Below are 72,089 nucleotides of genomic sequence, written 5' to 3' on the forward strand. Positions count from 1 at the left end.
TATGCTGACAGTCACAAAGTCGCATTGAAAATTGATGATCTTGGAATACGATTTGGTGGAATAATGAGGGGGAAAAATAGACATTGATTAAATATAAAATTGAAAAGAAATAAGGGCCTGACGCTCAAATATTTATCTATCTGGCAGCCATCTTGATCCCACTAAAATATCATGAAGTACTTGATTGATTCTAAACCCAATAATAGTAATAGTAATTATAACAATAAACACAGAATATACCTAGATATAATTTACGCACCTTGAAGTGTAGAAATTAATGATTGCAATCCTCAGCATTCCAATAGAACTTTGGTTTCTCCAAATGAAGATTCGGACATCGGTTTTCTTCTCAAGCAATAATGGGGTACAATAATCAGTTGCAGTCCCAAGCCAAGTCACTAAGCATGAATATAAAAGATTTTGTGTTAAATATTTCAATGTAAATTTCATGGAATAGAATTCATTAGTTAGTTACATACAAACTCTTACGCATGTAAGTCAGAATCTACTTGTAATAACTTGTAAATTTAAACAAACTTAATTATACTACAGTTATAGGGACATCAAACATATATTCCATAAGATATATAGGGTGTCTCAAAAGTCCCCTGACATAAAGTAACTCGGTTATTATCAGAGTTACAACAAAATGTAATTGGGAAACCGTCTCCAAATATGATGTTTCCAATGTAAGTTGAAGGAATTTTCGAAATCGGATGAGCCGTTTGGCTGTACACTCTTTATGCGTCCAATGTTAAATGAAAATGCAACGTTGCCATTTACCTGGACCCACAACATAAGTGAATGAAGTTACTGTCTTTTACTCTAACATGTCGATGGCCCATTTCAAACAGTAACTTCATTCACATATGTTGTGGGTCCAGGTAAATGGTAACATTGCATTTTCATTCCACATTGGGCGCATAAAGAGTACAGCCCAAACGGCTCCTCCGATTTAAAAAGCGTTCACTTTAGATTGAAAACAACATATTTAGAAATGTTTTTTCCTCTTACATTTTGTTGTAACTCTGATAACAGTTACCCTATGTCAGGGGACTTTCGAAACACCCTGTATACATCATACGAAGTTCCTTTCTTAATTCTACACGGGTGTAGTTTAATTGAATGTGAGATGGGTGATACATTAGGCCGTTTGGGAATACTCACACAGACGGCCGCCATTTTGGATTAAATTTGTTTGTTATAAACTGGTGGGTAATGTGATATATATATGGCCACGGGCTAGAATTTTCTCAGTATGTCAAATATGCAATCAGATTCCATGGAGCTTAATTTGCTGAAAAGTTATTGCCAATTGAACGTTGTATTTACCTCTTTCTTCTAGATGTAGAACCATACCGTTAGCACGTGAGGAATGTATCGAAATATTCAAACTGTGGGGCGGGAGGAGTGTCTGTGCAGTGGTTACCGATTGCAAACAGAATCATCCACAATGTGACTGTGTTACATGTTGCAGTGTCACAGTAATTAACTAAATTTGAGGAGACGGGCACATTCGTGGACATACGTCGTAGCGGACGATCGTAGACAGCTACAGATGAAGCAACATCTATGGCAGTGCTTTTGGAGGAGGAGCCCACGTCATTTATTAATGCAATGTCGGTTGAGTCATAGGGTCTGCGCGTGTATAAGTGCATCCGTAGGCCTACAAGATGCAAATGAAGCAACATCTCCACGAGAACGATCTTGATCGCCAAGTGCAGTTTTGTGACCGAATTATCGAGTAATTATGGTTTAACTCTAACATTTTTATGCAAATACTCTTTTCAGATGAAGCTGACCTCTACGTAAATGGGAAGGTTAATAGGCAGAACATGCACAATTGGTCACTTGACAACCCCGCGTGCAAGACCCCTCCAACATGACCAGCGCAAAGAAAATTAATTATGGTGTTGGCAGACAAATGAGGAATACATCTAATCAGTCACTTTTTCATTCCATAAAATTAACTGCGGAATAATACCTCACGCTCGTACAGGGATAGATATTGCGAGCTGCGATGCCCGAGGATGGTACATTCTCGCAGTTTTTTCAACACCATGGCGCTTTCTTCATTATGGATTCGTGGTGCGTCACTACTTGAACAATTCCCTAGAACATGGATTGATCGACGAGAGGCAGTTGAATGGCTGCCCGATCACCGGACCTAACGCTGTTCAATTTCTAGCTTTGTGGACATGGTAAGGTTATGGTTTGTGCAGTAAATATTCATAATTTTTATCATCTAGAACAAAGTATCGCCATCGTCTGTGCACAAATTTGACCCTATATCCTACTTTGTGTCCACATTAATTGGAAGAAGCTTCTGCAAATGTTTATTGCTCAGTAGGAACACGTGGAACATATACTATAACCAGGGGTGAAATTGGACCTGAAAAGGTTGTTGGACGGTAGGTAGCGGCATCACTCCACGCCGTTCCTCCTGCCTATATTTGCCCATTGTACCATTTTAGGGTCTGGGGGACGCCGTACATATTTTTCGAGGTGAGGAACTGCATCCCCCGTGTTCCCCCTCGCTTTTACCCCTGACTATAACAAGGAAATGTGTTCGAAGTGGGAACAATCAGAGGCGGTGCATTTTATTACGATTTTGACTCGACATACCGGCTATCTAAATGTTCAAATGCAGTGAGGTGTGAAGCTTACAAGATTGCATTTCTATTTGCATAATGTCTGAAAACCACTGGAAAGCTTCTTTTAGTTACGGAGCAAAAATGGAGAGACTGATCCATCCATCATGAACAACTTTCTGAAAAAATAAATAAATAAAAATAGCCCCTTACCTTGTATCAGAGAATTATACACGAAAGTGCTCAAAGACCGACTTTTAATATTAACAATTTCCAGCGGGAAAATTCCTGGACCACACACTCGAATGAGGGGTATTTCAAACTCCCGTAAGATCCGTCCCCACAGCAATCCCCTAAATCCGCCCATGCTCAAAACACGACGCTTATAAGAATTCAGACAAGACGACACATACATACATAAGAAAGAAACAATTCAATATGGCACATCAAAATATAAACTAATGAACTTCTTTGAAAACACCTCATTTTACAAACAAAAGGTAGAAAAAGGTAAAAAATGTCAGTATTGTCAACTTAGAAGTTACTTCTACATAAGAAATAAAATCTTCGTCAATACGTATAAAAATGGATTTATTAAAGGTATTTAGCATTTATTCTTCCGTGAAGGTATATCTTGATCACTAAAAAAACCAGAAACGGTATGTCTCTATCACTGAAAAAAAAAAACAGAAGGGTATGACATACCACTGCATATAGTCTCACTTGTTTCACTGCCAATAACATTTCACCAGAATAAGTTACATGATATCTGATTGCATATTTGACATCCTCAGAACATTTTAGTGCATGGCCATGTACCACACTACCCACTTATCATCCGTATTACAATTTCGAGTCTAAGATGGCGACCGTCCGCGTGATGTAATCCGAAAGTATCCCTCTGGGCCTAATGTATATCTCTTATCTCGCATTCAATGAAACTACATCCCTGTAGTTTTCAGAAAGGATGACAAGGGACTTCTGATGCACCCTGTATATAATAGTTGTATCAATAATGAAGTTGGAAATATGTGATCTAGTTCTTTGTTTCCAATTTAACCTAATGTCTTGCTGAAAAGGGAATATTTGCTGAAATCTGAGTTTTACGTGCGACGGGTATACCGGCTAGGCTAAAGGAGACGTTGATGATGATACAATGAGTGAAATGGTGGAATGAAGAAAGTGGGAGGAAACGATAGAACCCCGAGAAAACCCACTCACACGGTGTTGGTCCACCACAAAGTTTACTTGGCGCGAGCTGGGATCAAACCAAAGACCCCAAACACCAGAGGTGAACGCTCTACCACTGAGCCATCGAGGCCCGACAGGAATATTTGTTGAAGTCTACTGTCTTCTTCAGTACCAAGGTTACACAAAAATGAGCCTACGGTTTGATGGAATTCGAACAAACATTATATGTATACTCTCTCAGCGAGAATCAAAGCTGGCACCAAGTTTACATATGCGCGCGCATTGTATGTTACTTATATAGCTCACAGAGCTATGGGCGAGCAAGCAAGGCACGTGCCCCGGGCGCGTGGTTGGAGGGGCTACTAAAAGAGAGGTTATATATTAGTACTTTTCCATTTTGGTGTTTAATACTTTTCATCAGAGTGCGAAATCATGAAATCAAAGTGGGGGAGACTGAAGGACTGAAGAGAGCGAGAGAGAGGGAAAAAAAGAAGCTTCGCAGTTTTACACTTCAAAGAATTGTAGTGAAATGAGAAGGTCAGAATTCTAGATGACATTCGGATGCTTGGCACGAAGAAAAACATTGCAAGCAATTTTGAAAAGAAAAAAAAACTTAAATAATGTGATATATTTTGTAGGCTTTGGATATGTATGTTTTAGTTGGCATCAACAATTATTGGTGTGTTTTGTCACAATTGACAGTTTAGCGAGAGACTAGGCTAACTGACAATTTTAACTTTCTGAAAGAAAAGGAAACAAATGAAAACAGCACGTTACAAAGGATACGTGATATTCATAGTTTGGCTTAGTATACAACAGGGGTGCATCCAGGATGGACTACTGGGGGGCGGTGGGTTGTAATGCCACTACTTACAAGTTATAGCTTCTTTTAAGAGATTCAACTCTGGGTGGGTTTTATTTTATATTAAAATACACAAAGTTTCCTCTTCTTGGGGCGATAGACCCTCCCTGGATCCTTCCCTGTCTCAGGACAAGCCACACCGACAAGTGGTTGAGGCAAAGGTCAATTGACATTGGTATGTTGTTCCGTCAAAATCTCAATCTTGACCTGGATGTAGGTGAGCCTGGTCTCTCACTGAACTCCTCAATTGAATGTTTAATATGTAAATTAGGCACTCCTACATCACAAACAGTAAATATAATCTACCTTATTCTACGTTTTTAAATGCATTTCTACAACTGATTGTAACTTTAAAGGTTCTCGTGAAGATTAGCTAGCGGAGGTTACCTAACATAGCCATGAGTTATCAAATTAACAGTTGTGCATCGTGGGTGATGATAATGATCCTGAGGTTAGATGTTAAATTGGACTCGAGAGCGGAACAAGGGCTGATCTTATTCGTGTCTCAGACGGGGCATGGAATGGAACGAATATGAAAATAAGGTTGCTGTAATAGTTTTCCACAGGGTTTGTAAGATTTTCGAAACACTTGGCAATTTTTTTTATCAAGACTTGACATTTTTTTAAAAAAATCAAGACTGGCCAATTTTAAGTTTCATCCCCCTCCCAATTTTGTAATGCTCGCTACGCCGCTGTAAGCAATACATATTTTCGACAATATTCGTTGTTCATCTGTTTCCGCTGGGTTCCAACGTGGTGAGCTGCATATGGGACTTTTAATAGTGTTATTATAATGAGAAAGAATTGCAAATTATGTTCATGTTCCTAAAAGAGGGAAATTGAAAGAGAAATTAAATTAAAAAATAAATAAGGGAGACAAAAGTAATTACTTGAAAATAAAAATAAAGTCTTTGAGTTTAATGTCCCACGATTATGCTGTTAGGCTAAGGGAGACGGTGATTAAAGCAAGTTAATAATTATGGAATATTTGGTGGAATGAGAAAGTGGGAGGAAACCAAGTCCCCGAGAAAACCTACAAGCACGTATATGAAAATGAAGTAAAACATACACTGGCCTATGCTTTCTTTGTCTAGCAGAGTCATAGTTTGGAATCGAAAATGTGTTTTGAATCCTTGTATTTAGAGATTGAGAGTGTAAGTAACGAAATCACTTAATACATCCATTAAGATTTCGGAAAGCGAAATCTAAATTTAGGTAAGCTAACTCCATGTACTAACTGCTTGCATCCGCTTCGTACATTGTTCGAAGGGTCACGAAACAAATCACCTCATTTAGTCTACACATACCTAGTACTAGTGTTAATTACCTGCTTCGTTTGGGTTCGATCATTCTAAACTATTTTACTGGTAGCATATATTCGTTCGTTTAGCCAGGATTTCGTAATGGAAGGGGGGTGCGTGACTTGAAATACTGTGGTTACAACACCAGGGGATCGATCAATCTAAACTATTTTACTGACAACATATTCATATTGATTTGTTAAGACAATAAAATGAAGATATGTTACCAAGTATTTTAATTAAAGAATTGTGAAGAAATCTTGCGTAAAAGAATAGAAAAAAGTATTAACAAAGACATAATCTTCCGAGGTCATTCGAACTCGGTTTTTCTCGTCTTCTTTCTATTTCTGTTATCTTCGTTTAATGCCGTCAAGGATAGCAACGAGATCTCTTTCGGGAGTGAAGACATCCTATAAAATGGATTAGTGTTGTCGCGAAATTCAAAATGGTTCATATTATTGGTAATTCTGGGCATTGCTTAAGTTCTAACTGACAGGCTATCTGAAAGAACCGGTTTATCAATCGTCATTTTAGTCCATAGGGTTACTGGTGCAAATCCCGGGGGGATGAGGACATGTCCCCTCCAATCTCAGAACTGGGGGGGACTTTTCCCTCAATAATCCGATTTGAAATGCGTTTTTTGGGGAGAAATATGATGATTTGTGTCCGACTGCCAGAAAGGAAAGTAAGATGAAATGATGTCCCCACCCCAGAATAAGCCTTAAATCTGCCCGCCTCACAATTTTGAAGACAACTCTGCTCCCCTGATCCTCCGCAGCATTGTTTTTCAACTTTATAAATATTTTGAACATCCTTAAAAAAAATATGAGAATTGTCTTACCCGTCCCTCCCAATGTTGAAGACAAATTTGCGCCGCTGCATAGGGTTAACATGGAACTAGATGGAATTCGGAATGTTCCGTTACAATAATATCCAATTTCAACTTGATCCCCCCCCCCCGTTTCCTCCACACAAAGCTCCTCGTAAGAAAGAGTAACCAAACGCTTATTGTAGCTTTATATTTTTGAGGCTGATTCATCTGTTTCATCTTTCCTTAATATTTTTTACTTCTGGATCCGAAGGGGGGGTCTGGACCCACCCCTTGACTACGTGCCTGCTTCCCGTAAAAAGCTTCATTCGAAACCTGAATCAAACAACTCCATTTGTAAAGCAGTGCTGAGTTGATTTTAATATCCTTTTCTGCAACGAGGCTGTATGAGACGTGGACTTACTGATTAACATGGACTCCGAACCACTCCCGCCGGGAATCGAACGCGAGTCTTCCACACCAAAGGCGCGTACGCTAACCGCTTAGCCATGAAAGAGCTCATCTCTAAAGCAGTGTAAGCAACAACAAAAAAAACACACACACACACACATACTAGAAGTTTGCGCAATTGGGGATCAAAACATTCTCAATGAAGTATGAGAAATAGTAAACGCCAATCAAAGTGGGCTTCTGCTTATTCTTTACTTCGTTAATACTTAATTCCTTCTAGAAATAGTGAAACAATACTATGAAGTCACAGTACTTAAACATAATCGAAAGAATAAGACAAGGAAACAGAGTAATTTCCAACTGATTAAACTAGTCATATATACTATACCTAACTGTTACATTGTATTTCTTACCATATTACGAAAGCGATATAACTTTTTACTAGCCATAGAAGCTGGACGCAATCCAATACTGCAATTTAGACGCTGTAACGAAAGCTGCAAGTCAAACGCCTGACACTCCTAACTCTTCAAGCTGTCTAGTAGCTGTTTCAAGCGGCCTGCAACTTATGACCTTGAAACTAACTGCTAGTAACCAAATTAATGCCAAGGTACGATACAAACACCCCAACTTGCCACAATGACGTAAACACAAGGAAAAAAAGAAAAACATCTAATTTTTGGTTCCAAAATTATGAAACAATAATAATAATGTTTTAATTCTCAGTAACTAAAACATTAGTTAACTAGAGAACATAACAAGCAAAACAAAACAAAACAAAAAGAACCTTAAAGGTGAGCTCTCCCTGACTGCTGTTTTTAAATTTCAGTGAGGCTGTAAAATATGTTTTGTTTTATTGTTAAAAAACAAAAGGAAAAAGAAAAATAAAGAAAGAAATGAAATAAATTTTGTTGCAAATATCCTAGTAAATATAGGTTTTCTAGACACAAGTGGCTCCGCGTTAGCGTAGTTGCTAACGCTCTCACCTTCGGTACGAGCGGACCCAGGTTCGATTCCGGTAGGGGCACTCGGTCGAAAAAGTGTCAAAAGCTTTTAAGTCCAGCCATCCTGAATGAGGCTTTCTTGGGTTTTCCTCATTTCACACCAGGCAAATGCCGGGTGGTACCCAACATATAGGTCCCAGGCCGTTTGCTTCCTTCCCTTTCCCCGGATAGTGTGCTCACCGAGGGACGTCATAACTCACATGTAACGGGCTAACAAGGTCATTGATGCCGAAAGCCCAGAAATTTAAATCCTAAATCTTCACTACAGAAGAAAATGTTCGCGCTGAAAACGGTTTCTTAGCAATTATGTTAAGCAGTCCTGTAGTAAATCTTCATCAAGTAATAAACCGTCACATATAAAAAGGAATGAATAAACACATAACATTCATTTGGCGTACCTTGAAATGTAAAAAGTTACAAAACATTAATATTCAAAGATTTCTCAAAATTCAGATTAACCCATTCCTTTCTCGTCAACCATTAACGAGTTACAATAGTAAGAATTGTAGTCATAAATCACATTACTTGTTTAGTACTATATTAAAGCAAGTTACACTAAAGGAATATATAATTAATGGAATATTTAACTAAAGTGATAGTTTACTATTGCACTTACCCAGGCTTTTGTTTCCTTCCGCTCTTCTTTTCCGTTTGTAAACAACCTCGTTTATAAACCAACTCGCAAGCAAACGACCGTTGTTTATGACGTCATCTATGGTGCAAGAAAGAGGTGTCTATAGGCGGTCAGGACCTCACACACAGATGGACGTATATAACATATAGCTGAAGTATTTAACATACGTATACGTATGTAAAATGCAGAAGATCGTTAGATGTCAGACATCCTGCAGCGACATGATGTAATATCTAAGCGGGTAAAAGGCAATACCCGTGTAGCATATGGATAAAGTACGCTCCGTACAGATTTCCTTAGTAAACATAACGAATCCTTGTATTTGTACAATATACCGCTGTCCGGATAATGGATTTTTCTCAGTGTAGTTCTATAACTTCAGTTATAACAAAGGTTTAAGGTCAGAGAGGAAACTTATTTTTGGAATCCTGAGTCCATATCGGAGCGCCATTTCTTGCTATCCTTTACCCCTTTTGCTACATGAAAATAATGTTAGTAGATTTCTGCAAATTCGGGCTACACTAGAGAAACATGTTCTTGCAGTGCTAAATTCATATCAAGAAACTGTTTCTCGATGTCTATCGCTCTTTTTGCTCTATGGGTTTCGTTGTTGAAAAAAGGCAAGTTTCTTCCATGATTTTCATATTCAACAGAGGGTTAACGGAGGAGATGGGAGCTGTAATAAAATCTTGGGAGGCTAAAGCGATTTTAGGAAACGACTGTTTTGGTATTTCTGAAGATTTATATTGAAATCAGAAGTAGAATTCAGGTTTTAGTATAGAGAAGATAGTATATTTACTTTTATACGCTGAACCTATTCCGAAAGTAAAAGGAATTTTCCTGTCTGTTACAATTTTGGCTCCGTAGTAATTTACGTTCTGATGCGAAATAATTATTTTATCACTACTTGTTTTAAAATGAAGATGAAAAATGAATTCAAATGAAAAATGAAGTTTTGTGTCCCATTGTTATCCCGGGTAGGCTAAAGGAGACAGTGATGATGAGAAATGAATGAAATGATGGAATGAAAAAAGTGAGTTGAAACGGAAGAACCCCGAGAACACCCTCGCGTACGGTATGTCCACCACAAAGCTCGCTTCGCGCGAACTGGGATCGAAGCAAGGACCCCATGCACCAGAGGTGAACGCTCGACCACTAAGCCACCGTGACCCTTACTACTTGTTTTAATAGAGTCTTAAATCATGAGATGGTACTTATTCTTGGAACGCTGAATACAATTCGGAAAACCCCTTCTCGAAAGCTTTTACCGTTCTCCTCCGGGAGGCGAGGTGGTTCAGTGGTAGAGCGTTCACCTCTGGTGCATGGGGCCCCTGGTTCAATCCCAGCTCGCGCCTTGTGGACTTTGTGGTGGACAAACACCGTCCTCGAGGGTTTTCTCGGGGTTCTCCCGTTTCCTCCCACTCATTCTAGACGATACGGAAGAAAATTCCTACGTTTCTTGTTGTTTACGAGCTGTGGAAAATAAGGAGTTAAGCCTACATTTTGCAACTTACAAATTTAAAGTAAGTATAGTGCGAAAAGAAGTTCCTTCTTGTAGAACATACTATAATGAGAATACCCTATCGCTGAATGTTCCACTGTTGCGAATAAAGTTTATTTCGATGGCACATATGGGGTAATGCGCATGATTTCCACACCCATTTAAATATTGTGAAACAAGTTCTAAGTCCATTCTTCAACATTTTTCATTGCAGATGCCGCGCAGGTACATTAGGAAAACAACAAAAGAATTTCTATTCGCAAGAAACTTCGTAAAATGCTGTCGATGCAATATGGAACGATGACATAAAAAATTAGGAAGATGTTACAGCAATCAGAATCAACATTGAGAAAATACTTGGTACTAAACCGGCCATCAACAGCAATACTCGTATTAGGCAGACGTTCAGTCCTTTCGGAAGAACTAGAGTTAGAACTAAGGAGTGTGTATCTAATATGAGTAAAGTTTTTTATGGCTTGTCACCGAATGAAATTAGCCGCGTGGCATTTCACTATGCTGAAGAGATGAAAATAAAGAATAATTTTAACAAAGATGTAGGGTTAGCAGAAAAGGACTGACTATATGGATTCCTACAGTTCACCTTGATGTTAGAGTGAGGCAGCCTGAGGGAACAAGTTTGAACAGGATTACCGGAAGTTAGTGAAAGAGTTTGTTAAAAATAGCCTATTATAAACATATTGCTTAGTTTACTCTACTACCATTTCAGACTAATGGTAATAAAGTGTGAATTACAACTGCATTCGTGTTTATATTAACCTTCGGATCTCCAGATTTGCTGCGCACCATTACCCAGCCTTCTGAGCCCAATTACCCCATAGCGTGCAACCTTGCGAGCACATACACCATATATATCTTGTTTTATTGCAGTATAATTTCCCTATTTCTAATTATAGACCTAAACTAATATTACTGTATGACAGTACAGTGGGAAAAGAACCTATTCAGGTAATTACTATTTCTTTGTCTTCATTGTCAACACCACACGAACGTATTTGGTTTAGGTGCGCACAAAAACACCACTTTATCCTTTAATTTTTTTATCTAAAACTAGAAATCACTTTACTTTTTTATCATGTAACCCAAAATTAAGGAAGTTATGAAGTTTTAAATTTCAACCGGCCTCCATTTTGAAAGAATATGACAGATCGGATTCGACATTTGTAATATGAATGAACTGACAAAATTTGGTGTTAATCCATTTACTTTTAGGGAAGTTACAGTATCCACTATATACAAAAAAATGGATTCTATTATTATAGAAATAGATGCTATCTTGAGATCTCGGCAATAGATATATTAAAAATCTGATACAAACTTATTACAAATCAGAATTTATAAGGGGATCGCTGGCAAGAGGATGTGATAAAATTCATGTCGTGATAGTAATTAGGTTGAGAACCACTGCTCTGTAACAGTTAACTGTTTATGCAATGGGATTTAATCAGACACTTGATTAATCTATTTTTCTCTTTCAGATTTCAATATCTTGTTTAAAGAAAGAAAAATTTCTGCTGGTTAAGAAAGATGACTCATGTAAAGAAATATCTAAAAGAGACTTCAATCCACGGTTTAGCCAATGTTTTACGAAAGGCTGATCATCTTATTCTTAGGTGAGATATTCTTTTATTTCTTTCTATTACACTTCTTAACCAAATACTTTCCAAGAACTATGAAAGAAATTAGTCAGAATGTAGACTTCGAAGTTTTCGTTAGGCTAATTGAAACAAATCATTAACAAAACTGTTTGAAATCAGAAGTCATGAGAGCACATATTAAGTTCATATCAAGATAAAAGGTCCACACTATAAATTTTAGTTACCTATCAAGTAAATGTATAATTAATTTACTTGGTTACACTACTGCCTTGAAAATTAAAATAAAGAATGTGCTTAGTGTATTAACCCTTATCCGGGCAACCGGGGCCTCCCAGGCCCAGTAGCTTCATATTTTTCTTCGAATTTCTTAATAACCATAAATATTTCGATGCCATAAAATTCTGAATTCTTCTATCTTTAGTCGAAATTAAAGTTATGAACATATCGGGTTGGTAAGGTTAAAAGAGTTGGTAAGGCCCCAGTTGCAAGCTACGTTACAAAAATAGCTTGCCCGGATAAGGGTTAACTGTGTCTTCTAGCAGAGGTGTTAATAAGTATATCTCTATTTTAGCATTTATAGAAATTAAAACTGTTAAATATATAAAATAAATTAATACAAGGCTAGCATAAATGATTCATTCATTTTGAAAAGGTTATATTTTCAAACTATTGCACGCACACACATGAAAGTTAAATGGAAAGAATCATACACTCACCAAGTTTATACACCCTGTACAAATGTTCAATATGTGTTCCTCTGATGATACGCCACACGTCCAGACGATACTCAAGCTCGTTCCATACATTTTGTACCATAATCCTGTCAATTGTCTGCACTGAAGCACTGATCTACTTCTACTAAGGACTGCGATAGTAGGAGTACATAAACAATGTTCTTAACGTACACCCACAAGAAGAAGTCTCAGGGCATTAAATCAGGAGAACTGGGAGACCAGGGAAACAAAGCTACGCCATTCTCACCAATACGCTCAATTCAGCGATGCGGAAATTAATAGTTTAGGTAGTCACGAACTGGGACGTGCCAATGAGCAGGTGCCAAACTCTACAGAATACAAACTTGGTGAGTTTGTAGTTCTTTTGGTAAATCTTTCACGTGTGTACGTGTAACACTTTTGAAAATATAGCCTTTTCAAAACGAATGAATCGTTTATGTTAAATCTGTACTTGATAAAAAAATACTTTTGTTCTTGCAATTCTCTGCCGATGTTTCTTTAGTCTTCACAATCGTTTGCAGGTGTTTGTGGTTATGCATAATTGTTGTGTTTTTCATATGCACCTGTCTTATAATTCAGTTAAGATGGAATAAATATCAGGATAATCCCACAGTTGTAACAATTGAGAGAAATTACAATGATTGGATAATAGCGATGCCTGCGATATTCATGTGTCCTGAGAACGCTGTTCATGACAGAACTATGAAGCGAGCCATAAAAAGGTTAGTACATTATTGGAGAGTACTTACACAGTGGAGAATAATGATAATAATAATTCTAGGAATCTAAAGAGAAATACGTCAGAAAGTGGTAGTAATATCAATAATAAAGATAATAATAAACTGCATTACATAGTAATATAAAATGTTACTTAATGCACAGTTTAAACGTGCCCATTAGCAATCATTCATGCGGTGGTTATAATTTTGTATGCTTCATTTGAAAGTAAAGCACTTCATAATATTTGTTTATTTTTAGGGTTACCTTAGGTGTATAGTGCAATAACTATACATTATCTTCAATACTACTAACGTGTATAATGCAATAACTATACATTATCTTCAATACTACTAACGTGTATAGTGCAATAAATATACATTATCTTCAATACTACTAACGTGTATAGTGCAATAAATATACATTATCTTCAATACTACTAACGTGTATACTGCAATAACTATTTATTATCTTCAATACTACTAACGTGTATAGTGCAATAAATATACATTATCTTCAATACTACTAACGTGTATAGTGCAATAACTATGCATTATCTTCAATACTACTATTGTATATAGTGCAATAAATATACATTATCTTCAATACTACTAACCTACAATTCTCTTAAATATAGTAAGGATATTTTCTGAGTTTTTGGTCCGTACTTTAGTAATCTTAAAGTTATATAGGCCTATTAGAATTCAAAGCTAAAAGTGATAAATTTAAATAGTATTTTCTTTTTTCGATAATTCTATAATTCATTTATACATTTACACCTTTCATGAAGTGCGCTGTATGTTGCAGTATAATTGGTGACTTTGTATACCTACCTTTGCAATACATAGTTAAGGTACATAATTTTATTTCCATTATGTTTCTCCCTTTTCGCAGTCGTTATGGAAAGTTGAGTAAAGGCACTAGAAAGTTGTACATCGACTTCTTTAGTAGCATAGCTAATATGAACGGCACGAATTTGGCACAGTTCCAGAAATTTGAAAATCAAGAAATTCCTAAGTTGAATTTGACAGATATTCATGAAATGGTAAGCTATATGTTTGAGTCTCCTAACAAAAAAATGAATCAAAGAAAATAAATTTACAGTAAATATACCGTGTTTCAAAAGGAATGACCTGATTTTGGAGGGTAATAATTATGGAACATGCCGGGAACGGGACGTGCAGGCAAAATAATGAGTGATGTTTAAATGGACGTGGCCGGAAGTTTGAGAAAATCGCCGTTAGATGTCAGTCAATGCAATCTCTCAGTTTGCAGTCAGTCAGATATAAGATGGCGTCCGCTCAACAGAAGGTGTTTTGCAAAGACTGAGTCAGTGATTTCGGTGAAGCGTGTTTTTCTTCGGTGTTTTGGCATTGATCCGCCTTCACTCAAAAACATTCGTCTTGGTATCATCAGCTTGAAGAGACAGGATGCTTGTGCAAAGGTAAGAGTCCAGATCGGCCTCGCACTTCCGAAGTTTATGAAGAATTTAGCTATCGTCTAGATGTTCGTGCTGTTGCTGGTGGGTACATAGAGCATATGTAATAGCATAGCTAAAACTCAAAGATTTTGGGAATATTTTGCAATGTATCCCGTTTTTGTAGTATATTTGTGTCAATACGTATGTACTTTTAAAATCAGGCCATTCTTTCTGAAACAACCTGTATAATTATTTCGTTTTGTAAAATAGCTATAAAGAAATATTATATTCATATTATACTGAACGGTGTGCTTGCATTAAACAATCAACGCAATACAATCACACTTTCCGTTGTTGGTGCTAGTTCAATTATATTCACAGTTTCATGGTTACGTATGTTAATCACTTTTAAACAAAACATATCATATGGGATTATGTTCATTCATAAGGGTCGTAAAAATACAAAGTTAAAGCAAACAAATATGTAATCACTTTCTAAAGCTTAATTTATTCTGGTTGTTTGTTGCAGGTAAGGTCCTTTCCAACATCTGCCTCAGAGTACACTACAAAGAAAATACTAAAAGAGACCATGATTTTCACAGAGCATGGTTTATGTCATGGGTTCAACACAGCCCTCCTTTCCTCCTTCAGGTAAGAAATCCTAAAGAAATATTAGCAGTTCACAAGCAAGGTGAATCACATTGCAACCCGAAACTTGGAAGTTTAACCTTTGCTTCGTACAGCGAATACGTGGAGATTAAATTTTAATATAAAAATTCATTCCTTACAAAATACGTACATAAATAATTCTACACTGGCAACACTTCTCTATAGTTTTTTTTCCTTCTCTCGTAATCACCTCCTTGTTCATGATCTTCCTACATACTTTTAGCTCTCTTAAGTAGAAAAAATGATCTGATTTTATGCAATAACGAATGACTGTTATAATGTGTTTACATTTGTTTACAGTGAAAATAGTACATTGTTGATTGAGAACCAAGTTCTAACTATGCCAAAGGTGCAACTGTTCAGAATCACTGTATATTCACCGTTGGAGAAATCTAAGGTATGTTGATTTAACTTATTTAAATTGCATTTATTTATGGATAACTACAAAGTAATAACCCTTTTTTCTATGCTATGGATGGTCTTATTTAGGAGCGGCTCTGTAATGTAGTCACAAAGTCACGTGATTTCCAAAGTATATAAAGACTATTTTTTTAATAGATTATGGTCATTCACTCCTATACAGGAATTAGCAACAACCGAACAAAATTACACTTACTTTAATAGGAGCTGTGCAGTCAAGATTATGCCGTAAAATATTTGGCAATATAGTGTAAGTCGTAATTCATTATGCTACCCCTGTTTACATATGCTGACTATGCTCTTTCTCACGTTAGTTTGTCCCAGTGAGCAACCCTTCAAACACTTGCTCTTTCGTACATTGCAATCACGCTTTTAGTACGACTAAATAAAAATTTACTTTCTACCTACCTTCTCTAACCGGCCAGAAGGGAGAGGAGGCCTTTTAGCCTGTGCCGGTTTCTCGCTGTACACAATGAGGCTGTCTGTCGTGGTGAAAGACTGACGCATGCCCTCAAGGGCGAGTCGACTCAGCAATACACTTTCAGTGCATTTTCTGGGACGCTCATGTATGAAGTAGTGTGAAGAAAAAACTTAAATATTTTAAATGTATTTTACAATTTTGGATTTTAATAATTAAGTGCTGTATGTTAGCATTTAGGTGACAAATGAATATCCCTGAACTACATTTTAAAATTTATTGTGCTCTGAAATTTTACTGTGAAGGCAAGCATGCCGACCGTCAGATAAAAAATATAAGTGCAACACTTGTAATTTAAATAAATAATTATAAAATACCAATAAATACAGGATAGTCAAATGTCAAATAATATATGATAGATTTAAGACTTACAGTACTTACAGGCTTATGCAAATTTCGTGTCCGCTGTTCCTGTGGAATTTTTACGAATACTTTATAATTTTCTAGTGGATTTACAGTTAGAAAAGCGTCTTCCACCTGATATAGCAGGTTTCGATTCCCAGTAAGAGCAGGTGTGCTTCAGAGTCTACATTAAACAGTACATCTTCGTATTGGTGTTGAAAATGAATTTTAGATTAACGTTTTGTTTGCTTTAGAAATGATTGAAATCGAATGTATACTTGAACATCAATGGATCATGAAAACATTATCTTGTCGCAAGTTATGTTACAAGTTAATGAATATTATAAATATGCGAGAAATGAAGCTAGTTACTTATATCTGCTTTTATTTCTCCTACTATTTTTCTTTTTCTTTGTTTTATGTATCCGTCGTAAATCACATTGTTAATAAGTATCGTGATAACAAATGAGTAACTGAATGATTTTTAAAGAATAAAATTCGAATTGAAGAAATAATGTTAGCACATTTTGGCAGCGTTAATTATTTTCTACTTTTTGAATAAGTTGAATACTTTGTGTTAAGTGAAATATTTAAAATCAAGTCAAATTATTCTGAATGTGGGTTTATACTTTCTATACAGCTATGAAATGAGATAATCGCTGTTAATATATGTACCTGACATAAAGTGGCGTGCGTAAAATTTCATCAGGGGACTCAAGTACTTAATTTGATATCTTTTCAGGACAAGTTTGATGTTTCTATTTGAATCTTAATAAAATAAATAATTATTTTCTTCTCCATAATACTTTGTTATAGGAGGCTAAACCCCGTTTGCATACGCCTCTGTGGACATCAGAGTTAAGAATGCCTTGAATGTGAAGAATGTCATCGAAGGACCCAAAGCTGGTGGTGATTCTCTGAATAGAGCGGTACAAGCCAATTTTTACCGCCATTACTGATCTGATTTCCCTGGTACAGAACTCTTTGTATCCTCCATGTTCTTTTGGTGGTTACCGCGTGTGCATCTGCAGCAACGAAGTGCAGTAATCACAGAGCCAACAGCCTTATTTCCCATACTGGAAAGATTATTGCACGCATACTGAACAGGCGGCTGAAAAGTAAAATAGATGAGACGCTAGAGAAGCATAAATTTGAATTCCGGAAAGGAAAAGGCACCAGAGATGCTGTTGGGTTGATGAGAATTATATCAGAACGAGTTCTTAATGTACATAAAGGAAGAGTTGTGTTTGTGCTTCATAGACTGGCAGAACGTTTTCGACAAAGTCAATTGAATGAAACTTCTGGAAATACTTGAAGAAATTGGGGTCAACTGGAGAGACCGACTACTCATTCGAAACCTGTACATAGACAAGCGAGTGAAGTTGCGCTTGAATAAAGGAGAAATTAATAGCGTGCATATTGGAATCGGAGTCAGATAGGGACATAGTATGTCGCCACAATTATTCAACATTTACAGTTAATTTTTAATGAATTCAGTATTAATGCAAATTAGGGAGTTGGAGGCTAACAATATCAGGTACGGTTATTCTAGCTGGAACCCAACAGGGATTACAAGAGATGATTGACAAGGTAGTTGACACTGAAAAACTATATCGAATGGAAATCATCATTAAAAAAATCGAAAGTCATGTGAATATCCCGTAGAAACGCACCCTTATGGATCAGAGTTGAAGAAAGAGAACTTGAAGGGTTCTACCATTTTAAGTATCTGGGGAGTATACTGAAAAGGTACGCTTACTGCACCAAAGAGATTAGGGCAAGAAGCATTCAACAAGAAAAGATCTCTTTTAAGTAGCAGGCCCAATATTGGACTTAAGAAGAAAAAGGTCAAGTCCTATATGTGGAGCATTGGACTGTACGGTTCAGAGATTTGGACATTACGGAAGTTAGAAAAGAAATATTTAGACAGATTCTAAATGTGGTGTTGGAAGAAGATGGAGAAAATAAAATGGACTGAGAAGGTAGGAAAGGAAAATGTTTTAAAACAGTAGAGAAGAGGACGCTTTTAGAAGAGAACCCTTTATAGGAAGGAGAATTGTATTGGACCCATCTTGCGAAGAAATGTCTTCTTCACAGAATTAAAGATGGGAAGAAAGCGAAGAATAGGAAGAGGAACACAACTGGTGGGTGATTTAGAAAACAAAATGTTGGGAATTAAGAGAGAAACTGAAGATCGAGAAACGTGGAAGAGACATTTCTAAGTCCAAACCTAAAATTGAAGAAAAAAAACTTCATTATTCCCAGGACCTGCCAATAGTCAGAATACTTAATAATAATAACCGAAAGCATGCAAAGTAAAAGATGAAAGGAAATGTTTTGGATAAAATACTGCAAGCTGAAAGACCGTTATCTCTTGTGACATTACACTTGTAACTTTAAACCTATACTCATAATAGAGAAACATGCACACAAAATAAGGTGATCTCTAAATTAAAATGTTCAAACGCATGGACATTATAAAGGTTCAGTAGAGCCATTCAAGTACCTCTGTGACTTTTTCAGTTGAAACATAAGACACAAAGCAGTAGAGATTTGGGCAGACAAAGTAATTAGTTAAACGTGGTGCAGATCGCTTTTTAAGAAATTCAGTTCAGATATAAGTGTTATTGGAAGTCGGTTTTCAATATAAGTAGTAGTACACCTCATGTATAAAAAGAGAAAAAATATAGTTTATCAAGTGAATTGTAGTTCACCGCAACACAAATGACATCTTCAAAGCTTCTTGTTATCAAATTTGGTATGAAGTATAAAGATATGGATGAAACAATACACGGTTTATATTTCCAAGTTATTATACTAAGAAAAAACATAATTTTACATTCATGAAACAAGACTCAGGCAGACACAATACTGTACCAAATTTATTTTCGAATGAAATTCAATATTTAATCTAGTGTTTGATTTGCATCACATTCTTAATCAGAAGGGAAGAATATATAAAGAAAAATCGACAGTATCTGTTTCAGTAATTGATCATCATAATATATATATATTGATAATCATTTGCTCATTGTATACGATCGTATATACTTAGGTATACTGAAGTTCAACCAATTGAACCAAAGATTTTAAAAGACGTTTGTATAATTTTAAGTAATTAAATTGTGTGAAATTTATAGCAAAAAACATAAACGTAAATAGTTTTGACATTGAGGCGTTAAAAAATTAAAAGGGGTCGGATTTGAGAAACCTATATCGGTAGATCACTAAAAAGTGTTGAGAAGTCCACCACTTAAAATGTGAATAAAACTGAATAAATACTTTCTGAGGAAAGGTGTTATGGGGCAATTAAGATATAATTATCAAAACAATCTTAGAAATAAATTGATTAGAAGTGTAAGCCAGGTGCAAGGCCTAATTAGGGAGATTTGAATTACCAATCTTGAGACTCTTACCAATAATTGGGTAAAATACTTTACCAGATTTGGAATGTACTACTAATGTGTGCTAGGTATGATGCTTGCTTTGGAAGGTAATTTTATCAAAATCTTGCTATAGAAGATTTCGGTTTTTAAATAAATACCTACCAAATTTAAAAGAATTGCTTGCTAAAATTCAAGTGATCCTTTCGAAATACAGGACACGAAATTTGTTAGAGAAGTCAAAATGTAAATATAGAAGTGAACCTGTTAATACCATATTTTGAGCTATAGAAAATACAATCTCTAGGGATGTACGGATGTGACATTACCAACAGCTACTGAACGGACCATGTACTCTTGTGAAAGTTAGAGGGTATATTTCTAAGCAAACTAAGGGCTGCAAATGCACCAACTCGGGTAATTCTAGAAATTACCTTCGATACAAATCTATAAGAAATTACAATTATATTAGATACGTTCTGTTTGAATATTGAGTACTACTAGTGTGACATTTTTGCTTATAAATTGAATGATAAAAAAGGCTTTTTATTTCTTTTGTAGATTTTTATAATTTCTCCGTATGAATATCCAAGTGAAATCCATAGCGAATTGCCATTCAAGTACAAGGATAATGACAAAAACGTGATAGGACTTTTGTTTGAAGTAATTCCAACCGTTAGCTCTCCTTCTGTCAGAGCTTTGAGTCTTAGTCAGAGGAAATGCGTCTTTAGAGACGAAATAAAATTACAGACAAGTAACATATATTCTATGGTGGCCTGCGAGAATGAAAAGAAATACAAACATGTAATAGAAAAATGTGGATGTTATCTGCCAGGATTTTATTATGCAGGTAAAAAGAATAATAAAATTTAATAACTTAATATTAATCTATTATGAATTACATTGTTAGCTTAACTCCACTTCCCTATGATTTAATAAAATATTTCGCATGATATAACATGTAACCCATCATGGGGAATGAAATTGGTAATACTAAGTACATAAGAGAAACTATTGCAACTTGATTTTGTTTATCACTATACATGTTAAGTGCGGAATCACACGTTAATTAATTGTTTTATCTTAAGCGGTATTGTATTTATTTTAACACAGGGACTTATGGCCCGTGTAGTATAGAAGACTTATTCTGCTTCAGTAGAGAGTTGGGTAAGTACACACTTCAATTTAATTTCAGTTTCAATTCTTCGTTATATTAGAATTATTTATCTTATTAGTTTTTATAGTAGTTGTAATCAATCTAAAATTATATTTGTTTCACTAAGATAGAAGTTTAATATGTTAATCTATAATACGTTACATCAGAACAAAGTACATTATGTTACAACGCAACTGTGAACTCAGCAAAGGCTCCAAATATGACTAAGACATCACTGAAAATTCTATTATATGAAAATTTTATTTTCCGTTTTCATTATTATTTTAATAGGAAGTGTTGCTTTTCCAAAAAACGTAAACCTTTTTTCCTTTTAAGAAAATCGCCGTTAAAATATGTCTTTACTAAAGATATCATAGTACATTCTTAATCAGATTTGTACAGTGGATAAATTTCTGTATATTTCTTCCTTTAGAAAACAGGAGGCAAAAGGCTGAAGGTATAAGATGGAAGTACATATGCGAGAGTTTAATAGTGTCTTACAATGAATTAAATTAGAATACAAAGAAGTTTTTCCTGCAAATTAGGAAGAAATTATTCAACGTATGGAGATCAAAGTTTTAATGGTGTATTTTCATGGAGTTCTTAAGTAACGACTCTGAGAACAAAATAAATTTATTTGTTATTTGCTGCTGTAAAATATTTCGATTCTATTTTCTGTTATATTGAATTTTATAGTACATAATTTAATGCTAAGCATCATCGGTAAGTTTAAAGATTTATGCCGTACGTGTTACTAACTTGGGATGTTTCCATTCCGGGACCAAGTACCTGGGAAAAAACCTTATATATCATCTGAAAGATCTTGCCAAGAAAAGTACGAAACCGTTTTCAAATCACGGGCAATCCCGCAACCTGATCCTATAAGGGACAAGGTATTGATGTTTGTGACCTTATGTATTGCAAATTCGACAGAAGTAAAAATCAATGTTACGATCCATCACTCGTAAGCACCTGAGCCCATCATGTTCCTTTTCGGCTCATTGCTAGAACCTAACTCGGGCAAGCGTTTGATAATATCACTTTGCACTTATACGTAGCCATTTGATCAATGTTGCCAACCAATTGTAATTACAATGTGGCAGATGGTTTCAGTACGTGGCATAAACATCATTTGTCACTAGAAAAAAATATACTGTGGACGTATTCCTCCTCTAAGAACCCCTATTTGTCAGTGTTGCCAACCAACTGTAAAAATGAGAAGGTGTAAATCAGTTTCGTACGATGAGACGTTTACGCACCAAGATTTGCAGAAAAATCACACGACATTATAGCAAAAATAAGTTTAGTGTGACCGTAATCCAACCATTCTAGTTTGTCAGTGTTGCCCAACAAATGTAAATATCAATGTTGCAAGTGGGGCGCGTGCCATTAAACGAGTATAGAACAAATGTAACAGAAGCAGCATTGGACAATGGAAAACATAGTGTGAGTATGCCCAAGCACCCCAATTTGGCAGTGTAGATTTTCTCCAAAGGTTGCCTAATCATTGCATGCATAGGGATAAAACTTGGCATAAACATCATTCAACACAACAGCAAACATTCTGTCGTTGTTACCATTCCCCAAGCACCAAAGTTTGTCAGTATTGCTAACGTTTTCAAAATGAAAGTTCTTCAAATAATACTATATTATCTTCGTGGTATGTTTATATTGTCTAATGGTACGAATGGTATTTCGTGTGATGTTTCTGTCAATCTTGGTGCGTAAACTTCTCATCGTACGAAATATGCTTTACATCATCTCATTTTTACAGTTCGTTCGTAACACTGACATATGGGTGTCCTTAAAGGAGAAATACGTCCACAGTATATTTTTTCTAGTGACAAATGATGTTTATGCCACGTTTCAGCAGGGCATGTATTTAATAGTAGCAGCAGTAAATTGCCCGCGTACATTTCCAAATAACTTCAACAATCATACACTAAAGAATTGATATATTGTCATGGTGGTACACATATATTCTGTCCTCATAAATAACTCTTGAGAGCATATTTCCGAAAAGTGTTAGAAGTTAGTGCACATGCTGAAAAATAATTTGAAGAGCGTTGCGAGGCAATTGTTTTGTATAATTCTGTAGATTGACAGGACGGAATATGTATTTATGTATTTGTTGACGGTTGGTATTTTAAAAAATGGAAATGGAGTTTTAGTAGAGTTGATAGTCAAAAGATTATGGTTGATGGATGTATAAGGAAGCAATTAGGTTTTAATATAATAAGAGGTTAAGAATGATAAAGTAATAAAACAATTTTTGAGAAAGTTTGAGTCATATGCGGATCAAGGCAGTCATATGCGGATAAGTAGAATTTGTTAAAGACTAACAATAATCACTACCGTTAAATACTTTCAACTCTTCTCCAGAAGCGCTTATAAAGGTGAGAAGCGAGACCATGCAAAACCAGTGCTTATATTGTATTCTAATCAACATTTCACAATAAATGGAATGTTTTATATTGCATGTAGGTGATTTTCTATAATCAAAAACTGTCCACTGAACGACGTCATATGCAAGAAAGAACCTACAAAAGAAATGTTAATTAATAGGTTTCATATTAGTTTGTCCAAACAGTATTGATCCTTTGGTGGTCAAAATTGAGAATACACTTATTGTTATTTAGAAACTATATAATCAAACAACATACGCAGCATTTTTGGCATTTATTCCGAAGTTGGTCGTGCCCCTAGTTTTTGGCTAAAAGCGTAATAATTGGTCCCTTTGTGTTTCAAAGTTTAATATTTAGTCCAAATAGTATTGCCGATCGAGCGTTACCGAGTGAAGGCTGGTTAGGGCTCCGCAGAAAACGTTGCTTACTGTCTTTAATGGGATACGGACAAAATCTCGCGGCCGAAACATCGCCGCCCAAAATCTCGCCGGACAAAACTTCACGAGGGCAAAACCTCGCCGCCCAAAATCTCGCGTGGCCAAAACCTCGCCGCCCAAAACCTCGCGGGACAAAACCTCGTGGGTCCTGAGATCAAGCCAACGCTCAAGAATTATCCAAACTTCAACACTCCCTTACTAGGAGCATTTTGCTACGTACCTTCTTATGGTACAAGGAGAAGATTTGTAACAAAACGTAAAGGTTCTATGCTTAGTAGTTTTTTAGATCTAGAGAACGTCAAAATTCATCCAAGGCCTTCCATTCCAATCCTCCTTAGGGCATGCATTTCGCAAAATATTGTCTTATCTGGAGTTTGTGCCCTTGTGGAGCAAGAAGATTTATACAAAATGTCAAGTTTCAAAACCTAATAAGTTTTGTAAATCTGGTGATAGAACATTCTACATTGAAGAAACCGTCGTGAAGAGGTTTTATCCATGACATTTCTCCCCAGGCGACACTTCGTCTTGCTTAATTTAGACCAGGCGAGATTCTGTGTCGCGAGATCATTACAACGAGGTTTTGGTCAGGCGAGATTTTGGGTATGGCAATATTTTGGGGCGCGATGTTTTGGACAGGCGAGGTTTTGGCCCGGCGAGATTTTGGCCCGCGACGTTCTGGCCAGACGGGGTTTTGGCCTGGCGAGATTTTGTCCCGCGAGGTTTTGGGCGGCGAGGTTTTGGACAGGCGAGGTTTCGGCCCGGCGAGATTTTGGGCCGCGAGGTTTTGGGAGGCGAGGTTTTGGCCAGGCGAGGTTTTGGTCCGCGAGGTTGTCGGCGCGAGGTTCTGGCCGCGAGGTTTTGTACCCAAACCGTCTTTAATGGGAAGGGAAGGGGAATTTGTGGTCTAGAACCGCCATGTTGGTTATGTTATTATCGCAAATTTACAAGTATAACTTTCTCCACGTTTCTTTAAAGTTATTTACTTATCTCATTTTCTACATGTTTAGATTTATTAAGCCATGACTTTTACTTACCTTAATACATTTTCCTGACTATCACCAACCATGTTTAGAAAGCAAAAGGTAATTACATTCTCATAATCCTGCCATTAAGTAATTTTGCGCTAAGTAGTTCCCTCCAGTTGCCAAATAGTTCCATGTTTAGAACAGTTTATATAAGACAATAAACACAACATTCGCTCTCCTTATACATTATCAAGCTCAGAAACAAGCAAATTGTTCATTCCTTCTAGGTAAATTTTCAAAATGTTGCTACAAACCGACGGCTAACTTTGGAACTTGAACCTCATTTTTTCGATAACCTTCTTCGATTGTTGTAGGAACCTAAAGAACATAAAGAACATATATATAAGGAATTAATACATAGTCTGAGCAAGTCTTCCTTAAAACAAACTTATTACCACTCTGGTAGTTTGCAAAGAAAGAAGGAAATGATAATCTAAGGGTGTCAGATCCTGGCTATGCGGTGAATGCATTAAGAACTTCTGCCCAAGTTTTCTGATTTTTGACAGTTCAATAAAGACGGTTCAATAAAGACGCATTGCGGAATGGCTTTGTCAGTATGGTATACGCCAGTTCAAGCCACTTTATTTCAGTTGATAGGTGCACTCGCGCCAATTGTCGACAATACAGGTCCAAGTTTATTACTCTGAGAGGTAGCAGATACTGGTGATGCACGATGCCCTTTCAAGTCTACCAAATGAGCAGAAAAATCTTCCTGAGTATTACTCTGGCTTTAGTCGTACACAGCGGAACTTATCCTCGCCTCAATTGTGATCTTTTACGCACATTGTTAGCGTTGGTTATCAAGTGTTCAACCGCATCGGAAATACTTCGTTGCGCTACAGTAGAGATTTGCAGCCAAAAATTCAATTGACTAAATACTTTTGAGTCAAATTATGTGCCACCCAAACGTCGAGCTTGTTTCTGTAGCCGGTTTTCTCTAAATTATTTAACCGTATGGTGATAGATATTTATGTCCTTGGCTATGCAATGATTCCTTACATACCAGTCTTGTAAGACTTTTTGCAGAATATTCACCATTTTAGCAATTATTGGTAGCCTACTGCGAGGATTATCTTGGACATAGAAATTTTTAGAATGAAACCGACTGAACCTTTTCGATTGTTTCTTTCGATAACCTATCTTTCTCATGTTCCTGTGCAACATTTGTGCATTTATCCAAAAAAATGCTAAATGTAGCGACGTTTTGGAAAAGTAAAATACATTATCACAGCACAATACATTATGTCTGATTCTAAGGATGAATTCCTATACTATTTACATATCAATTATCTTCAATTGCTCGCTATAAAATGGCCTTAAGCCTGACGCTATTGTTTACGTACTCCGAATTTTGTGACACTGCACAGAAGGCTCAATATTTTTTACACATTCTGATATATTCCCATGATTCTTTCAATATTAGAAATAAACACCATGTTTTTTACGAGCTTTTATACTTAAGAATTTAATGGTGTCCTTTACAAAATCACCAAATTTATTCTAAGCGACAAATCAATCTTATGAACATTATCATGTTATTTAAATGTTACTGAATTTGTTGTTTAATTAAAATTTAACTTCACAGTTGTGATGTTCATAAATACACTTGGACATTACCAGACGGAAAAACACATAATCAAATTGATCACGTTTTAATAGATAGAAGAAGGCAATCTAGCATAATTGATGTCCGGTCGTTTAGAGGGGCTGATTGTGACACTGATCACTACCTAGTAGCAGCGATAATACGAGAGAGATTATCGTTGTATAAAGGTAATATTCAATGTCCGAAAACGGAGAGATTTAATTTAAAGAAATTAGAAGAGAGCCAGGTAAGAGAGAAATACGAGATTGAAGTTTCGAAAAGATTCTCGGCTTTAGAAGATTCGGAGTGCACTAGGGTTGAGGATACCTCGATTGAAATTAGATATAGCATAAACTTTCAGCAAAAGAAAAATTGGGACACGCAGAAATACGTAGGAACAAACCATGGTTCGACCAGGCACGCATTAAACTAACAGAGAAGAGAAGACAGGCCAAATTACGCTGGCTACAAAATTCGAATGAAATAACTACAGAAAAGTTCGCAGATATCAGGCGGGAAACTTCCAAAACTTTTAGAAGAAAGAAACGCGATTTTTTTAAAGCTAAAATTAAGGAACTTTGAAGAAATAGTAAAAATAAAATCATCCGGGACATGTATAAGAGGATCAGTGAATTTAAGAATGGCTATCAACCTCGTGCTTATATATTAAAGAAGTCTGACGGTACAGTTCTCACTGATATGGATAGCGCCTTAAATAGATGGAAAGATTTCTTTGACGATTTGCTTAACACGCAACCAAAAACTAGTGTGCGTGGAGAAAGGGAGATACACACCGCAGAACCGTATATTCCAAAACCCAACCGAGTAGAAGTAGAAACCGCTTTAAAGAAATTGCAGAAACACAAATCTCCGGGTGTACATGAAATTGCGGCTGAGTTAATTTTAGCTGGAGGCGAAAAATTGTGGAACAAAATACACAATCTCATTCTCCTTATCTGGAACAAGGAAGAATTGCCACAAGAGTGGAAAGAATCAATCATTGTTCCAATTCACAAGAAAGGCGACAAAACTGACTATAATAATTATCGAGGCATTTCTCTTTTGTCAACATCTTATAAAATCCTTTCAAATATTCTCTTAGCAAGATTGACCCCATTCGCAGATGAACTTATTGGAGATTATCAGTGCGGATTTAGACGAAATAGATCAACTATCGACTAAATATTTACCATTCGCCAAATACTCGAAACAAAGTGGAAATACAATACCACGGTACATCAACTATTTATTGATTTTAGAAGGCCTACGACTCGGTTAGGAGAGAAACATTATACAACGTTCTTACAGAACTTGGAACACCGATAGAGCTAATTAGATTAATATAATGTTTAAATGAATGACGTTTAAATGAATCCCAAAGTAAAGTCCGGGTAGGAAAATTTTTGTCCCCGACCTTTCACGTCGAGAATGGCCTGAAACAAGGAGATGCGTTGTCGCCACTATTATTTAACTTTGTTCTGGAATACGCTATAAGGAAAATCAAAGATAGCAACCAGGGCCTAGAGTTGAATGGTATTCACCAGGTCATAGCATATGCTGAGGATGTAAATTTAATAGGGAATGATAGGAAAACAACAGAAAGAAATGCAGAGATCTTATTAAACGCTTGCGGGGACATGTTTTTACAAGTGAATGCAGAGAGAACTAAATACATGGAAGTGCGTTGGGACCGTAATACGGCAAGTTATGGATGCGTTAAAATATTAAATAATACTTTTGATAAAGTGGGTAGTTTCAAATATCTAGGATCAGTATTAACAGACGAAAATCATATTCACGGAGAAAATAAATGTCGACTAAAACCAGAGAATTCGTGTTACTACTCGGTTCAAAATCTCTTGTTGTCGCGAATTCTATCGAGGAATCTGAAGCTTAAAATATAAAAAACGATAATTATGCCTGTTGTTCTGTATGGTTGCGAAACATGGTCGCTTACTCTGAGGGAAGAACATAGACTGAAAGTATTTGAGAACAAGATCCTGAGACGAATATTCGGACCCAAGAGGAACGGGAATGAGGAAAGGCGGAAACTTCATAACGAGGAACTACATAATCTATACGGTTTACCCAACATTCTTAGGGCCGTCAAGTCTAGAAGGCTTAGGTGCGCGGGTCATGTAGCTAGAATGAAAGAAAGTAGAAATGCTTTGAAAGTCTGGACTGAAAGACCAATCGGAGAACGACCATTAGGAAGATCTAGGCGCAGATGAGAGAACAATATGAAGATCGATCTCGCAGAGATTGGAGTACAAACTAGATACTGGATGCAGTTGTCTAAGGATAGAAGTCAGTGGAGAGCTTTTGTGAACACGACATTGAACCTCCGAATTCCATAGGTCATTGAGTTAGTTAGTTAGTTATGCAGTTATACTTCGAGTAGCTAAGTCATGCTTCGTTGTAACAGTCACCTGATAACGGTTATAATGGAACCTGGTAAACACAGTACAGTCTTCAAAAATATGCCCCTTTTGGAAAATACTGTTTCTACATACTTTGTTATCAGTTTCAATTTTCTGTTCTACTACTTATAAAAGCACTACTACGTTATTAGATATTTTGAAAATGAAGGTTGATGTCTATATATATTCTTTATATTTCAACAGCAAATTCTACAACTGCACAGAAAACACAGCTTGATCAATGCCTGCCAACATGTGAATATATGTTCGTTCTGGAGAACATAGTGTATTCACAAAGGTAATGATCTCAATATTACTAAATATTAAGCAAATTCTTATAACCTGTTTGCACGTTCGTGTTATTTTCTACTAAATCATATATATATATATATATATATATATATATATATATATATATATATATATATGTGTGTGTGTGGGGGGGGGGGGTTTGTGTTTATGAGGAAAATTAGGTCAACTAACGTAATACATAGGCATTAAATCTTGCCCCAAGCGCCCTCAAATTTCGAATGGACTTACGTTAGGTTTCATTCCTCGCAAAGGCCTTAAAATTTTGCAATTTTTATCAAAATTTGATATCTTTTGAAAACATTAAATTTTTTTAAAGCTGCTCAATGAAATCGAACTAGGTGACAAAAGTTGTATAATGGCTAGATTAACTACACTGTTCATGATTTTTAAAATAATTCCCCGCAAGGGCCTGAAATGTTCCAGTTTTTATTCTAAATTTCGAAATTTCACTTAAAATAATATAAAAGTTTTAAAATCCGCCAAATCACTCCACACTAGTTTAAGGAAGAGTTGTGTTCAGTGCCATAACACCCGTGGTATTAAAATAATTTTCGTGCTTTATCTTATTGTCTGCAGAAACCTTAAAATTTTGGAGTGTATACGGTAAATCTCAAAATTTATTGAAGACACTGACAATTTTCAAGAACTTTCAGATAATATCTGCTAGACGTCAAGCCTTGTGGGTGACTAGTATAATTTCGATGATTTTAAAAATATTTTTTCTTTGTCTTCGTTACATCCAATAAGTTTTAAAATGAGGTTTCACACTAATGTCTAAAAATATATTGAGTATAATATTAAGATACATTATATAAATTTAACAATTTTTCATTGAATTCATTTTTGATATGCAGCTTTCTGCTGGTTCCCAGAACTCGTCACGAGGAGGTGGCTTAATGTAGAGTTCCGTCAATAAACCATACCTTTGGAAATTATCTCTTTAACTCTTTGTTTTATATTCAGATTTTGTTTGGAATGTTGGCATAATTGACCTATCCAAAAGTATTACTCAGATAAATCCATCTCAAGCTATAACACCCTTCACACGAAGGTTACACACTTCAGACGAAGCTTCGGTAACAGTTTTAACGCACTTCTCAATTGCTTGGGTATGACATGGCAAATGGAAAACAGACAGGAGGACAGTTGAACTTGCCGTTACACATACTTCTGTAGATCCTCCTCCAACAAATGGCACGTTTGGGTTGGCTCGGTTACTTCGCGTTCTTTCCAGTTGATTTGGTCAATGTAATCTTAAGCACTAAAGTGTATTGCTGGAATACTAAACTTACGTACAAAAAGTGTTTGGTTTGAGATTCTCGACCTTATGTCAAGGATTCTATGCATAGCTAGTTTTCCAATATGCTTTCGATCACCGGCGAGCATAGATACCAGTAAATTCTCCGGATGCGTGAAGAAACCATTAAGATGAATTTCCTAGCTCCAAAGAGCTTTAGTTCATTGTTAAAGTACCGTGAAAAGGTTATAGTACTATATAAGTTCACAGGAGCATCCTTGATAGCAGGATTACATTTAATGTAAAACTTCATCGGAGCATACGCTTTCATGATGAGTGTAACCAGCTCCTTCAAGTACGAAGATGGGTTAGTAGTGCTTATGTACACTCTAAGCACTCTGTTTGCAGCAGCGCCGTAACTTAGATTTTTTCTGGGGGGCGGAATATTAATACGCGTATTTGTGCCCCTTGAAAAGTTGTTTCCTAATTCTTGGACCCTCTCTTTCCCTCTTTCTCTTAATCTTTATGCTCCCCCGGAGCCTGTAGGCCCTCACGCATGACAAAGTCCGTTTGTTATGCCTCTGGACCCGTTCCATACATAACAAATTAATTAAGAGGACAATATTGAAGAATTTCAAAGCCATAGGATTAAATATTATTTATAGGTCCCCTAATAGTAGACATTTTTAGTGAAATGGGCCTACGACGCATATTTGTTTTATGTATCTTTTGAGTGATGTTTTGTTTATGTAGATCTAATGTACTGAACCTGTATGATGCTTCATTTATAATTTAACATTCGTATCGTATATGGAGTAAGAAAATTTTGTCTTAAAATGGGCCCCCCTCCAACGGCTATGAGCTTCCCTGGGAGTAGTTGCCCTCTTCCCCCCACAAGTTACGGCCCTGGTTGGCAGCAGTTATCCACCTGGCATAGAATAACATTCCCGTACTTCTTGATACAAAGTTCGGTAAAAACTCACCAGCAGAGATTGCTTTGCAAATATCCCACATAGTGCTAAGGTTTGGTCTGTGCTAAGGTTTCTGACGTTTTTTTCCTTCAATCGCTTGAAAATTAACGATTGGTAAATCCTCACAATCAGCGGCGCATATATGTCTTCAACATTGGGGGGGGGGGGGGCTACGAGTAATACCCTCCCTTTTTAGCGATGTTCAAAATATTTATGAAGTTGAAAAACGATTCTCTGGAGGATCAGGGTAGCAGAGTTGCCTTCAACATTGGAAAGCGGGCATATTTGAGGCTTATTCTAGAGGACATCAATTTCGAGCCACTTTCCTTTGTGGCAATCGGATACTAATTATAAAATTCCCTCCAAAAAACACATCTCAAATTATATTATTAGAGGGGATAGTCCCCTACAATTGATTAAACGTTTTTCTATAGTTCTCTAGAATTTTTGAAGACCCACTGTTGCGCCATCTAAATGCTCTTGAATATGCCTTAGAAAATACCATAAAAATTACAAACTTTCAGGCCCTTGTGGGGAATGAAGCTGCAAATTATTTTAAAATCATGAATGGTGTAGTCAATCTACTCATAATACAACTTTTGTCAGCTAGTTCGATTTTAGTGAGAAGCTTTAAAAAATTTCAGTATTTTCAAGAAAATTTAAATTTTCATCAAAATAGCAAACATTTAAGGCTCTTGTGGGGAATGAAGATGAAGTTCAAACATTATGAAAAAATCACGAATGTTATACTATTCAATACACAACCTTTGATACATAGTGTTATTTGATTGCACAACTTTGATTTTTTCGCTCCACCCTAACCCACATGGCTCTGTTCCTTGTCAACAGGCCATAAATCTAACAAAACAATAGACGTTCCTTGTTTTGAAAAAGGAAAAGAACTTGCCAGATATCCCCTTTTCTCCAGATTTCTCTTATTTCTTCTTTTCACAAAAAGAAATATCATTATGTCTTTATTTTTTTTACTTATTTTCCTTTCTTTCTGTTTTTTGTTTCTTCTTCCACTTAATGAAATCGGAAATCTCCCAACATCCAGCAACCAGCATCCTAACAAGGGTTGGGTTGCCCTTTTTTTGTAGTACTGTAAGAAAAGCCTCTTATATTTTGAAACGGACAATATAAGTCAAAGGTACCTTGTAACTTTGGAAAGCCAATTCTAATTTAAAAAGCAGATATTTTGAAGGTGTTAACTATTAAATGATTAGACAAATTGGAAAATAACGCCAATTATTGGTCTGTGCTGAAACGCTGCCCCAAAACGATATGTCAGATAAATCATATTTTTAAAAGAAATTTGAGCTGAATCTAATATGGCATACTTCAAAATTGCTCCCATGATCGTACGATAATGGCTCTTACTCAGCGATTCAAGCAAAGCGAATAATCTCTTTACAAAATACGACCTAACTTTCAAACTCTTCCTTTGCTCATTTCAGTTGTGAAATGATAATGGAACATATATTAGATGATACTCGAAAATGTCAATAGTTTATTGTCCCTATTCTCAGTCTTTTAAACAGTCTTGGCACTGCACGTTCTGAACGCTCAATTGAGGTATTACTTTCACAACACTTAAAAAGGATGTTGTGTTGGATAATCGTCAGGCAGAGTGAGAGAGAAAGTTAATATTGTAAATATATCATCAACACATGTGAGGAATATTTTATGCGAACATTAAGACGCATGAAAAAAATGCGAAATGGGTGCTGAGTTTCTAACAATCTACGAAAAATAATAATACGTGAGGTGATTTGAAGCATGGTTTGAACTATTCCAGCATAGTCCAAAATTGATTCTACATAAATGCGTGACAATGAATGCAATATATAAAGGTAAACAAGAAAGTTCTGTCGCTTTTTCACTTATCACCTTCGAACATCAATATACCACCTAAGACAGGGATGTGCAACTTGGAACAGTGGGCGGGCCAATCACAGAACACTAAGTGTCTCGGGCTTCACTGTAGGTGTATCATTTTTACGACAATTGAATAGTATAGTATTAAATGATGGAACATATTTATCGCAATTTACATCACAATAACACAAAACAACTGTTATACTGGAAACCAAAGTAGTTACTCACTAAAGAGGAGCAGAATAATGTATTCAGTACCTTGTCGGTACATCTAGAATTCCTTACACCGAGAGAAATTTCCCCTAAGTACCAGCGCCTGCCAAGTGCTTGTCTTCAGGGCATTACCACGTTTCGCACTGTGTGATCGATGGAACATTTCCAGTTCACTCTTAACAGGTTTTGTAAAAAGGAAAAATTATAATAATTATTGTTTTCAATAACTGACCAGCGGGCCGGAAGACAGTGTTCGGCGGTGCGCATATGGTCCGTGGGCCGGCTATTGCACACGGCTGACCTAAGACGTACCTGGAAGATGAAAAGCTAGTCCCTATCAGCACTGACGATCTTCTGCCAACGTTTTGGAACGCCATGGATTCCATCATGGTAGAACCTGGTGGGCCGTGAAGCGAAGAAAGTATCAAGTACACTTTACACCTCTACTAGCCTAGAACTGGCGTATTTAAGGCAATTGTCCAAGAAATGAAACAGGTGATGATCGGATATTGAATGTGGGAAGTATGGCGGATGCAATAGTGTTTTCCATCAAAGGCGTAGATGGTGTCCCAGGTCATAATAGTCAAGTGGGGCTAAGCGTTGTCCTGTAACAGAAGGACCACTTTGCGATTCAGAAGTGCAGACTCCTCAGTTTTGAGTTTTTCTTGAACACGGCTCAATGGCTGACAGTACATAGTTGCATTGATGCTCTGACAACCTGGTAGCAGTTCCCAATGCACGATGTCGCGAGCAGTTAACCAAACACACAGGAGAACCTTCTTCTGGTGCAGTGCTAGTTTCGGTTGCTTTGGAACCTGTTTATGGGATGCTAACGAATAATGACGGCGCCGTGGAGCTTTGTACACGACCAAGTTCTCATCTCATGTCAACACCCTGTCCAGAAATGGCTCCTTCCTCAGAGAAGACAGCAAAGAAACACAGTTTTATGCTCGCGTTGCCCTCTGCTCCGGAATCAAATCATGTGGGACCCATCGGCTCAAATTGTAATGCTTCCCAAGTTGATAGAGGTACTGCCGAATGATTTCTCCACTCAAACTGAATTGTAGTACCACGTCCTCACACCTGGCCACTGTTCGCTTTACTTGCTATCTGAAGATCTTCATTTTGTACATGTGTTGGCCTTCCGGTATGTGGTACATCTTCAAGAGTTTTGTCACCGTTCTTAAACTTGTTAAACCACTGCTGCACTGTCCGCGTAGTCACGCCATTCTCACCAAAGGCCTGGTATATCTTCTGCTCCGCTACAAAGGTTTTGATCCCAGTTTGAACTCGTAAGTAATACACGCCCTTATGACGCTCTGTGAAGGTCCATGTTTACTCTGTCCTTACGCATGTTCACGGTGTAACTGAACTGCCACAATGAGGTAGTATGTTAGATGTACCCACAGCAACAACTGACCTTCGCCTTATCTCATTTTCATTCAACTTACGGTTTTATGATCAATGGAACAGAGACCTCTACAAAAGGCGCAATAACTTTCTTGGTCCAACAGCCTATCTGGTGAGTGGTTGGAACTCAACGAAATCCACTCAAAGCTACTGAAGAGGCAAGAAATTTCTGTGAAGGTCTGGCAAGTACTTTTGTAGTATACATGGAATAATAATATTCACTTATTATTATCTCGATACTTGACAGTCGCAAGAATGTTTATGTGCTTTAATGGCTCCATTTGGATGAAGAAATCAAGAGAAAATTCTGCTTCTAGAGAAGGAAAAGAGTGTTCTGTCACCAGGATTGCGTCGTAGTTCAGCTGACTATGATAACGATAGCAAAATTGAGTAAATTGAAGTACAAATGGCTTCTTTCCCCCTTTTATTCTTCAAGACTGGCATACAGTCAGTATTATGTGCTTTATCACATATTAGGGAGGCACTGATGGAAGAGACTTTCGCTAAACAACGTTGTCGAATGCAAAACTGATACCCATTTTGGCACGTTTAAACATTTGTTCTACACAAATGAAAATTAAATATTGAAGGACCGTTGCAATCATTGTATTGCTCTTGAAGTAAACAATGTTAAAGGAAAAAATCAACTTTTGATCAAGAAGATGCTTTATGGCTGCTAGTATAGGGAGCATTTTACCCTAGTAAGTATTACATTAATCTGGACAAAGGAAACTTCTATTAGTGTAACTTATTTATGCATGAATAGATAAATTCTTTAAATAAGTTAAAATCCTTTAGAATGATAATAACAACTAATGTGTCTTATTCTCTCCAGATATTCCATGTCTATAGTTGCTTACTTCATGTATGATTATCCCAAAGTTAGATACATGCGTGATTTAATATTCGGAAACTTAGAATTGCTTGGTAAGTACTAACTGTTTTTATTTATTTATTTATTTATTTATTTACTTATTTGCTTAATTGGGATTTATGTATAAACAGATTAAATTGTTGAGGTAAAATTCAAATATTGTACATGTAAAATCATTAACTGAATAACCAGTATTTATTTTGATAGAACTGAATAGCGAAATATCGGCACTTAATGCAAAGTTTATTACTTTTATGGATAAAATCAAAATAGAAAATATATTTAAAGCCTTCTTCTATTAAAAACACTTGCCTACAACATATACATAGTGGATCATTCATCTTGATACAATCTTGTAATCTTAAATTAATAGATGCAATACGCCATTTTTTTTTAAAAAAAAACAAACATCAATAGGAGACATTGTTTGCCAACCACTATGATATCACTAGTTTAACACTATTGCAACTCAAGAGAAAATTGTACTTTCCAAATGTCACTACTTCAGGTTGATACATACGATATTTAAAATGGTCAGATTTTTCAAAAACCGAGAAAATAATAGAAGAAGAAATTTGTTGGAGTTAATATACACCTATATACCTTGTCTATTTTTCTTCATAGTCACCATAAATCTTCACACCTTTCTGATAGCGTGACAAGCTTACGTACATACTCTATGCAAAAGAAGCCGACTGATAGTGTGGCCAATACGAAACTGATTTCTTGAGTAGTTCACTATAGTTGAGATGTTTCGATGCAATCCACCTTTTCGGGTGAAGAAAAAAACATAAGTAGTAGAGAACAAAATCGAGCCTGTAAGACGTACGATTGAGTAGTTCCCATTGAAATTTTTGAATTGTGCCTATACTATGAACAACTGTGTGTACGGAGGCCGCGGTGGCTCAGTGGTAGAGCGTTCACCTCTGGTGCTTGGGGTCCCGGGTTCGATCCCAGCCCCCGCCAAGTGAACTTTGTGGTGGACAAACACTGCGCGTAGGTTTTCTCGGGGTTCTCACGTTTCCTCCCACTTTCTTCATTATACCATTTCATTCATTACTCATCATCACCGTCTCCTTTAGCCTAAGCGTGGGACGTAAAACTCAAAAATTTCATTTCATTTCAACTGTGTGTAGGCAGACGTTTAATGGAGCAAATGAATTCCAGTGCGTAGCATTTCGTTTTTATTTCGCCGTGGCACGGTGGTTCAGTAGTAGAACGTTTAGCTCTGGTGCGTGGTGTCAGTAGTTCGATCTCCGGCTAAGTAAGTTTGTTGTGGACAACCTCTTTTCCTTTGGTTTTCTCAGGGTACTCCCGCGTTTTTATTAAACCGATTCTTTCATCAGTACTCATTCGTTTTAATCATTATCACCCTCAGCCAGAAGGGCATAATCTTGGGTCGTTTAACTGAATGATTTCATTTCATTTTCACTCTTTTCTTCTTTTGTCAATGTGTAGTGTAACTAAATATCGATGTACCATTCTCAGATTATATCAAAAATCAGTTAATGTGAAGAGAATCCACAAGTGTCAAATAAATATATTGTGTCCTTTAACCTACAGGGTATAATTGTGGAGTGTAAGACTAGAAATTTAATTATTGTTTTTCCATGTTTTTTTCATTTATATATTTACGTGCAAGTATGATTTACATGTATGTAAAGTTCAATTTGGAACATTCTGATATCAGAATATAAGTAATAATGATATATGTTAGTCCAAGAACCAAATTTTAAATCCAAACTTATGACACAGAATATGAAGATGTTATGAAATATGTAGAATCACCTAATATTCTAATTTCTCTCAAATATATTCAATTCATGTTTACTATTAGTTTCGCCTCTTCTTTAAAATTTGAAGAGACATGATAAGATTGAAGATTCCAACGAAAACAGCACAGTTCGGATAACATCATACTTGGTAAGTCTTCCGGGAGGAAACATGAGATAAACGTAAGTCTAGAACATACTTTACAAACACTTTAAATGATTTGCTTATGATAATAACAATATTATCCTAAATTACACTCACCTTCAATAGATGATAATATCATTCCAGTGTCTTTCGGAAGTGTATATTCCTTGTTTTTTGGAGGAAGTTTATTGTCAGTCATTGAAATAATATATTTTGCTATTGCTCCTATTACTAACTTGTTATCAAGACCCAGAAGAACTGAACTTCATACACTGCAAAGCAAGTCAAAGATACAACAGATGAAAATGTCGAGAAGAATCATTGAAGTATTTCCACTGGGAGAAAGACTTCGGAGAACTTCAAATGTAAGACACAGAGAAGAGTACGAGGAATGGTTGAAGTCTCGAATACAAACGATCGAGATTAGCTCTGATGTAATGGAGAAGAGTAAGTTTCAAGTGAGGAGGAAATTCTGGTAAGCATTGCTATTTTCGTTATGTACAGTCACGAACATTAATAAATGGAGGCCGAAACCATTATTTCTTATGGGTCCCACCTCCATTCATTAATGTTCGTAACTGTACAATCTGTTATATCTTACCGTACTATTTTTATCGGTGTTATTTGCTTAATGTTTAGTAACTTTCTTCACATTTTACAATATTTACACAGAAAACCCATAAATTATTATGTGAATTGGGTTTTTTAATCGTAAAACAAATCGTTGAAACTTGCAATTTTTTTCATACAAATACTACATATACTACTATTCATTACAAATACATATACATATACTATATAATTACTAAACAAGAATAATGAATTATTGTATTGAACTACCTGTATATTATTATTTGGTAGAATACAATTCTTTTTTGTATACATCAGGTTGATATCAGCCAACTTTTGATAAATACAGTATCCAAATGTGAAGAGGTTGTTTTATCTAACTTTTAATCGGGTTACTACCATCGATAACTCCAACATCAACTCAGTAATATATGATGAGCTATTTGCAAATGGGGACATTTATATCTCCAATCTTTTGCTAAACTGACCTTTAATTTTTTCTCAATCTATGGAAAGGGTTCTATTGGATTTTGGAATAGGGTTTGTGCAAACGGGAAATCTTTTCGTAAAAATCACAATGTAATATTAGTTGCATCTATTGGAAAAGGAATATATCACACCTCACTCATTCACTTCTAGTGTAAAGTTAGCAATTGGGAAACATGTTATTCCATGAGAAACGGTTAACTGTCAATTCCATATATACATAAAGATAGATAGATATAGATATGTATTGGACATGGAAATGTTCCATTTTGAAAATAAGATAGTTATATAATTCTGGACAAATACGTCCAAATTTTCATGGTAATGATAGGTAGTGTAAAGCAGCGTGTGTATTAAAATTAGGACAAATTTAGAAATACACACTGAAGTCGTTATGAAATATTCAGATATGCAAACCAAATAACAGTCTCTTCTTCATAGTGATGTACACTCATGTCCAAAATTATTTTCGCATGCCTATAAATATGTTGATGTAGGATTATAATTTGATAACGATTTTGTCCGGTATTTCCTATAATGTTAGAATGTGTATAATCGGAAAAGACATGTATGTGGTAAATTTCAAGTGCAGTGAAGTTGAAGTAATCTTCACCACCATCTTCACGAGCTCCCTTTGCCTGGCCCCCAAGAAGTGCCGATCTGACTACACCAGATAATGCTCTCTGGGGTTTCATAAAGCAATAACTAAGAAACACCCGATATCACATAACGCAGGAACTACTAGTAGCTGTGGAACACGCCTTCACCTTCGCGACTCCGGAGTATCTCCGCAAAACTTCTGCAAGAACCTGGCGCAGAATTCAGCTGTGTAACGACATGGATGGTGATCATACCTATGTTAATGACTCTTAAGACTCTAAAGACTTCAAGGTAACTGTGTACATACAATCTGCCATAACTAACACTATACTGTTGAAACTGCATAAAGGGGGGTACGCTCAATTTCGGACCACCCTGTAGATAACGTGAAATATCAATACGTACCGTACTTTGTTCTCTAAAAATTTACGTGTTCAAGTGATATATTAAATTGTCAATTACACATATGTACTAAAATGCAATTACTGAATAAATCAATTAAGGAAAATATTAACAAGAATTACTAAAACTTCGGCAAATAATCAGCTTATTGCTAAGTCTAGTCAAAAATTATTTGTGTTATTGGGGTTATAGGTATAATAATGTTTAGAATATTAAAAACGAAATCAATTGAATTTGGAATTTTAGCTTAAGGAATACACAAAATTCAGCTAATAGATAAATTGTTGATAACTTTTAAAATCGTTCGTACGTAAAGTTAAACAGAATTTGTCTCTCACATTTTCAGGACAAAGATCCTCTGCAGTGTAATGAAGATATTCTTAAGTACTACCAAACATGCAATTATGCAATTAACACCTGATTTAACTGAGTATCTCAAAAAGTCCACACTGCACGCGGTGAAGTATTTTACATCAACTTCACATCGCGTTTGCAGGTAAGATTCTAATGTGAAACTGGAAGAATATAAATTAAAGAGAAGATGCACATAGAGTAACCAAGATAGTGCACGTTAATGTCAAGGAGTTAATTAAAATGCCAATGTTCAATATTATCTTATAATTAAATATCCTTCTATTCTAATGAAAAAGTAATTGTTTACTAAATTACATCACTAATTCTATTTGCTACAAGAAGTTAAAAGAACAATGTTTTAAGATATAAGTATACATTTATTTACAAAAATTGTTACTCGCTGCTTTAATAACTCTTACATTACTCACAAATATCGATTTTGCAAGTAGTAATTATTTTAAAACTCAATAATATAGAGATATATTCCTACAGAAACATATGTCAATGCTTCAGAAAATAATATTTGATTATCAGCTTTCAATGTTTATTTGCAGTGCTATTACAAGATGTTTGTTTCTTAACTTACTGAGGAGTGTAAGAACCGAAGCAAATGAGCAAAGCAGGGAATTTGGGTCTCAAAGTCACTGTTGTGGGCTATTTTTGAAGTATTAAGTGTTATGGTGGTAAACAGTAAAATTAAACTTATTGAAAATGTAATTGATATTTGTAATAAATTCATTTTCTGGGTATTTTTCTACACTTTTCTATATTAGGATTAATAATTAATAATCTTCAGGTTCTTAAATATTTTTTTTCTTACAGAATTCTCTGGATATGCGTCTGGGTATCTTTTGCTGTAATTACTGTTATGGCAACAATGTCCTTGGGATTCAATTATTACTACAACAGTGTATCGTACGAAGTGGAGGAATGTGATGAATCAGCGAAAACAAGTATTCCTGGCTATATATTGTGCGATGCAAACCTCGAGGAACCAAACAAGTAAGTTACAGTCAAGCAAAAGTTAATACACTGAAAAATTTTGGGAAGACTTCCTAAAATTATTAAATCTTTGAATCCATTTTAATTCTAATTTTTATTGCATTAGTACACAACGGAAACATTAAATTTGTTAAAATAGACTACATTAAATTTTAGTTTGTATAAAATTCAAGTTGAATCTGCAGATAATGAAAACTGACTTAATCAGTAATAAAATACCCAGGTAAGTCACTTAAAACTTTCAAGATTAGAACACTTGAGTTACTTGGATGAGGCCAAATTTAACTCAATAGAAACAGTTAGTTAGAAAAATGTAATTCACAAACCAAGTTTCTTCCCAAATCTAACTGCAAGCTGGTATTATTTATTTATTTTTCTTTTGCAAGAGATAAATTTCAAATATGTAGTATTCCGTAATTCCTTTTTTAAATTAAAGTACGTTCACCGATCTCAACTCTTCTGAGCACTTTGTGAGATACTTCAATTATAGTATTACTCACAGTTGCTTAGCAATACCATACACAGCAAAAAATGAGGTGTTGAAACAACACAAAATGACTACCACTTTAGCGAGTTACTTATGTCAATTCAACACCAAGCACATCGCCTTCCGAGCATATCAGAAATACCTCCATAATGAATGTGAGTATTTGCATTGTTTTTTTATTGTTTGGTATAAGCAAAGCTTTGCGAAATATATTTCGCATTTATGACAAGTAACTAATAACGTTCTATGTTTTCTGTAATCGGTCACAATAATATTGTTGTAAACCTGTCAATCATCTGGCAACAGTTACACAAAAAGCATCCATCTATTTTCTTCATCTGTTATTCTTGTGTCTTAGCACGTATGAACAGAAGATGGCAGAGCTGTTGCCCATGTAACTGTCGTCAGACGATTCACAACTTTTCAACAATATTATTGTGTCACAATGATTACAGGAAACACAGAACATTATTCGTTACTTTTTATAAGTACCAAATATATTTCGTAAAGGTTTGTTCATATTAAACGATAAATACCAAGGAAATTCTCCCGGGTAGTGACGAGTTATTTCTGATATGCTCGGAAGGCGATGTGCTTGGTCCTCATACTGAATCAAGAGGCCTAACCTCTCTTGTGTGAGTTAATGTGCGAGCGAGGATCAAGTGTTGCAATACGCATTTGTGAGCATAGCACACTTACAGCACTCAGAGGATTGACGAAAGTTTTCACTTTCGGAGGGCAGCTTGCTTTTTGAACCTCATCTTATCATCCTTTCTTTCACCTTCATCCTCATTTGGGCTTCGGCCCTAGGGTATTTCATCACTATGGCGGACTCTGGCAACTCACTTGGACAATCGAGACCTGGACGACATACTGGTTTACCTCAAACTATTCATTCTAATCCAAGTACTTCTCTAACACAACCGGCACACCGCGGGCCATCCACTCGCACCCGGCATTTCTCATGGGGAAACGAGCCTTTGTCAAATACATCTAAAGATCGGCATCCATCTAACGAATCTACTCAGTCTGCGAAACGTATACGGTCCCGTTCACCACTACCTTCCATGGATATCGAGATCGATCCACAACAAAATTCTACTCCGGTGTCTCCAAATCTTTCATCACAAGCTAATCTCGAACTTTATCATTTCCTTCTCATTGATTACGACGCTAAATACACCAATCCAAAAATGATCTTTCTCCAAATAATGAAGTATGTTCCTCGCGTCCGGGATACTTTAGCTCAAATAGTGAAAACCAAAAATGGTTACATACTAAAATCTAAAGACCCAAACTTTGGAATAACTATACGTAATAAAGCTTCTTACGAAATCTTTGGTAAGAACGCTAAACTTACTAAGCTAACGGATAAAAGACAGAAACAATCTCCGCCACCTAGAAAGCCACCTTTTCTATCTGTTGTAATTAAAGGTGTTTCACCCGATCTAACAGATGCGGAAATTCAGGAAGAACTTAAACAAGAAGGAATTTCAGTTGATAAATGCATTCGCATTAGAAATAATAATGGTCCGACATACCTAGTACGCGTTCTATCTCAGCGACAGGACACTATTGATTATCTTCTTCGATTTGGCGCACCTATCTATAAGCGAATACATCGTGTTGAACCATCTAAGACTAACGGACCTTTACCGCTTCGCTGTGAAAAGTGTCAGATATACAATGATCACACTACAGCCAACTGTTCTAATCAACCGAAATGTGGCTATTGCTCGGGGCTCCATGACACCAAAACTTGTCCTAATCTACAAGGACCACCCAAATGCAACACATGTGGTAGTGGGCTTCATCCTACGTACAGCTACCGTTGCAAAGCTAAACCAGCACCAACACCTGAACGTCCGGAATTAACTGTACCATTAAAAACAACAGACACTACAGTGCAACCTAATCAATCCATATTACCTCCACTCACAGTAGAAGATTTTCTCCGCTTTACCAGTTTAGTACTTCAAAACATATTTCCATTCTAGAGAGCCCATATTACCCAACATATCATTTCTGCCGCAAAATCAATTTTTCACATAAATCTTCATGCCACCTATTCCAACAATTATGTTCATTTCCATGTTGGATCACTGGAAACTGCAGTATAAACTCATCTGTATATTTTTCACTATGGAGATTAGTTTCCTTTTTGTTAATATACGATCATTTTTGCAACACAGACGTTTGTTAGAAGCTCTATTACTTGAGGAACACATCACTGTATTTGCTCTCAACGAAACCGCATTAAAACCAAATATATTAGCTCGTATTCCTGGATATCTATTACTACGTCACGATTATCACGACCACATGGCTCGTGGCCAAGGTGGAGTCGCAATAGGACATTCTCCAAAATACTCAATTAGGACATATACCCCACAAGCTTTCGATAATATCCCGGAGTACCTCCTTTGTTCCATATACTTCCCATCAATAACCATAAATTTCAGTACAATCTATATTAGACCACGCCAACCTTTACCGTTAGAATATTTCCGATATATAGCGAATACCTTTTCCAATATCGTTATCATGGCAGATATTAACATCCATAGTAGAAGTGCTAGAGAAAAAGATGAATTTCAAGAGTATATAACTGACCATCTTCAGCTCTATATTCATGTTCTTCCTAAGCACACTAGACCTATAAGCCAAACTACACCAGATATTGTTATTACATCTGTGAATCTCATCAATAAATGCCAGCTTGATGTACTCGACTCTATTGGTAGTGACCATCATCCAGTAAAACTAACGTTAACGCATGGCCTGCCAACTCGTCCTGTACTTGCGCCTCGCTCTGTCCTGAGATATGATAAGGCTCATTGGCCTGAATTCCGACAAGAAATTGAGGATACACTTCATAGTGTAACACCACCTACCAATGACACTGATCTCGCTTCTTGTATCAATACAATCACTACTGTAATACAACGCAGCTCTCAGCATCACATTCCGGAAGATCAAGTACATCCTTATAAACCAAAATTGCCTCCTACGTACCTTGCGCTTGCACAGAAAGCGCGACAACATCTTCGCGACTATTATCGAACAGGAAACCGCGAGTCTCTTCAGCGCCACCGTCAGTGGCAACGCACAGTTAAAAACTATCTGGATGCATATAAACGTAGGAACTGGATTAAAACATGTAATAACTTATCTGAGGACGCACATCCTTCTAGATATTGGAAGCGTTTCAATCAACTTGCTGGGAAGAACACCAAAACTACCTACCCTCTCATTGACCATGGCACACCTCTCTTTTCGGATCAAGATAAAGCGAACGCCTTTGCTACTCAGTTACAGACGGTATTTACTCCTTCTGCCGCTTCCACACGTTCGGAACGGATAAACCTATCTAACATCCCTGCTCTGCAACCTTCCACAGAGCATGTCATTGATCCGGAGCATCCTCTTACAGCACCTATCACCACTGCCGAACTTCAAATCGCACTAAAGCGGAAAAAGAATACAGCACCAGGAATTGATAACGTATCTTACCGTCATATTCAAGAAGCTCCACAATCGCTGCTGGTCCTCCTTGTCGCAATCTACAATTTCATCCTAAAAACTGGTCTCTATCCATTGGAATGGAAAGTATCAAAAGTCTGCATGTTTCATAAACCAAATAAGCCTATACATTCTGTCAGCTCTTATAGACCAATCCAACTTACATCAGTGTTCAGTAAGCTACTAGAGAAAATTCTCGTGTGCCGGCTTCATTCATACCTGGAAGCACGTAACAAACTACCTATTCATCAAGCAGGCTTCAGACCACGTTTCTCAATAAATGATCAATTGCTTCGCCTTAGCACTATAATCACAAACCAGTATAACAAAGCATTCCCCTCATGTCTTATACTCATGGATTTAGAAAAGGCTTTTGATAAGGTTTGGCATTATGGACTAATTCAAAAACTTCAGTCGTTCAACCTTCCCATGTGCTATTTGAGGCTCATTCACTTTTTTCTTACAAATCGTATTGCTTATGTCACTGTTGGTAATGTGCTCTCTTGGCCTGTATTTCCGTTTACTGGAGTTCCTCAGGGATCAGCACTTAGCCCCTTACTGTATATACTTTATGCTTCCGACATACCTTCAACTCCGCACAATGTATTCACTTTTCAATATGCAGATGACACGGCTTTCATCGCTCTTGGCAAAACTGTACATCAACTTAATACTGCTCTTCAAACTACACTCAATAATTTCATCACCTGGTGTAAGAAGTGGCATCTGACTATCAACGAAGAAAAAACACAAGCAGTAGTGTTCTTACCACCTAAAAGACGTTCCAGAGTTCACAGGAACCCAACTCTTCTCCGAGTCACTATTGATGGATATCTTATCCATCCTACACCCACTGTCACCTACTTAGGCGTGGTCTTCGATTCTAAGCTCACCTGGAACGCCCAGCTGAAGAGGCTAACAGCTAAGGCTAAAAATCGATTGAATCTCTTACGCCGACTCACTGGAACAACTTGGGGCTTAAAAGCGGATGTCTTGCTTCACACCTATAAGGCGTTCCTCCGCCCTATCCTCACTTATGGGCATACTGCCTGGTGTAATGCTTCTGCTTCTTATTACGAAAAGCTCTGCATACTGGAGAGACATGTTATTCGTCTAGCTTATCGCCTTAAGCTACCATATCCCACATGGCTCACCTATGAATATATCTCGTTTCCGAAAATTACAGAACATCTTGCAGACCTCCGTATTAGATATATCACCTCTCGGATAAACACAGGTCATCCGCTCTTTTTAGACATTCTTCACTGCGATGCTCTCACAGACTCCACCTACCGGTTCATACTTTCACCATTAAACATATTTATATCTCTATATATCAACAGCACACACTTGACTCCGGACGAACGAGAAATCTACAACATTTATTTCATTGCCGATCACATTCCTCATCTTTTTCCATTATTGCACGAAGATCCTCACTATTAACAAGGGCTTCCCACTGTGTTCATTAGTCCCGAGTCGCCCCGGGACAGAAGATATAACCCTTCATCTGTCTGATTAACACATTTATGTTCGTGACGTGCTAGCACTTCATCTCATTTATCATTTTCACTTCTCATAATTTCATTGGCCACATGTTGCACCTACACTGTATTTTTGATTTTGTTGCACTGATGATTAAACATGTTTGTTTTCTTTTCTTCTTTTGCATTTACTTCATATTTCTCCTTTTGCACTATATAATTATTTAATCTTACAGTTATTGTTGCACCATGTATCATATATTTCAGCATAAATTAAAATAAATGTAAAACGATAACATAAAATTAAATGATGATGAGTTCACAACCCCTTTAATAGATGTTCCACCTCAGCAGTTAATAAAGAATATCTCCTAGCCCATCACCTACCTTTCCTAGCGCCTATTTTGTGTATAAGAATCACATGCCAAAGAGAGGGCGTAACCCTCTGAGAGGCAGGAGGATGAAAATCGTTTTTATCATAGACTTCAACTCTCCTAGTGAACCCATATTGTCTCTTCCTCCCTAACAAAAAAAAAAAAGCTTGGTGCTGTATGAATATATAATTAATGAATGAATAAATATTAAATATATATACACCTCTTAGACCAACAACATTAAAGTTAGATCCAACTTTTATATCTGAAATACTTACCCGAAGAAAGAGCAAAACCCTTTAACCGGGCCGACAGATAAAAAGAATGCTTGGTCTAAACTAACACACAAGTAACACGCTAAAGTGGTAGTCATTTTGTGTTGTTTCAACACCTCATTTTCTATAATGTATGATTTAAAATAGCGGCCATCCAGGAATTCTGGCTGTAAAATCAAGAAATAATATCTTAATTATAACTCCCGCGGGCATTGAAACTCTAGATATCAGTCTTCAATCCGAGAATTCTAATTATTTACACATTTTTATCACTATAATAAAGAGAAAATATCCAAGTTGAGTACGATGTGCATGTTTTATAGAAAGCTTGTTTATATATATCTTCTGCGAAATTTCAGGAAAGTTCAGAGTTTGACCTCTCAAAATCCAGCTATGACCACTGTCTATTAAGATCAAATACCGTAAATTTATTATATACACACATTTCTACCTAAATATTTGAGAACTAACCATTTTAAAAATGGAACAGTATTTCTTTAACACTGTAAGTTGAAATGAGAAAATTACTTGGTTTTCACATAACAGGAAACTCGATTTATTTCTCAATGAATTTGTCTTGAAGAAGATTGAAAGGATAGTAGGATGTAGTCTGAAAATTATTGAGCTCTTGGTAGTAAAAATTGAATGCACACTTATTATTATTTGAAAATAACAGTATGAATCGACATTTGCACCATGTTGTTTGATTACTTGTTTTGCTGCCAGCAAATCTATAATTCAATCGCTACAGAACTTATGAAGTTCTTGGTTTAAGAAAAGTTACTCTTTATTTAACGGACATCTTTTGAAACGAGCTTAGCACCATTCATAGAGTTCTCCAGGAACCGATACAAATAATGACCTAACAGCCCCAGATCCGGCCTATACAATGAATAAATGAATCGTTTCTCCAGATTAAATACTGTCCATTTATGATGGGTCATTAAAGATGTATACAGTCTGTCGTTGTCACCTTAGTATACAATACTTGTTATGTTGACAAGTTCCGGCCGTTCATTTTTATTTGATAAGTCCAATCGCGCTAATTGACGACAGTACAGGTCCGAGTTTATTGTTCTACTCTTAACCAGTACTTCGTGATAAACGTGGCTCTTTAGATCCTACCAAGCACACCTACACAGACACACACACACATTATATATATACGGTTTACCCAACATTGTTAGGGTCGTCAAATCTAGGAGGCGTAGATGGGCAGGTCATGTAGCTAGAATGGAAGAACGTAGAAACGATTTCAAAGCCTTGACTGGAAGACCAATGGAAAACGACCATTAGGAAGACCTAGGAGCAGATGGGAGGACAATATTAAGATGGATCTCGGAGAGATAGGAATACAAAGTAGAAACTGGATGCAGTTAGCTAAGGATAGAAGTCAGTGGAGAGCTTTTGTGAACGCGGCATTGAACCTCCGGGTTCCATAGGCCATAGAGTTAGTTAGTTAGTTATAATGAGAGGTTTGTCGGAGTGACAAAGTATCAATTACCCAATACATTTAACAAATTTCATATTTCTTAAAATGTAAATGAAAGTGGTTATAATTTGTGCTCAGAGTCACATAGGAATTTATTGTTAAGAAATTTGTTACCTTTTAGTCATATCAAATAGAAAAGATGATTCTTTTATATATCTGTTTCTTCCAGGCCATGTGAGATTTTCTTTAAGGAATGTTTCGTTAATGGAAAGAAATTTAACTGCTGTTCATATATTGATATTCTACCTTCACATGCCATTACATGCTATGTGCTTAATTCCAAACAGACAAGGTATATGAACATTTTGTTCTACATTAGGATGAACGCATATTAGTTATAATATAATGCATTCGTAGTTAGAAGTATTCTGTTCATTATTTGAAATGTCATGAGTATTTCAAACGCAATAACTACGGAAATTTAAATATTTTAACTAGTTGATACAACTTGTGTGTTTCCCACCTGATATGCATTTAGTTCAACTTAATACACCGTTAAAAAATACACTCAGGAGATCTCAATGTAATTATATTTCAAAGTTTTCAGTTATTACAAACATAAATATAATATTTACAAATAAAATTGTTTATCCATTATGTTAAAGGTGAAATATAATCAATGAACATAACAAATTCGTTACTGAATTATTTATGTCTGTGTGTTTGTCTGTCTGTCTGTTATTTGCATTTTCTTAAATTTTGAGCCATCTATTCGATAGAACACCAACACTGTCTGAGAAAGTGATGAAATTTTTTAGCTTCACTCTTACCGTTTCCGAGATATTGGCCAAAAAATGTTCCAGCTTCGGGAGACTTAACGAGCCATATCTCTTGAACCGTAAGTCATAGAGGGAACATACTGGTGTTGATCAATACCTAAGAGCATGGTGAACGTTCTGGTACCAAACAGTAACCCTCACCCCCGGTCTCCAGTCAACCAGCGAAATCCTCAAAATGAGATGGCAAAGCAACCATATGATCTTCAGCTTCTGCACGTAAATGCACAAAGTGCCATAAAGCACCACGATGAAATTACAGCCATTCTTAGCCATCTCTCTGTGTATGCTTTGCTGGTTTCTGAATCTTGGCTGAAACCTACCTTACCTGACTCATTAATAAACATACCCAACTACAGGGCTATAAGATGCGACAGAATAGGAAAGGGTTCCGGGGGCGTATTGGTATATGTTAGAGAAGACGTTAAAGTGAAAATACTAGATAAATCCCCCAGTTTATATTCCGCTTCTGCAGAATACCTCATGCTCGATCTGAATATACAAAATAAACATATTCTATTAATCTCCGTTTATCGCCCACCTAATACAAACTTTGAAAATTTTGAAGAAGCGATCTCCCAAGTTATCCCCCAGTACAGTAACATCATAATTATGGGGGACATGAACTATGATCTTTTGACGTCTAAATCCGAGCTGCAGCGATATAAAAGCTATATTACTTCTCTGAATCTTTCTTTTTGTACGTTACAGCCCACTCATAGAACTGAGACGAACGAATCGTTAATTGACCACATAATAGTCTCTGATACTTGTAAAGTAACAAATGTAGGTCAAGTATCCGTGCCAGGTATAAGCCGACATGACCTTCTTTATCTAACTTATAACATAAAATGTCCAAAATACGTTCCGCGAGTAGTATATAAAAGGAACCTAAAACAAATAAATGACAACGCGTTATACGAAGACACAAATCTCGTGCCGTGGTACTTAGTTTACTGTGCTCCCATTCTGGATCAAAAGGTAACACTTTTTAATAGTTTTGTGCAGCAATTATATAATAAGCATGCCCCTTTGAGAAGGAAAAGAGTGCGTAGACCCCCCAATCCTTGGATTAACGATGATATACTTGCGCTCATGGCTCTTCGAGACTCTGCCCACAGACGTTACAGAGCGGCTTTAAAACAAAAATCAAATATCTCATTAATGCAGGAAGAATATAGAAAATTACGAAACCGTTGTAACCAAGAAGTTCGTAAGGCGAAAATCGAATTTGCTAGAAGTCTCCTGAGCCATACGACCCAACCACGAGAGCTATGGCAAAAACTGAAGTTCCTTGGTATTGGTGTCAAAGCCAAAATCGATAAACTTCCAGAACTTCATATAGACACCATAAATGAACAGCTATGCTATACACCAGATATCACACCAGATAAAATCAATACTTTGAAGAATATTAAAAAAACGAGCCCTGTAAAAAATATATTTAACCTTCACCTCGTCACTGCTCCGGAAGTCATAAAGGCAATAAATAAAATCAAATCACCTGCTTCAGGAGCTGACGACTTGCCAATCATTCTTATTAAAAAAATATTACCGTTCATTGTAGATGTCATTGTGCATATTTTTAATAGTTCCATCACAACCGGAGAATTTCCATCAATTTGGAAACTCTCTCACGTTCGCCCATTGCCTAAAACCAAAAATCCAACAAAAGCAGAAGATCTTCGCCCTATTAGTATACTCCCTGCACTCTCCAAAGCATTAGAGCATATAATACATGACCAATTAACTAAGTTCCTCGAAAAAAATAACATCTTAAATCCGTTTCAGTCAGGTTTCAGATCTCAGCATAGCACTTGCACTGCTCTAGTAAATATCACTGGTGATATTCGTGCCGCTATGGATGAACGCCAAGTTACACTGTTATCCCTACTAGATTTTTCTAAAGCTTTCCAAACTATAGACCATGACATACTGATTGCCAAACTGTCTTCCTTCTACAACTTTTCCCAGTCAACTTTATCTTGGTTTAGCTCCTATTTATCAAATAGAAAACAAAAAGTTGTCACTAATAACATATGTTCCAATACGAAACTTGTTCCATGTGGAGTCCCGCAGGGCAGCGTCCTAGGACCTCTCCTGTTTTCCTTATACATCAACGATTTACCTGAGCACATCACCCATTGTAAATATCACTTATATGCAGATGATATACAATGCTATTTAACCACTAATCCCCTAAATTTAACCACCGCGATTAATCACTTAAACAGCGACATTGAAAGTATCTGCACATGGGCACGTAAAAATGGACTGCAAGTAAACCCAACCAAATCAAAATATATCATGCTTGGTTCTCGTAAACTAATCTCCACAATCAATATTACAAGCCTACCGAATGTTCTTGTAAACAATGTAGCCATTCCTGTAAGCGATAGCGTCAATAACCTAGGACTCCAGATCGATAAATTCCTAAATTGGACAGACCATATTAATAGAGTATGCAAGAAAGCTTACGGCTCTCTCCATTCCTTTCAGCGTTTAAAAAACCTTCTTCCGGAATCCATTAAAGCGTCCCTGGTTCAGTCATTGGTAATCTCTCATTTAGATTATTGTGATGCAGCATATGTTGATTTAACCGAAGATCTGGCAAAACGTTTACAGCGCATTCAGAATGCCTGCGTTCGTTTCATATTTAATAAAAAGCGCTTCGACCACATCTCCCATTGTTATCAGAAACTAGGATGGTGCAATCTAAATACCCGCCGCCGGATTCATTCTCTAACACTTTTATATAAAATAATTAATAGTAAGAAACCTACTTATCTATCCTCTAAATTTAAATTTCTCTGCGATACTCACCCACTAAATACCCGTTCTAAAGGAAATACAACACTCGCCGTTCAAACGCACAAATCTAATTTCTTTTCCAAATCTTTCACACTATTTGCCACCAAAGCTTGGAATGACACTCCTGAAAGCATCAGAAACTCTGGTTCAGTGTTGACTTTTAAACGTCGGCTTAAAGAATATCTTTCTAATGAAGGTCTTCAGTAAGAAAAAAAATGTTACACACGAAACTATTCCTGGCGTTACCATGCAGTCGTTTTTTTTCTCTCTCTCTCTCTTTCTATTTCTTCTCATTTTCTTTTCTATTCCCTTCTGATACATGTGTATGAACGTATACATTATAGACAATCATTTAAACAGGTGCATCATTTTATCTATAGATAGTAAATCATAGGAATGTATTTTATGTTATATATAATCAAGATTGACGTCTTTGTTTCTCCTTGTATAGTTTAACATGTCTTTAGTATTGTCTCTTCTTTGTTTTAGTGTTTATTTTATATGTAATAAGTTTCATTTTCATTTTTCATGTTTTATTTTCTGTATTGTTATGTATGTCGGTAACTCTTTAACGTGCCAAACTGTATTCTCGTCGTAAAAAAAAAAAGAGATCCGACTGTAAAAGAAAAATGTAAATGGTTGAGTGGAAGAAAAGGTTATGCCTTAACTCCGCCATTTTAAATAAGAAATAAATAAATAAATAAAAATAAATAAATAACCGGTGGTCAGTGGCCAACTATCCACTGGTTAACTGGCAATAGTTCCTCAGATATTGAGCAAAGGAGTTCGAATTTCAGGAGATTTAATCAGCCATATCTCCTGAACCGTAAGTCACAGAGAGTTGAAAGTACGGATAAAACGATTTACTATTATATGTAGGAATAATAACATTTATCATTCCCACACCATCTCTCCCTTCTTTATAAGTTCATTTTGGCAATGCTTTTGGAGCATTCTTAACAGTTCTGTTTTTTGTTTGTTTTTGACCCATTTCCTTGTTCTAAATATGCAACGAGCCATCAAAACATCGTTTTCTCAATCTCTGTTCTCTTGACAAATAAGGTCATGAAATAAGAATTTTACAACAAAGAGTGAGAAATAAAATTATATGGAAAGCAGTGGCTTCACTTGGTTTGAGATCTCTCTTAATAATGTTCCTCAATAATTCTAATCAAGAATAAACATTATGTGTGAAGTGTACACATTTTCATTACAGTGTGACGTAGAGGTACAGAAAGAATACAGTTGCCATTATTGACGCTACACCTACTGCTGCCTTTGTACGTTTTTAAACAATTTTTGTTGTAATTTAGATACCCAAGATTACACTTAACATCCATTTATATGTCAGGCTGCTTTTCATGATAAGACCAGTAAAATATGGCTTTAATTAATATTGGAATTTACCTTCTGCCAGCTTCAAGCAAAAGATTATTGATAAGACTTCAATTCACGCTTGGGCTTCGAGAGATTTCGCTCGAGTGTAAAATAGTGAATTCGTTTTCGTTAAAAAAAAGAACACATAACATTTTGTTAAGAGGACTTCGAATTACATAAGACAACATTTATTTTGTTCAATCTTTAAGACTTCTCCCTGTAACCGGGGTTGAAATTTGAGATAAAGTGATGAATTCAAATGATATTGAAATAATACTAATAAAGACCTTATTTAGAGATAACCTTCTTAGAAATTGTTGAATTTACGTGGCGTGAAATCTCTTTAAAGAGTTCCATATAACATCTTCCTTAAGGTTGATATCAATCAGATACAAATGAGTCAATCCATTTTTAAGTGTAAAAACCCGATTATGAATAACCTTTGGAAAGAAATATTTTAACGAAACCATGATGTAATTTTCCTTCAAGTTTCAAAATTCCTCTCGTTTGCGGGTATTGATTTCTTCTAAGGGAAGGAAATAGGAAACCAAAAACTTAATTTATTAGTTTATGTTTATTTATACCCTTTATTAGCATTAAGCTTATATAGGATTAGAACAATGGTTTACATTTTGATCTAAACTATCGTAGTGGGTTTGAAGACCTTCAAGCGGTGATGAAATCCAACATCTTATGAACATGGCTCGCAACCTAGCTAATAACATCTTTCTAGCGTTTGAAGAGTGGATTTGTAGTTATGTGTATATTTTGTAAAGTAAATGCGAAGATCAGAAATTAGCATGACAATAGCACATAATCCAACTAATTACGCAAATCATTCTTTGGTTATAAGTTTAGATCAAATTCAGAAATCTATCATGCTGTTTAAGCCTGTACATCAGATTACAGATGTGTAAAATTTCAATTTTAGTAAGTAATCAATAAGGATGGTTATACTGTATTAGAACGTAAATACATACCTAGGTACAATAAAAAATACACACAGTAAGTGGGGGCCCGCAAGCAGAATGGCATATATTAATTACATGAATTAGGAGCAAAATTTAGTCATATGGACCACACCACACTTGTTTGCTCTGGGGCCTGGTATGCTGTTAAAACGGCACTTGTAAGCAATCGGTCCAATCAACTTAAGGCTCACCAATGGACCTGTAAAATAACATGAGAAGAAGTAAGTACCTTAACAAGTATACTTGTATAGTGTAATGACTTACATGTTCATTCAGAATTAAAAGAAAAACCCTTCGTTCAGCTGTTGTTATGTAGGGACTAGTAGCGCCATTAACGGCTTTGGACAGTACTATTTAGTTCGTGCTCAAAAGTATGAATGGCAAGCGCCATAATTTATAAGTATTGTCAACTGGGAACATCAGAATTAGTTGTTGCCTTGACGTTATATCTTTTTCGTAAAACTTGGTTGCTACTTTCGACTCGACGTCTCCACTGAGATATGGAAGTGGAAAGCCGTATATAAAATACATAAATTCTATGGTGTTAATATTATATGTAAAAATTAAGAAGTTTAGTTTAAGAAGGAAAACGTGTTTTTCGATATCTACAAAGTAGTGAAGTGGTCTATGTATTAGTTTTTATAGAATTGATATTCACAATTTCATTGAACAGCATTATATTATTTGTAAGTTGCTAATTTATATTTTATGTTTAGAAAATATATTATTAATTGCCGATTTTGGATATGTAAAGGGAAGGATTTGTGGTTTTTAATACATCGTTTAAATACTGAACCAATTTGCACATTTTGTTTAATGAATGAATGTAATATTCAGCCCATCAGATATTATGTAAGGTCCTGTTTGATTATTAGTACGTTAATGTTTTTCCTTGAGATTTTCATAGTTCTACTATTCCAGTTTATATATTGGCATTTAAAACTGGTTAACTTACCAATTATTTCCAAAGAAGCGTTTCAATTTTTACCTATTTTTTTATTGCTAAATTCTAACATCTAACATCTTCTAACATTTTAGGAACAAAACGAATGTCAACAGTGTGATTATTTTTACTGAAGGCAACAATGATTTACGTAAGCCTAAAATGTGCTTTCAATAAAACCTCGAATATACTCGAGCTTGTAAACTTTGTACCGTTCAACAGTGATCAATTGTAATAATGCCCTATGATGGCCGAATATACTCGAAGTTTTAAATTATTTGTAAAATTAAAATCTCGAATATACTCGAGCTTTTCAGTTAACCGGTTAAAATTTATGAATATAGTTTTTTCTCTTTTTCCTATTAAGAACCTTTTATGTATATAGATACATATATGTTCATCATTTTTTACTCCATAGAGGTGATAGTAGTCTTTTGCGTACGTTTTCGTGTGTCCCAACCTATTAAACCAATATAGGACCACACGTGTCCAATAAAACTTAAGCATAATGCAAGAAGTTGCATGTAAAAGGCGGGAAGGTCATCGCGAAAACAGGAGTTTTGGTGGGTGAAGTGTATTGCTTGTGAGGAGCATTGAACCGGCTATGGCAAACGTTCGCCAGGCCCCCTATTGTAAAAATAGTGCCTGAAATTGAAAACTAGTGCCTGGATGCGAAAAAGGTGCCTTCCGTGTGTGAAGTCAGTGCAGTGCTGTAGTGAGAGGTAGGTACTGATGAGTTTTATGTAGCAAGATATTAATGAAATATGGCACAAAGAAGTCAGTTGTATGCGTTTACCAAAGGTCGAATCATTGGGCGCTTGGAAAAGGGTGACACACAGACAGCAGTAGCACGAGCTATCAATGTGCCCCAAAGTGTCGTGTCTAGGTTGTGGAAACAGTTTTGCAACATCAGAGACTGCCGCCGTAGGCCCAGTGGGGGAAGTTCACGGGTTACAACTCCACAACAGGACCACTACTTAACCATGACTGCGCGTCGGAACCGAACCTTGCCCTCAAGACAACTGTCAGCGGAGCTTGCTGCCGCCTCAGAGTTGCGTGTGTCACGCCATACTGTGTACCAGTGGTCTGTATGCACAACGACCAGCAATATGTGTTCCACTGACGCAGGCACACAAAAGATCCCGTTTACTGTGGTGTCCGGAACATCACTAGTGGACCCCCAACGAATGGAGCCGCGTAGTGTTCACTGAAGAATCCCGATACAGTTCCCAGAGCGATTCTGAGTTCGCATCTGGCGCGAACAGGGAACTCGCTTACATCACACAAACATTGTGGAACGGCATCGATATGATGATAGTGGAGTACTGGTCTGGGCAGGCATTATGATGAATGGTCGTACTGACCTGCACATCTTCGATGCTGGGTCTATCAATTGTCAGAGGTAAAGAGACGAAGTTCTGCATGCCCATGTGCGGCTTTTCAGAGGCGCAGTGGGCCCACAATTTCTGCTCATGGATAGTAATGCCTGTTCCCATAGGACCAAACTAGTGGAAGAATACCTTGAGAAGGAAGACATCCAACGTATCGAATAACCAGCGCGTACTCCGGACTTCAATCCAATTGAACATGCGTGGGATGCATTAGGAAGACATGTTGCAACTCGCCAGCTGCCTCCCAAGACACGCCAGAAGCTCTGTACTGCTCTTCGTGAGGAATGGAATCAGCTACCCCAAGAGACCCAAGAGCTCTTCAACAACCTGATCTTGAGCATGGAACGTCGCTGCCAGACGTGTATGGCTGTTCGGAGAGACCATATCCGATATTAACTTGTTTTTGATGTAGCCAGTGCGTCTCACAGTGTTTTTCTGATATGTCTATTATGGTATCACGTTGTGAGTTTGTTTTTCGTGACCCCTTCTAGCATGTTTTCTTTTCAATTTGGCCCGTTCCGTGTCCGTGTGGCCTTTATGTGTGATATGTTGGTATGGTGGTTCCATTTGGTGTGCCTTCTTGACGTTCTTATTCCCCTATGTACTCTAACAGTCATTATGCTTACATTTTGGACACATGTGTATTATATTTTTTATTCGGCCCATACCTGTCCTTATTACAAGATAGAGTGGGCTTTTAATACTCTCTTTCCCAGCGACGTTTACTCTGATTAAGTCTGATTTTATATTAGATAGTAGGCACGTTACAATAGTAATGAAAAAGGTATGAACGCCAATATAATATATATATGAAAATCAACTTGAAATATAACAAGTTTACTCTAGAATACTTGCATTTTGTCTATCTTTCTAAGTAGGCTTTCTACAAAAAAGGAACGAATGGTTTAATTTACTGCAGCGCATATTCTGACAGCTTAATCATTCAAAAGAGCATGTTACATTTTTGACAACGCTGGGTGTGATATGATTTTTATAGACAATGTAGTATGGTATTACCAAAATGTAATTGGTAACAGTCTATCATTTAGTGCATAATATTTTTATAATTGAAACTCGGTGTCTGTTGTAATTTATATATATTATATATATACATATATTGTTATATGTCTTTTAATTTCAGGTCTTCAATAGTTCCAGAACAACTTGAACTAAACCGGAAAGTCAACATAACTCTAGTGATGTTTTTAGAGGGCAGAGAGCTTACTGTTAGTATATGATTACACTTTATATAGACATAATATTCGTTATATTCGTATTGATTTCAGAGAAATATTGACTATCTATATTTGAAAATGCCAATCTAAGATTATTTTGAAAATTTATTGCGTGTAAAAGCCAGATTTTGGAGTCCAAATTTTCAGAATGCTTTTTGCTAGCTATAGTTTCAAACAAACTATACAAATTGATACTATTTTTGTAATTTTATTCCTATAACACTTTGAAATATGGCATATCATTACATTCCATTTTACCTGCGGTAGCGTGAAATTTGTGCAGGTTTATTAAATTTACGTATTCAAAAGAACTAAAAGTTACTATGTTAAAAGAAATTGAGAGTGTATTTAGTTCAAGTTCAAATCACTACATGACTAATATAGTTCTTTGGATTTAAATTATTCGTTCATTTTCAAAACGGCTCTTATCCATTTACAGACGGTCCCAGAAAACCAAGAAAAAACTGTAGGATCGATGTGTTTTGTAGAACTGGAAATATTTGAGGGTGTAGTTTTTCACGTGAATACATTGAAGTATTCCTAGTTCTACAAAATATGCAATTCCTACATTTTTCCAAGTTTCGTGGGATTTGCTGTAAATGGATAAGAGCCGTTTTGGAAATGGACGATTCAAATACAGTGTTGAATTCCATCATGTTCAAGGGGGACTTAGCCGCCCTAGAATATCTATAATTACACATGCATTGAAGTATTTCCTTTCTTCTGTTTAAATTTTGTCGGAAATAAAAGTCTTAAAAGCAGTTTTGTTTAAAAAAGGAAAAAATTAGTTTCTTCCTTTGCCCAAACTAATTGTTCTAATTAACAAACCGCTTTCTCGTATAAAGTCAATTTTAAACAAGAGCTTGGAAATTAGATACAGACACACACAAATGCTTTACACCATTAGTTAGAGAAAAATTGCTATATGTTGGTTATTGCAACCGAACAGACAATAAGCTGCAAGTTTTGTGGTAAGAAATTCCTGCTGCTCTATTGCAATCTAGAAAAGAGCCCCCCTCTAAAATTTTTATTGCCTCCTCGCCTTGTACAGAAGTCTGAATTCAACACTGCTCAAATATTAGTTTGGAGGAAATTACATTAAATCTTATGCTGTTAATAGCAAGGAAATAGTTTCCAAACACCTTTTTATTTATTACTGAACGTGTATTAATTCAAAAACAGTGCTCTCATTCGTCTAATTTTAATTTTATTGAATGTAAAGAACAATATAGTGCGCCTTTACCAATTTAATAAGCTAAAATTTATCAGATTATGTGTTTTTGTTGAACAGAAATATCTATGCAGTGCTATAAAATTAACGCAATCTGCCGACAAACATAATGTGGTATGTAAATAAAAGGTGGGAATACCCAATCAAATGTATTCTTATTTTAAGAGTTAATACTATTTTTATGATTCTCTTGCCACATTTCAGGGAAAACCAGCGTCCTCACTAGAAGTGCCGTTACTGCGAACTGGAGGAACCGAAAGTGATTTTCTAACGAGGATTATGCTTCGTTACTTGGTGTCAACTGAAGTAGCTGATGATGAAGTAAGATCCATTTCTATAAATTCAAGAAAATGCAGATTTCCTGATGAAACAGAGGGTTTCTGGGCCTACAAGTTCTACAGTTATACGGCTTGTGTTTCTCAATGTACAACCGAAAGGAAACTGAAAATGTGTAACTGCACAAATAGGTTAATCGGCTACACCAAAGGTCAGTGTCGTTTTAAGGAGTGCCTCTTACTAATATCTTCTTTATAATATTTAGTGCGTGATTCTATCCGACCGCTGGTCCGAGACAAAATGTTTAAAGAACTATTTCCTGGATCAGCACCACATTTGGTTAGGATGTGGAAGGTCAAGGCCTACGAAGAGAGTAAGTTCATGAAAGCAATATTCAGACTGCAAAACTGAAAAGTCAGTCTTCCTGGATTTAAGTGATCAGTATAGGACAAAAAAATACGTAGAGAAACGTTATTTGCAATCGATTATTCAGCCCAAAAATACATTTCAGCCCTATCCTTAAGTCTCTACTAAAACCGGAAGTGACAAAAATCCAGAACAATTTGCGGGTTCAAACTTGATATACATAGAGCAAAATCCTTAAGGCATAGCGAGAAGCATTTCTTTTAATCTATCTAGCGTTTGAAAAATATATACAAATTATGTCCGTATATATACAAACATATGCAAACTTTCTGTCTCTTGAAAAGTGGAAGTGGCATTTTTCTGGCTGTAAAAGCACCATCTTCCCTTATTAAATCAGCAAGCAATATAATGTAAATTAAAACAGTCAAACACTACCATAAGCGTATCTCAAACTCCACAAATAACAAGATTGTCTACATAGAAGTGACCACAGACAGGAGCCTGAATCTCTGTCACAAAATATTTATAGTGGCATGAAACAGTACCACTGATGATCCTGTTTTGTGAGATATGTTTTTCTCCTGAATTTGCTCTGAACAATACAATACACATGCATCTTAACATCACATTCATCCGTTAAGTTCTTAATAAACTTTGCCATATAAGCCCTAATAACCGAGTCAAAAATGTTTTAAAATTCAATAATGTCGAGCTATGTTACACGTTCCTAAAAAAAATATTAACAAAGTGCTGACAACAGACGAAGACTTTTTTCGAGATTAGTAAAGTTATCTGTAGTGGAAAGGAAGGAGCGAAACCGCCATAAAATATGGTCAACAAAGGAATTCACTTTAAATACCACAAAAGAAACTTTTTACCATGCACTCAACAATGCATATGTACCATCTGTATGATAATGACTTTGCAGCAAGTAAATGTCCTTGGAAAATCTGCCTGTAGAAAAACTTTCTACTACAGATAACTTTAGTGAGCACCTGCGATTGTACAGCAGCAAAAATGCAAAATGAGAAACACGAACTGAAACGCACGAGACGTTGCGCCATATCTTATAAGATATACAATCAAATCCTGTTAGTATTTGATGAGTCACGAAAGGTGGAGTCGAATTCAAGAGCAGTGAATGGAACGATAGAATTCTTTGTATTCGGTCCATGAAAATTAAATGCATTCCTCCGGTACTAATGAAAAAGCGATTACACAGCAAATTGTGTATTAGTAATTTGCAGAATCAGAGAGACGAAAAATTCCAACCCAAAATATTAACGAGTTCTGTGGGAAAGTGTACAGGGCAACATAATTTATAGAACGTTCACACTATTGGTTGAATAGCGGGAACATGTGGCATAAACCAGACGCCAAACACTAGTTGTAGGGATTCGTCCACTGAGATACATTATATATTTTTTTTTCAATTTTTTGAAGACACGAAGGTTCAATTAGGTGCTAGCTCTGGCACGAAGAATCTGAAATTGTTTAAGAGTCTCGGCTGTGTCTTTTCTGACGCCAATTGAAAATAGCAAGAGTACGACGGCGAACCAGGATATCTTCAGAAGGCATTTTTTGGAAACCGCAATATAATTCCTTGCGGTGGATCATCATCTGGAATGGAACATCTATTGTAAAAATTAAAATACAGTTACTACTAAGCAAAGCTTCAGGAGGAGTGAATCCTATGCGCTCCCGAAATGTTGGCCAGTCGTAAAGCTTCAAATCGAAGCGTGGAAGATTAGATGTATAAGTAACTGGCAAATGCTCAGTGATCCCACAAAAATAGTCACTCTCACATAGATACTTTACACATCGAAGAACCCAGAAAAAACACTACACTAGAAGGGATTAATACGAGAGTAGGTACTGCCTCCAGAAAAGAGTCAGTTGAAGTACCATAATTAAGAATAAACGCTATCTTCAGTTATGGAATTCTCTTCGTCTCTTGAAATGGAGATCCTCTAGCAATGCTACTTTTAAATCTCCAACTGTCAGTAACGGTGGCTAAGCAGATTGCAAGGATGTATTACATTGACTATCGAGATTTCTGCACGAGTAATATACAGCAAACGGACAGTGCGTGAGTGAGGAAGAAAACTCCCTCCGCAACTGTTTGCAATCTAGAACATTTGATAATATATGCGATATGAAATGAGCTAAATAACCTCTGTGCTATCAAACCTAAAGAATGCGCAATCCACTAAACTAGGAGACAGAGTTTCCTCAAAATGGATTTTATCCAACGGCATAATAACTGGGGATAGTTCAGTGATTTAAATGTTTCAATCTATCAAGATTAATGTTGACTAATATGACGTATTGTAAAGGCGTTTGAATCAAACCTTGCCGTGCCATCCAATTACTTTTCACACACTATCTTCCAGAGTGTCTTCAACCTATACGATTTTAGTGAAATCGAAGGTGACTTTGATTGTGGAAACCATTTTTACTTCCTTTGAGAGATAAGGCGTCTTTATGAAGAAAAAGAATATATTGTTTTGATTTCATTCTAGCAATGTATTGCGAGAGGTGATAACGTGGTAAAAGCTTTAGACCAATGTTGCGAACAACATGCGAAGACTTTGCTTGTGAACTGGACATGGCAGCTTCTGACGATTCTGATCCTATACTTTTACATTCAGTAAACAGAGTTTGGATGGGATTCTCACTTTACTGAGCTGAATCAAAGTTAGGGAAGTTCCTGATGCCAGCGGAATAGGATTGGGAGTGGAAAGATTTCTGTAACATAACCTTCTCAATTAATGATAGCAATTTTTCCAACTTCCAGGAGCTCTCGGATTCCCTTCTCTCTGTGATACATGTACACAATCTTTAGATCAGTCGCTGCGATTATCCTCCCAATCAATATAATGGGACTTGTTAAAGAAGGCTATGTACTACTTCTACTGGTCACTGTTCGCACAAATAGAAGCCTAATCTTTGTAAAACGTGCTGGTGTTCCCGAATACTGAAATTTTAAGCAGCAAACAAGACTGACAATTTACGGACGCATTTTTAATCGATAATGTTTAGATTTTGAATTCCGGAAGGATGAGCAAACTACAGGTAAAAATTAGGGATTGTGTTGCAACTAGTTTATCTGTCTCCTTATCTTTGATTCTTGTGTTTCAAGTAGAAGTTTGGCAGCTAACTGAGATTTAATCTCCATTCCGGTTCCGCTGCAGAGAACCCAACATGATATTACACTGCGACTAACATCTAAGCTTACATACTGAAAGAAAAAAACTTTCTCTTTTCTTATTTGTCTAATTTCATTAAATTACTAGTGGAAAATGAAAATAACTGAGTGAGTAGTAAAATATTACCTCGTTCTTGTCCTGCAATCAATTTGTATGGAATTTCCATCATCAGCAATGAAATGTCCAGCCCATTGCATCTCTGAAACTAAACCAAAATGCAACATTCACTTTTAGGCACACAAAGTACAAATGAGAACTGGTATGAAACTATTGGTTATACAGGCAATTATTGCATTTGAGATTTCTTTGGAAACAACTTCATAACTTCCTTTGTAACTTTCATGTATATTATTTCGTAAATATATAACAGGAAAGTGATCCCTTATGACACGTTCCACGAAGCTTTTGAGGTAAGATAGTACCAATAGTAATATTTTATCTATGTAATTACATGTGTTGCTTTTGATTTCTAAAAGGGTAAGTCAAAATGTACGATTAGTTGAGCACATTCAGATAATGTGACAAAAATAACCTATAGTGTCATCATGAGGTTTCCCGGGCTTATTTAGATTATACATTAGGACAAAAAGTGAAAGCGTTTGGAAATTGTTGTTGGTTTATTGAGATTAAGCGTCTCTTTCAAGGACTGGCGCTATATGACACATAGGCATATAGTTTAAGATACATTTCGAACTAATGTAATACATTGAATGCTTTCGAGGCTGAAATCAACTCACATCCTCTTGCATCAAAGGCGAGCTCGCTAACTAATAAACCAGTGAAATGACACTAACCATAGAACGGTCGGGCTGGGTCTGTAACACCCATCTACTTATATTTTAAATAAAAATTTTAACTTAAAGTTAGCGGTTTGAGTTGTATCTTCCTATACCTTCCTCAAACGGCCGATAAGAAACGCTACTGTAGTGTGCAAACCAGTTTGATTTATTGTTAGTTTGTTTTTAGTAGAGCTCTGAACCTTGCGTGAGTCTGTCAGACCCAGCCGGACCGTTCACGTATTTTTTTTACCAGTGCCAAGAATATTGTAGGAAGTTTACTTTTAGATTGTGACTACCTATTCGACATTTTTTCAGTGCATATACGAACAACTTTTCAGTTGGTATCTTGAGCAACTTTAGAACATAATGGAACCTGAAACGGTTTCTGTGAATGAAATTCATAGAATTTTATATGATGAAAGTGAACTGTATGATTCCGATGCAGATCCTGATTTTGAATTATTTAGTGGCCATGATAGTAACAGTGAGTGTGATGAAGAAAATGCTAAGAGTGAAGAATGGTTATCTGGTGCCGGAGCTGAGAAAACTCCACCCACTCCGCCATTAGATAACAATTTTGCCAACTATGAAAACTAAAAAGCTTTATCTCCGAACGTTTAGTAGATTTCAGCATAGGTGGTGCCTTAGGTTATGATAAATAAACTTATAAATTTCCTTTACAATATTACTTACCTAAAACAACATGTAAGCAAGTGCTTTTTTTATAATTTTCTAGAAAAGCTCATATAACTTACTAACAAAAATATGCAAACAATTATAAGTATGTTTTTTTAAAATAAGGGAAATCACCAATTTTCAGCTGAAATGCCTTTTCTTGCTTTAGAAATACTTCTAATTACATAAAAGCGTGTTTCTATTAAAAAATATCGGTTAAAATTTAATTATGCAGTTTTAATTTCTTGGGTCTCTCATACCCAGCCCGACTGTATATGAAAGTTTTTTTTTCTGCCTGACCATTGTAAGGTTAATGATAGTGCAATTACTTGACGTTATGTGGTTTGTCACTTAACTCTTTTCGATACATGTAAAAAGCAAAAGTTTACTTTTAGAATAGTTCCTGCAATATTATTTTCATCAACCTTCTTTCTAAAATTAAATAAAAAACAAATAGAGCAAATGTTTTTCATACATTTGGTTCAGATATTATGATCAACGTTCTTTATTTTCCCTCATCAAAATATAAAATCATTTTTATATTATTCAACCACAGTATTTTATGAGAAAATCATCAATAAATTAAGTGTCAAACTGTAATTTTTATGAATTAAATACACACGTGAATTAAGCCCGTTCTTAAGCGTGAAGTATATGTTCTTCGAATATTCATAACACACGAAAAATAGATTTCTAAGCAGCTACCAGATACTAAAATTCTCTTTGTTTACTGTTGTTCTATTAGATAATTTCTTCCCCACTGAACTAAACGTTGAACGAATTCTGAGTAGGTGAAAAGTGAAATAGAATAATATTATACTCTAAGTAAGCTGAACACTGAATTTTACCGAAACGTTGGCTATGTGGATGCAATAATATCAATTCTGGTCTTGTTTCAGGAAACCAAAGGCTCTGTGATAGGGAAGGAGCGAAGTGTGTAAACGAATTATCACGTGAGTATATCCTAAGAATATGGAGTTTTTTTTTATATTCTGCTACCTCCAGTCTCCATTGGGTACTGGCTCCTAGAATAGTCCCTAAAGAAATAGTTGATAACAATCTGGTTCAGAGTTCATGTATTGTTCAAGCGCAAATTAGCAACATTAAAAAAAATAACTGATACGACATGGGTAGCCACAGTGGTTCGGAAATTCCTTTAACCGTATTTTACTTTTGTACACGTATACGTATATACGAGTGGCAAGCTGATGATTCCATAAGTATCCGCACACACACAAATGAAAAGAAAGGAATTACCTTAAACGGATTCCTTTGTATTGAATGCATGAGTATATATATGTAGTAAAAGAAAATATACTGATAACACACACATTTCCGTTTGATACAGCATGAATGCTTGGGTAAACGACACTGCGCACACGCACACTTCAGAAATATGAAACACTTAATATCACAAGAGAGTATATATATATATATATATATATATATATATATATATATATATATATATATATATATATATATATATATATATATATATATATATATTTATATATATATGTGTGTGTGTGTGTGTGTGTATACTGAGAATATAGCCCTTATGGTTATTCCTTTTATCACACTCACTAAGACATTATCTACATCGAAGTTGGGCTTTTACTGCTAAACAAGGACAATGAGTATAAGGGTTGGATAGAGCACCAGTTTCCAGCGAGATTTTGTAGTTCCAAGAAGGACGCACATTATAAAATTATATAAAAAAAAATATTTTGTTCACTTCTTCTGTTGAGGCTGTAATTGTAATCACACAAAAATCTTAATACTTAGTCGTAGTCATCTACATACTAGGACATGCGTAAGTAAGTTCGTTCGACACAGGCTTATACGTGCCTTACTGTATTAACACCAAGCGTGAACACCTTGCTTCTGCCAACACTCAGGAAAAGCAAGGCACAATCTCTCTGGTTGGCAGTGTCTTTTAAATGAGTATTGCAGACTAGTTTTAAGAATTCAGTTTATAACTGATAGATTCTTCACATGATTGTTCAATATAAAACAATTTAATAAAAAAGGGACTTAGATTGGCAATTGTGGAGACTGACCACTCTGCAATTCACACAGACTACGAGCACAGTTTTCCGTGGTAGTTGAGATAACAAAGCGTCGGTGTGTCGCACCTGGTTTGCAATGTAACCATTTTGTATTTGAAAGGATTTCCAATCGTTGATAATCATTCACATGAAAAGTATATACAAAACAGTGTTAGTAGCCAAAACCATAAATTGTAACTTCACACAAGAAAGAAAAAAATTCCTGTTTCGAAGCACTCTGCTAATGAGATAAGCATTTAGTTAAGTAAAAATGATTTCTTTGTAATATTGACGATGCCAATCTGTCTACAGAACACCTACATGCAAAGAACGAACGTATCTTCTCACCAGCTCGAAAGCGTTCAGACCAAAGCAAGAAAACAACTTTTCGGTTCACATGAATAAAATAATAATTTTGCATGATAATTAAAAATCGGAGAAAATATACAGTTTGTCCAAGAAGTGAGTTATTGTGGCCGACCTGACGGTCATAACCTTGTAAGTTTATTTTAGAGACTCCCAATTTATATTTCTAGTATTCTGTCATGTTACTAGTCATTTTCTAGTGCTTCTTTAAGATTCTTGCCGAAAAGCTCTTGTTTCTTAAAATCATCATTAATTGTATGAAGAGAATTAGCGTAAATATGATTGTTTATCTTCTTGTAGAGACTCTAAAATCTTTGTCAAATATTCTTAAGATGAAAGGTCATACTTAGTCATAATTTAAAGTTGAAAGTGACATTAACTCTCATTTCTCAGGAGAGAACAGTCAGATTGCGTCACTATTACAGTTAAGCCATTGACGACTCTCTTATATAATCTGCTAAATATCCGTACAATGGGATAAAGGTAAAGAATTGTCCCAGTCATCACAGCTCCAGCATTACTAATATACGTAGGATGTTCAGAGCACAAACGGATAGATTCTAATTATAACTTTGGTATATATATATATATATATATATATATATATATATATATATATATATATATATATATATATATATATATATACAGGGTGTTAATGAACTATACCGACAAACTGTAAGACGTCATTCGTCACATAAAAGTAAGAGAAAATGTATATACTGACCTATGGCGAATTCCGAATTCGAACTGTGGTTCTTATCAGCGTAAAGAATGTCACGCATACGGAATCCAAAAATGCATATTTCTATAATGTTCAATGGATGTACAGAGTATTCCTTAGAGAGTGAAATTCCCAGGCATGCCATCAACCGAATTTTGAGATATGCTCTGACTTTATGATTGATCCAAAGTAGGCAAACAATAAGCCTTGATTCAGAGAAAACGGAATCTTTTGGTGCGATGTCGGAAGTGTTAAGGGTCGTTAGTAGCGCGGTCTCTCGTACTCCGGAAAACGCATGCTGCGACGTTTCCTTGTTCCTAACACTTCCTAGTTCCCTCCGAAGCATTGGATGTCCATTGTTGTACAGGTTTACCTCCTGAATACATTGGACCTTTCTTCAAATCAGGGTACATCTGAAAACTCTATTCAGAGTAAATCGGAGAACTACACCCTGTAGGGAATACCTCTACACCTATTGACAATTGATTAAATATGCAATTTTGGATTGTGTATGCGTGTCTTCCTTTATGCTGATAAGAATTACCACCCACAGGTTCTGGAATTCGAAATAGGACCTATTCAAATTTAGCTTTTTCGCGATTTTGGACAGCCCTAGCACTGAAACTATGCACTGTTCGCCATAGGTCGATATGAACATTTTCCCTCATTTTGATATGAGGAATCACCTTCTACATTTTGTCGGTATAGTTAATTAATACCCTGTACATAACGTTTGTATACATGGAATAATAAATAAGGTTATTCCGTTATATGAGTTATTTACAATGTCTGAATATGAATCAACTAAGCTATGGAAGGAGCTCCAGACAGACATCTTAAAAATAAATTACGTCAAAAATGACCAAACCTACACTTGATTCCTTTGAGAACTGATGACGTCAAGCAAGTGAAAATGTGGATTTTTACGAAATATTAACTTGGTTACGAAAGTAAGGGATGTAGAATGATTTTTAGAAATTCGTATCTTAAGCACACAACTTTTCTCCGATGAAAAATAAACTATAGTGAAACCTTTGCAGTTTCAATGCCTGTTTTAGTTTAACTAGTGACAACTATGTTCCAATGCTAAGATAGAAGTGATGATCGCGATGATTCTGAACTAAATGCTGAAATAAACAAAGTGAGAGCAAATGTAAGAGCTATCAGAAAGCCAATGCACATGGTATTTGAGCTACTCAGAGCCCACGTGGTCCTCAACTAAAGCTATAAACCGAAGTAGCTTAAGTGGTAGAGCGTTGGCTTCGTTTGGGAGGTCGTAGGTTTGATTACTGCTGCCAACCATCCTGACAGGGTTTTCCAGGGTATTCCTTAGTCCTACCAGGTAAATGCCGAGATGATACCTGCTAAACTGTCCCTAGCCAACATCTTCCCAAATATTGCCATTGCTATTGCCATGAGTGTGCCCGGCAAGTCAAAAGAAACGGTCGGAAATCTTTAACAATAAGGGTGTCATATACCATAATGAAATGCCAGATCACACACATATTTAAGGACATGTCAGAAATTGAAGCTTTAATGCACCGTATAGCCACAACTTGGAACTATCAGAGTATAATTTGTTATCACCTCTGCAGAACTCCCAGATATTAAATCAAGTGTCACTATTTTTGACTAGAATCCACATAATTTCTACAGTGACAGAGTTATGCTGTTGACGAAAAATGGCAGACGTTTAACGAACATCATAATGAATATGTGGTTTGATAATACTTACGAATATCAATAAATATCTTACCAAGTGACGTCCAAAGACGCAATACTTTCTAGACAACTTGATCATTTTTTTTATTTTGTTTTACAAAAATGCTATATCATTTCCAAATGACTGCACTAAACTATTCTGCTTTCTTCTGGAATTTAATCTTTTTTAATCAAATCTTTATTTCTATAGTCTGTGCTGAATAAATTTAGCAAAATCAAGCACGCGTCCCTGTTTCATTGCTATATTTCTCAACAGTCTCATTTTCTTTTGTACTCAGTCATACTCGGAGGTTGAGATATTGTTTCTTTATAAGCGTTCAACATCTATACTCTACCTGTTCTTGTATAGAACACCCAACAATATATCACTGGTTACATGTCAAAGGAATTCTTTATATCAAAAACTGAATGTATATACAACATTTCCCTAACTTTCAAATAAAAGAAATCCTTCTCTGCTTATTTGTAGTAAATTTATAGCTTTCTACTTCCTAGATATTTGTCTAAACTTATTTCTCTGTATTTCAAAGGAAATGTAATTGTTGTTCATAAAAAAAAGGCTTTGTATATTTTTTCTAGTCTGATTAGAATTTCAAAACATTTCTTTCTTTGCATTTCCCATTTTTGTAATATTTTATGTATTTAACATGTATTTCCTGTGATATTATTTATAGATTCTAATTTTACAAGGATTTTACAAAGTTCTTATTTAAATATTACAGAGAAGGATGACGAGAATCGACTATCAACAGAGAAAGAGATGTCCCAATGCAACTGTTTGCCGAGTTGTACTGAAGACAAATTTTCTACGATGTATATGACAACACATTCGTAAGTGTCTACTCGATACAATTGAATGTAATTGTGGAGTTATATGAAACGCATTTTCCAATCCACAAGAAAAAATAAACTGAAATTTTTAAAGATTACTATTAAATTTTTTGACTATATTAACAATACTTCGTGTTTATCGTTACAGGAGTGTTTATGTTTGAGTACTTATGAAATGGATTCAGAGCATTTGAACACACCGTTGAAGACGATGCGGTATATGAACACGATGGGCCTTATGCAGAGTCGTTCAGACGCGTGTTTCGTGTCACACTAAAGAGTTCGACTAACATATGTTTCCAGCAGTAGTGAGGCCTTTAGTATGACACTAATCATACGTCAAAACGACTCTGCATAAGGCGGCCTATGTGGACGCCAAGGTGATTGATCACTTGTGCAATTGATTTGTCAAACATCTAATCATAGACGTGGGTGGTTTTCATGTCATCCATGTTTTTAGTCTTTTCAAAATACCTGTCCCCAAAGAGTTAAGCTTAGAGGAGAGAGAAAGAGAAAGAGAGGCGACGTTGACATAACCATTGTTTTAACGCAACAGCTGATTGAATTTAACACGCAAATTTTAGGAAAGACTACAACACTGGCTTAAAGTATACAAAATTGATAAATGGAAAGGATATTATTTAAAATAAAAAACATTTCTTGATGCAGCCTGGCCTAGTGGTGTTAGCTATCTAATGTGAACCATCTACTTGCATATTACATACTATTCTATTATTACTGTCCTTGGCTGCAACAGTTGCAACCGGCGAGCTTAGTATTATTTTTAAAAATTAAAACTTATTGGGCCTTATGCAGAGTCGTTTTGATGTCTGATTAACACCATACTACGGGGTTGACTAACGGATGGTTATCAAATTTGTATTCAGAACCACTGATTAGGACGTAGTATTGGACGAAGATAATCACATGTGACTAATTAATCCAGAGCTGAGACAAATCTTCTGCCCACGGTTTAGTGTGCGACACAACATTACGTATTTCGTAATTCATCTATTTTCATTTTTACAGACTACGCATGTGCTCATCTAATTTTCCGTACTTGCCACATTTCTTTTACTCACCGATGCATTGGGGTTCTATAAGTTAATTATACCCACATCATAATTTTAGTTGTACTCAAGGTGGACTCTGAATACCAAAAAGTGCACCTTCCTTAGTAGATTTAGTATGCTTACTAACTAGTCTGTGTCTAACCTACAATTAACGAATTCTCTCTCATACCTCCCATTAAAACTACTTATTTACGCTCCACTACGCTGCAAGACAGAGGAAGGTCTTGCCATGATTTGAACTTGCACTGAACATGAAACGGAGAAAAACGTGGGTTACTATTCTGGCGTTTGTAACACAGACATACAATTAAA

At 36.0% G+C, this 72,089-nt stretch overlaps 1 protein-coding gene across 1 annotated transcript; it reads left to right on the forward strand.

Annotated features, from left to right (window-relative positions):
* Positions 1–9,399: 9,399 nt before the first annotated feature.
* LOC145692611 (uncharacterized) lies at positions 9,400–41,194 on the forward strand. The gene is made up of 11 exons (XM_081767933.1): positions 9,400–9,422; positions 11,218–11,269; positions 13,233–13,375; positions 14,265–14,415; positions 15,320–15,441; positions 15,760–15,856; positions 20,644–20,932; positions 29,315–29,408; positions 35,967–36,058; positions 38,049–38,369; positions 41,157–41,194. The coding sequence occupies exons 1-11, from the start codon at positions 9,400–9,402 to the stop codon at positions 41,192–41,194; spliced, it is 1,422 nt and encodes a 473-aa protein (XP_081624059.1).
* The last annotated feature ends 30,895 nt before the right edge of the window (positions 41,195–72,089 follow it).

The sequence above is a fragment of the Thermobia domestica genome, chromosome 8, assembly GCF_964235325.1.
Source record: "Thermobia domestica chromosome 8, izTheDome1.hap1.1, whole genome shotgun sequence".
NCBI classification, from domain to species: Eukaryota; Metazoa; Arthropoda; class Insecta; order Zygentoma; family Lepismatidae; genus Thermobia; species Thermobia domestica.

Excerpts from the sequence above, each read along its gene's own strand:
- LOC145692611 (XM_081767933.1), top strand. The coding sequence starts at position 9,400 with ATGGGTTTCGTTGTTGAAAAAAG. Across the intron at positions 13,376-14,264 it reads ATGAAGCGAGCCATAAAAAG|TCGTTATGGAAAGTTGAGTA; the intron begins GTTAGTACATTA and ends CCCTTTTCGCAG. Across the intron at positions 15,442-15,759 it reads GCCCTCCTTTCCTCCTTCAG|TGAAAATAGTACATTGTTGA; the intron begins GTAAGAAATCCT and ends ATTTGTTTACAG.